The 60948-nt window shown below is 62.2% G+C and overlaps 3 long non-coding RNA genes across 4 annotated transcripts; all 3 read left to right on the top strand.

Moving 5' to 3' along the window:
• Positions 1–10529: 10529 nt before the first annotated feature.
• LOC136303095 (uncharacterized) lies at positions 10530–11384 on the top strand. The gene is made up of 3 exons (XR_010724163.1): positions 10530–11011; positions 11088–11129; positions 11220–11384. It is a non-coding gene; the product is annotated as an uncharacterized lncRNA (long non-coding RNA).
• A 113-nt stretch (positions 11385–11497) lies between these two features.
• On the top strand, positions 11498–13865 carry LOC136303094 (uncharacterized). The gene is made up of 4 exons (XR_010724162.1): positions 11498–11546; positions 11624–12695; positions 13308–13530; positions 13692–13865. It is a non-coding gene; the product is annotated as an uncharacterized lncRNA (long non-coding RNA).
• A 3014-nt stretch (positions 13866–16879) lies between these two features.
• Positions 16880–21748, top strand: LOC136303079 (uncharacterized). Of its 2 annotated transcripts, XR_010724159.1 has the most exons (6): positions 16880–17042; positions 17466–17572; positions 18102–18244; positions 18853–18962; positions 19548–19708; positions 21346–21748. It is a non-coding gene; the product is annotated as an uncharacterized lncRNA (long non-coding RNA). The 2 variants fall into 2 exon arrangements; XR_010724158.1 differs by having other exon boundaries at positions 18853–19708.
• Positions 21749–60948: the final 39200 nt, after the last annotated feature.

The following is a 60948-nucleotide window of genomic DNA, read 5'->3' as shown; positions in this document are numbered from 1 at the left end:
ACATTTCTCCCCTAAAAAAACAGAAATGAAAGAGTTAGACAACAGCTTGTTATTTTGGAGGCAGTGAGAAGTACCAACACTCACAGCAGATCTCAGCAGATCCCACTCTCACTGAAAAACTGCCCAAAAAACCTCACCTCACCCAAAAGTGGGACTGGAGAAAAAAGCAGTCATTTCTTCTACCTGGCTGAGATAATCTCATGCAGTTTGTCCATCCTAAATAACATCTCCAAGTTATACCAAACCCTTACCTTTATTTCCTTTACATCATTATTAGAAGAAAAATTTGAACCATTTTTGAGGCTGGTACTTAAGTCAGCTGACATTTTTCTTTCAAGACCCTAGCAAATAAAAGCTCTACTTTGCCTCTCCCAAGCGCTTCAGTGTTTTGACCATGACTCCATTTTCCCCCCTGTGGATTCCAAAAGAAGTTTCAATTCAAACAACTCAAGGTGAATTTCTGATGGACAATGTGAGAATTACCCAGAGATTAGCTCAGTTGGTTAGAGCAGGGTGTTAACAGCACTGAAAAACCCTAATAGAAGAGAGACTTATTTGACCACAAAACACTCAACTGCTTTAGATGAGCAACAGCACAGCTGAAGCTGTCAGTGAATGCATCAGCGGCTGTTACCTGGCACAAGCAAAGGCCACAGAGATCTCCCCGTCTCTGACTTACCCAAGAAGCTCCACAGTCAGAACGGCACAACGACCACAAGGCTTCAAGTCCCCTGGAGCTGCCACCGTCATTCCTAGTGGGAACCTCGAGCCCAGAGTGAGAGCACTGGGTCCAAAAACACTCCAGCAGGTCACAAACCACTGCAGGGACATTCAATCCCACGGGGAATACGATGAAATACACGGCAAAGACAAGAACCTTGCACACATTGATAGCAGCGCATCAGCCACAGGGCTCTCCAAACATTCTGAAGGAAAGGAACTGAAGTCTCCCAGCTGCAGCAAGTGCTGCTTGTTTCCTTTAGGACAGAGGATGCTCCTAAACGAGGACTAGAACAAAAACCCCACACATTCAAGGACCTTCCAGAGCCCTGTTCATTTGCCCAAGCAGTCCTGAGCTAGAAGGAAATGTGCATCTTCCTACTCAAAGCAGCCAAGAACCTCCCAAGGAGAAGCCCAGCAATGCCCCCCAGCACTGCCACCCAAGGTGGCCTACAGGGACTGAGATCCAGCACCAGGAACCCCAAGCCTTGCCCCCAGCAGCTGGGAATCCCCTGTCACAGCCCAGCCCTGGAGAGCCCCCCCAGAACTGGCAATTCCCGTGGGTGCGCCCGCCCGCAGGCCAAGAGGCTCCGGCTGTGCCGGGACAGGGCCCAGGTCGGGCAAATGCTGCAATAAACAGGCGCACACAACTCCCACGGCAGGAACAGCTGGGCTCAGCCTCCTCCTGTGTCGCCCCAAAGCCTGGCCAGGGCTTCAGGAGCAATGCAGGAGCTGCCTTTGGCCCCGCTCCTCCCAACAAGGCCACAGGACTCATCTCAGGGCCCTGTCCGGCCTCTGAACACAGAAAGGTCAAGCCATGTTTCACTGATGAGCACGGACCTAGCCCAGAACACTAATGATCCCAGCTATCGCGCTACTGAGGAGATACAAACACATCATCTGGTTTGAAGGCTCACCCCAGAGGTCAGCTTTGGCTCAGGGCTCCTGTTCAGGCCTCAGTGCTTCAATAAATCCCAAGCTGTTTGAGCCCCTGCAGAAAGCCTATTGCCGTCTCCTGTGGAACCACACTTCAGGCAGCACTTCCTCTGCCCACTACTGAGGCTATTTAGCCTGCCAGCAAAGAGCAGGGGCTGATCTGGGAATGACAGAAGGCAGGGAGGGAAAAGGGCCCTTTTTCTTCCATCCAGAAAGCCAAAGGCTGTCAAAAAACCCTCTAGTGAACACCTGAGCACTTACCTGAGCAGCACCAGGAGATGAGAGGCCTGGCACTCCTGACTCCCAGAGCTCCCAGGGCTGCCTTGCCACTCACCTTCGGCCCTTGTCTTGGACAGCAAGGCAATCCCAGGGACAGAAATCCAGGCTCCTGCTGCTCCTGGACGGAGGCACCCAACAGTTCCGTGCTGGCTGAACACGGCAGCAAAACCAGGATGCTCTTCCTCGGGCAAAACTCCAGCCACTAAAAAGCTGGAACGCAGGACAACCCTGCCTCTCCACTGGGGCACTTGGATGCAGCCCTACTGACACATGGACATCTGAGACAGGAATCCATAACCCTTTGTGAAATCAAATCACGGTCTCAGGTGTTTTCCTGTTCATATCACCCTATTTTGAGGTTTCAAGAAGTCACATCGAGTCATCCTGGTCACATATTCCACATAAAGCTCCTCCAGACAAAACAAGTTAAACACTCTACCCCTATGATAAGAGCCCCCAAAACATACAGCTAACCCAAAAGCAAACAAACCAACCCAAACCAACCCCAGCTGTCCTGAGCGCCATTTAACGTTCAGCCCCTTCCCAGACTGGGGACACCTAAGGGAGGTCACACACCTTTCCCAACCCTTCTGCCCCTGCCTCCCTCCCCCTCAGGCACCACTGCTCTGCCTGGGGCTGAGGCAACCTAAATACCATGAAACAAAAAACTTAAACCAGGAGAAATAACTCACACTACTCAAAAGCTACCTCTACTTCCTATAGGGAGCCCTTAGAAACTCGATGGCAACTCAGACAGAAACTTCAATATCCAAATCACTGCATAAATCAGCCAAGAACACAAAACTCAAGAGGTTATTTCTTCCTGCCATATTCCTTCCCAGTTAAAAGCTAATTAAAACTTTCATTACCAAACACCAGCCAAGCCACGCACCACAAGAGAGTAAAAGAGGAAAACCAACAGCAGGAAAACTTCAGTACCTTCCCCAAACAACACACCCCAGGAGTACACGTCCCCCCCTCACCCGCAAACACACGAAGGCGCAGCGTAACTTGGACTTATAGAAAAACTTACCAAGGAAATTCTCCAGCGCAGAACAAAATCCCCCACGTTCCCTCTACCTAAACCATAAGAAACCACAAGGAAGAAAGAAAACTAACACAGAGTACGCAAAAAAAAAAAAACCTGTCTCCGTGCTTCTCCGTAATTCTGGGTGTTTGGATTTATCCTGGGTTTGTCAGCTAAGTCATAAACTAGCCAACCAGGCTCCGGAACTCTCAATGAAAGTTTGAAACACTTCCACAGAAGGACAAGGTAGTAATGATTCCAAAGAAAAAAATCGTAAACGGAGGGTAACGATTGCTGGGGAATTTCCTTAGGAATTATGGATCTCAGGCATATGGACTTTTGGAGGTGGAATCCCAGTTTCAGCCTTGGGCACCTGCAGGAGCAGAGGGATCCTTACCCATCGCAAGGAGAGCCCGGAGCCCCAGCGTGTCAGGTACGGACTGTGAACCGTCAGGGGGATGAGCAGGAAGTCCCCTCTCCCCCTGCCCTGACTCGGAGTGGCAGCAGCTGTCAGAGGATGGTGAGGGGACAGAGCATCCCCAGGTGTGAGATGTAAACGATGAGGGAGAACAGAGCCGCCACAGGTGTGAGCTGTCAGGGTGAGGAGGGAGCAGACCAGCTGCAGGTGTGAGTTGTTACAATGGTGAGGGGGCGGCTCCCGCCGGGGCGGTATAACAGAGGAGCCTCAACTCAGTTTTCCATTGAGCTGCGGAGGGTGAGGAACTCGTGTTGAGTTTCTAAGCGTGGTTTTTACAGCATTGGGGAAAACTTCTTGCAGTGCCTGTAGGAGCACGTGAACATGGAATGTTTCTTTATGCCAGACAGCAGTAGGTAAGCCAGTATTGGGTTTTAGAGGGGATTTTTCTCTTTCTCAGCTTTGTTTTGCTAGTCTCTTCCTGGTGTTCCCAGAAGAAAAAGGGGTTATGGAAGCAAAAGGAGTTCAAATTGAGTGACAAAACTCCTCTTCTGTTGCTGTCTGTGTTCAAACTGAGAGGGATTTCTTTTCACCTCGGCTTTTAGTAAGTTGGGGTACTTATATATGGTTTTTATTTACTCTTACTTTCTTTGGTGATATGTGGTCTTTTGTTTGATTTTTTTGGTGTCATTTATTACATGTAATTTGGTTTTTGAGTGAAGATAACTTTATGGGTGGGTTTGTATTTGAGGCAGAATTAAATAGCTTTCTTTGATAGGCTTCTGATATGTGTTATTGGGGTTTTGTTCATTGTATATAAGGATTCAGATTCGGTAGGACTACCTTGGCTGGTTGAACTTTAGGTGTTTTGTTAGATGCAGCTTTTAATTTTCTTTTGATTTTTTTCTATGTGATGGTTTTAAAGTGGCTATTAATAACTTATTGTATAGCTTTATTTTACTTGGAGATGGTATACGATGAGGCATATGGTCTATTTCATGTTAGGTATCTTCGTTTATATGTGGATTAGGTTGTTTTTGTACTGAGTTTGATTGTTGAAGTTTTTTTTGGTGGGGTATTATGTTTTCCAAGGATCTGTTTCCTGAGGTTTATAGTGGTGTAATTGGTTGTAGTGTGAGGTATAGAACAGGTTTTTATTTATTTAGTGGTGGCTTTTACTGGGGTGTGTGGTGTTTTTTTGGTGGGTTTGAGGTAAGGTGCTGGAGTTCACTTTTTAGGGTTTCCTAATATTTATAATCAGATCATTGTTTATTGTGTTGAAGGGGTTTATTTATTTAGCTTTTTTGGCTATAGTGTGTGTTCTATAGTTATGGATAATTTGGGAGATATTGTTTATAGTTGAATGGATCTTTTACTTTTAGGATGGGGGGGTTCTGGGTATGTATTTTGGAGGTTTTTTGAGGGGATTGGACATAGGAGTTATTTTTATTGTATTTGTACTAAGAGAAATAATAGCTGGCTTTTTTTTGGTGGACTGTTTTTTGTGTTTTCTTTTCTAGAGTTCATATATTTGTGTGGTTAGGGTAGGGGTGTCTCTGGTGCAGCTCTAAGCATCCATTATTGTTTGTGTGTTTTAGGTGGTCCACTGGTATTACACTGAGACCTCCTCACTGACCGGCCAACAGATCTGCTGAGATTGTACGTCAGCGTTTGGTTTTCTTTATGGTTCCTGACTAAAAGGCAGCAGGGAATTCTGAGAGGCAGACCTGGCCTTCTTTGGCATATGATGGGCCTTCACCTCGTCCCTGAACATCCCAAAGATAAGTGAAGGGCTTGGGGCCACAGAGGGGATGAAAGGGGAGTGCTGGGGCAGGGGTCACTGGGAGGGGTTTTTCAGTCAGATTTGCAGATGGGGATGTCCAAGATGTGACCCCTGAGGCCACATAAAGGAAAGATCTCATAGTGCTGTGGTGCATGGGGCAGAGCAGTCCCAGGGCATGTTGTGTCACTTGTCTGTTGTGCACTCTGTGTCTTCTGGGTGTCTTGTGTGGTGTGTGCTTTGCCTTGGCCCTTTGAGGGGCCTGTAGGAAATGCCAGGCATCGTTCTTAACATCTCCTTGTTCCTGGGCCAGGTGCTGATGCCGTTGAACCTTGTCTTTGGACACACATCAGAATCCATCTCTCTTCACAAGCATCCGGTCCAATGCCTTTTCAGGTCTTGTTCTGAGCTGTATTGACAGCCATGCACCGCCCTGATCCATTCTGGCGGGTTAGGTCTTGTGAGAATGCAAAGACAGGTAGAGGATTCTGACCGTAGGATTCTCGGGCATCCGTCTCTGGGACAAGTCATCCCGTTGGAATCTTGTTTCTGCAGGGTTCTCTGAGCCTGGCCAGCTCACCTTCAGTCTCACCTTGGTCACGTCATCCCGAGTTCTCTGGACCCTCAGGGTCATTCTTCTTGCCGGAGTTTTGTGTCCCTGTTGTGTCCCCTTGTTTGTCGTGTCACAGGTGTTGGTGTGTGTTTGGCCTGGAGCTGCTCTGCCTTGCTGCCTAGTCTGGGTGTAGGGGTAATAGGATGAGTCCTGGGAACTTGAAATTTGTGATGTGGGGTGTAGTAGGGCTGGAGAGGATATCTCTAGATTGCCACAAGATGTCTGGGGCTGTCAAGGTATCCTGCTGCCCTTTGACTTTTGTCCTCTCTTTCAGATGCAGATGGATTAAATCCATGGCTGAGTGCCCCATCCCTGGTGAGGGGGCTCCCCCGATAAGGGCAGTCACTGTGTTTGCAGGGGAGGTGTAAATGTTGGCCGTATTACAGCTCTATTCTTTGTCTTTAGTTTTAGGAGGCAGAGCTGGATCTTACCAGTTGAGGTGAAGTGGGCAAGGTGAGTAGTGACTGGCGGACAAAAGTAGTTGCTATTGCTCAAGTCTGACTTTCTGGTGCAACTCTAAGCATTTACTGTTCATTTTTTTTTTTTTTTTAGGTGGTCCCCTTGCCTGATGTGCCGGCCCCAGAGGCCAGATGGGTGCAGCATGAAGGTATACTTGTGGCTGCTTCAGTCAGACCGGGGAGGTTGCTGTTTCACACCAACTCAGCTTTTTTTTTTTTTTTTTTTTGTTTCTTTGTAGGTGCTGCTGCTGTCCTAGGCACGTGCTAAGGATTAGAGGGAGCCGGGGAATTGGCCTTTAGGCAGGGTGACCCATAGGTGAGCGACGTGCTAAGTGTTTTCCTTTTGCTGGGTACACTCCAGGCAGCCTCTGGAGTGGAGTGAAGATCTGAGGGGGAGCTGGGGCAGCGGTGCAGAGGAGCCCTGGGGATTACTCTTCTGGAGGGGGATAGTCACATTTTCCGTTTTGTGATCCTAGGTAGTGTGAGGGGATGCGGAGGCAAAGTCTGGATATGGCAGCCCTGAAGTGGACGTAGAGAACATCTCGACATCCACGGTGCTGAGACATTCGTTTCTGTCGAGGATGGATTTTCAGCTCGTGTTCCAAAAGCTAAGTGTTGGGGCTGGAGATTCAGAGAAGGGGAAAAACCTTTTCATTCCCGGGAGGTGATTTAAAGTTATCTTAGAGGAGAGGGCCCTAGTGGGGTGGTCCCCTCAGAAGTAAAGGGAGAGGGTTTCTCCTCAGCATCACCAGAGCCTTTGCCAGGCAGGGCAGTTCTGACCCATCTCTGTGTTCTAGGGAGCTTCACATTGTTGGCCGTCTTTTAAAGTCCACAGGGTTAGGGTACAGTGGGGGATTCCTGGCCCAGGAGTGTCCTGATTAGGAGCAATGGCAGTTGCAAGGTGTAGGGTTCTGCAGGGGGAGTTTACAGTGACGCATAGAGGCTGAGGGAGGGCTTGAGAGGTAAAGGACACAGTGAAAATCAGAGGTACAGGCAAGGATGCAAGCCAGAGTACAGGTGTACTGGCCCTCACAGCACTGCTACCAACACACTTTCCCTGAGAGCAGGTGCAGGCAGCAGCCCTAGTGCAGGAACACACCAGAAGCTCTGACCTGTGCAGACACTGTCAGGCTAGGGCCAGGCAGAAAGCAATAGTGGGGAGCAGGATCCAGCAGGGCTGGGGATAACGGGGGTTTCCCGCCCCACCCACCCTGGGATTCCCTGTCTCTCCGCAGCCGGTGGAAGTGCTCCTGATTTCCCTCTCGAGGCGGCGGTTGGTAAGGCTTCGTGCCTTTTGCCACCGCAAAGAGTTCGGCTCTGTCAGCCTCTGCCCTGTCTCAGGGCCACGTTTAGGGTAGGCAGGGAACAACTGTGGATGTACCTGTCCTGCGTGCGGGACAGCTCTTGGGACCCTAACGGTGCAGAGCGTCCCCGGCTGCAAGGTCTAGGGCTCTGAAGAAGCAGGGTTCAGAAGGGGGGAGGTTACAGTGATGCACACAGAGGCTGAGGTAAAGGACTGAAGGACTAGAGAACACACAGTGAAAATCAGGGGTACAGGCTAGGATACAAGTCAGAGTACAGGTATCCCGGTCCTCACAGTGCTGCTTCCAACACTGTTTCCCTGAGAGCAGGTGCAGGCAGCAATCCTAATGCAAGACAAGGCCAGAAGTCCTGAGAGGTGCAGGCAGTAACCCTAAGCTAGGGCCAGGCAGGAAGTGACAGTGGTGGGGCAGAGTCCACAGGGTTGAGGTTCACCGGGGATGTCCACCCTGCGTTCCTGTCCTGCTCTAACCCGGGATGCTCACAGCCCTAATGGAGGCCACGGTGGGTGGGCTCAGTGCCAGTAATGCCTCTAAGGCTTTGGCGCTGCGAGCGTCGGCCTCCGAGCTCAGCTGAAGCACACACGGGGCCCGAGGACCCGGTCCTGCTTAAGAGACGGTGAGTAGCAGAGCTGCTGGTTTTTGGCTGATGTGCAGCTAAGATTATGCTTTGATGTTTGGTTTTCTTTATTGTAGCTGACTAGGAAACAACAGCCTGGTGACAGCAGGAATTTCCCTGAGGGAGAGGTGGCCTTCTTTGGGACCCAGCGTGGATTCACCTCCCCAGACATCTGAGAAATAAGTGGAAGGCTCAGAGCCATAGAGGGGATGAAAGCGGGGTGCCAGGCAGGGGTCACCGGGAGGGATTTTTTGTGTTAGGTTTGGAGATGGAGGGGTGCAAGATGTGACTCCTTAGGCTAGAAAAAGGGAAAGTCTCATTTTGGGTCACAGTGCTGAGGTGTGCAGGGCAGAGCAGTCCCAGGATGTGTTGTGTCTGTTGTGCACTCTGTGTCTTTTGGGTGTCTTGTCTTTCGTGTCTTTCCCCTTAGCCCTTTGAGGGGTGTATCAAAAATCCTGGCATCAGTCTTAGCGTCTTTGATCTCTGTGTTCCTGGGCCAGGTGCTTTTGACTTTGGTGCTCGGACACGCATCAGAATCCATCTGTCTTCAGCACCATCCGGGCCGATGCCTCTTCAGGTCTTGTTCTGAGCTGTACTGACAGCCGTGCACCGCCCTGATCCATTCCGGCGGGTTAGGTCTTGTGAGAATGCAAAGACGGGTAGGAAATTCTGACCGTAGGATTCTCGGGAATCCGTCTTTGCGTTTCTTGGGACAAGCCTTCCCATTGGCGTCTTGTTCCTGCAGGGTTCTCTGAGCCTGGCCAGCTCACCATCAGTCTCACCTCGGTCGTGTTATCCTGAGTTCTCTGGACCCTCAGGGTCATTTTTCTTGCCGGAGTTTTCTGTCCCTGTTGTGTCCCCTCGTTTGTCCTGTGCTGTGTCACGGGTGTTGGTGTGTGTTTGGCCTGGAGCTGCTCTGCCTTGCATCTCAATCGGTGTAGGGGTACGAGGGTAATAGTCCTGGGGGCTTGAAATTTGTGATGTGGGGTGTAGTAGGGCTGTAGAGGATATCTCTAGCTTGCCACAAGATGTCTGGGGCTGTCAAGGTATCCTGCAGCACTCTGACTATTGTCCTAACTTTCTTTCAGATGCAGATGGATGAAATCTGTGGCAGAGCCCCCCATTCCTGGTGCGGGGGCTCCCCCGAGAATGTCAGTCACTCTTTAGATTTGCAGGGGAGGTGTAAATGGTGGCCACGTTACATCTCTGTTCTTTGTCTTTATTTTTAGGAGGTAAAGCCAGATCTCAGCAGTCAAGCTGACGTGGGCGAGGTGAGCAGTGATGGGTGGACAGAAGCAGTTGCTATTGTTCAAGCCTCACTCGCTGGTGCAACTCTAAGCCTCCGTTACTGTGCGTTTTAGGGAGTCCACTCGCAGGAGGCCGAGCTCCCCTCTCACCAACCGGACGACAGACCCGGGTCACCTCACCCGTGAGCCCTCCGGGAGCATTCCAGGAGTCTGTGATGGAGCCTTGATCTTCTCCTTGTGAAGGCCCCATCCAGGTAGGCTTGGATAACGGCCGAGGAGTTGAGGTGAGTCAGGGAGGAGAAGGAGGGATGGTCCCCTCAAGTTCCAGCGCTGCCACGTCACCTTGTCTGCTCTTTACCCAGGCAGACCCTGCGACGCCGGCGTTGGCCTCTGAGCGCAGCTGAAGCACGGGGCCGAGGACCTGGGCCTGCTGAAGAGACGGTGAGTAGCAGAACTGCTGGGTTTGGGCTGATGTGCTGCTAAGATTACGCTTTGATGTTTGGTTTTCTTTATTGTAGCTGACTAGGAGACACCAGCCCGGCGACAGCTGGAATTTCCCTGAGAGGGAGGCGGCCTTCTTTAGGACCTGGCACAGATTTGTTTCCCTGGACTTCTGAGAGATAAGTGGAGGGCTTGGAGCCCCACAGAGGGGGATGAAAGCGGGGTGCTGGGGCAGGGGTCACTGGGAGGGATTTTTTGAGTCGGGTTTGGAGACGGGGATGTCCCAGATGTGACCCCTTAGGTTACATCCAGGGAGAGTCTCATTCTGGATCACAGTGCTGAGGCGTGCAGGGCAGAGCAGTCCCAGGGTGTGTTGTGTCCGTTGTGCACTCTGTGTCTTTTGTGCGTCTTGTCTTTTGTGTCTTTTGCTGTAGCCCTTCCTGGGGCCTCTCAAAACTCCTGGCACCAATCTTAGCATCTTTGATCTCTGTGTTCCTGGGCCAGGTGCTTTTGACTTTGGTGCTCGGACACTCATCAGAATCCATCTCTCTTCACAAGCATCCAGTCCGATGCCTTTTCAGGTCTTGTTCTGAGCTGTATTGATAGCCATGCACCGCCCTGATCCATTCCGGCGGGTTAGGTCTTGTGAGAATGCAAAGGCAGGTCGAGGATTCTGACCGTAGGATTCTCAGGCATCCATCTCTGCGTTTCTTGGGATAAGTCATCCCGATGGCATCTTGTTCCTGCAGGGTTCTCTGAGCCTGGCCAGCTCACCATCAGTCTCACCTCGGTCGTGTCATCCTGAGTTCTCTGGACCCTCAGGGTCATTTTTCTTGCCGGAGTTTTCTGTCCCTGTTGTGTCCCCTCGTTTGTCCTGTGCTGTGTCACGGGTGTTGGTGTGTGTTTGGCCTGGAGCTGCTCTGCTTTGCATCTCAATCTGGGTGTAGGGCTAATAGGGTAATAGTCCTGGGGGCTTGAAATTTGTGATGTGGGGTGTAGTAGGGCTGTAGAGGATATCTCTAGCTTGCCACAAGATGTCTGGGGCTGTCAAGGTATCCTGCAGCACTCTGACTATTGTCCTAACTTTCTTTCAGATGCAGAGGGATGAAATCCCTGTCAGAACGCCCCATTCCTGGTGAGGGGGCTCTCCTGAGAAGGTCAGTCACTGTTTAGATTTGCAGGGGAGGTGTAAATGGTGGCTATGTTACAATTCTGTTCTTTCTTTGTTTTTAGGAGGTAAAGCCGGATGTCAGCAGTCAAGCTGACGTGGGCGAGGTGAGCAGTGATGGGTGGACAGAAGCAGTTGCTATTGTTCAAGCCTCACTCGCTGGTGCAACTCTAAGCCTCCGTTACTGTGCGTTTTAGGGAGTCCACTCGCAGGAGGCCGAGCTCCCCTCTCACCAACCGGACGACAGACCCGGGTCACCTCACCCGTGAGCCCTCCGGGAGCATTCCAGGAGTCTGTGATGGAGCCTTGATCTTCTCCTTGTGAAGGCCCCATCCAGGTAGTCTTGGATAACGGCCGAGGAGTTGAGGTGAGTCAGGGAGGAGAAGGAGGGATGGTCCCCTCAAGTTCCAGCGCTGCCACGTCACCTTGTCTGCTCTTTACCCAGGCAGACCCTGCGACGCCGGCGTTGGCCTCTGAGCGCAGCTGAAGCACGGGGCCGAGGACCTGGGCCTGCTGAAGAGACGGTGAGTAGCAGAACTGCTGGGTTTGGGCTGATGTGCTGCTAAGATTACGCTTTGATGTTTGGTTTTCTTTGTTGTAGCTGACTAGGAGACACCAGCCCGGCGACAGCTGGAATTTCCCTGAGAGGGAGGCGGCCTTCTTTAGGACCTGGCACAGATTTGCCTCCCTAGACGTCTGAGAGATAAGTGGAGGGCTTGGAGCCCCACAGAGGGGGATGAAAGCGGGGTGCTGGGGCAGGGGTCACTGGGAGGGATTTTTTGAGTCAGGTTTGGAGACGGGGATGTCCCAGATGTGACCCCTTAGGTTACATCCAGGGAGAGTCTCATTCTGGATCACAGTGCTGAGGCGTGCAGGGCAGAGCAGTCCCAGGGTGTGTTGTGTCTGTTGTGCACTCTGTGTCTTTTGTGCGTCTTGTCTTTTGTGTCTTTTGCTGTAGCCCTTCCTGGGGCCTCTCAAAACTCCTGGCACCAATCTTAGCATCTTTGATCTCTGTGTTCCTGGGCCAGGTGCTTTTGACTTTGGTGCTCGGACACGCATCAGAATCCATCTGTCTTCACAAGCATCCAGTCCGATGCCTTTTCAGGTCTTGTTCTGAGCTGTATTGATAGCCATGCACCGCCCTGATCCATTCCGGCGGGTTAGGTCTTGTGAGAATGCAAAGGCAGGTAGAGGATTCTGACCGTAGGGTTCTCGGGCATCCATCTCTGCATTTCTTGGGATAAGTCATCCCGATGGCGTCTTGTTCCTGCAGGGTTCTCTGAGCCTGGCCAGCTCACCATCAGTCTCACCTCGGTCGTGTCATCCTGAGTTCTCTGGACCCTCAGGGTCATTTTTCTTGCCGGAGTTTTCTGTCCCTGTTGTGTCCCCTCGTTTGTCCTGTGCTGTGTCACGGGTGTTGGTGTGTGTTTGGCCTGGAGCTGCTCTGCCTTGCTGCTCGGTCTGGGTGTGGGGGTAATAGGACGAGTCCTGGGAACTTGTAATTTGTGATGTGCAGTGTAGTAGGGCTGTAGAGGATATCTCTAGATTGCCACAAGATGTCTGGGGCTGTCTGTTGTCCTATCTTTCTTTCAGATGCAGAGCGATGAAATCCCTGTCAGAACGCCCCATTCCTGGTGAGGGGGCTCTCCTGAGAAGATCGATCGCTATTCAAGGTGAGAGTCACATATTTCACATTTTTTGGCACTCCAGTGCAGGCCACCTGCATTTACAGCTTCAAACAAGTGAGTCCCTTGGTAAACCCCCTGGGCAGCAGCTGGAGCCTGCTCCGGGCTGGGCAGAGGGAGCAGACACTTGTGGTTGACACAGCTCCACACTGAGGGTACTTGGGAAAACACCTGCCTTGTCCTGGATTTTTTTTTTTTTGAGCTTTTGACAAGGTTTTAATCATTACCTTGGTAAAAATAAACGGTAAGGACTGCAAACATGAGGGGCTGGCAGGTTATACACACCAAAGACAAGGGTTTTTTTTAAATAACTACGTGGCTTATATCTTAATTTGGAGACTCTCTTTTTTGGCCAACTTTAGTGTAAAAAATCTGATTTCAATTTAGCTGCTTCAATAATGAATTTATTGTACAAATGTGCTCTAGCGTCAGGAGATTAAGGCAGTAACACCAACATGCCACCTCTGGAATGAATTCCTGTGTCTCCTCAGACCTGCTGGTTTGCAGTAGAGTTTGTACACCTTTTGCTGCAGCTGTGGTTCTTAATAACTGGAAGTCCATGGATTCTGGGCGATTCCCATAAGTTCTCCTATTTTGTAGGAGCTGCACGGTGAGGTCAGCATTCTGAGGGAGGCCCTGGCACAGCTGCCAAGGGCAAGGAACGTGGAGCATCCCGGGGCTTCTCCCACTCGAGTTTCTCCTGGAGCGTGCTGCGTGTCGTGCCGGATGTTTAACCCGGGTTTGGGGTGTTCTCCTGCAGTCCCAGCTCTGACTGCTGTCCCCGAGCCCCGGCCTTGCTCTGTCCCAGCACTGAACCTGGCAGGTGGGTGTGCTTTTCCAGCCCTTTAATCCCACGGGCAATCCCAGATTCCCGGAGCTCCCCGAGGCACAGCCTGGCCTCCCTCCCTGGGAGCTGCACTTCAGTCTGCCTGGACCAAGGACATCCTGTTTGAGACTTTATTCCTGTTGCTTTTCCTCTTCCAGGTTCTTGGCCAAAAGGAGGGAGCCAGTAGGAAGTGAAGCCACTGGAAGGCCTTATCCCAGTCCAAGGTTCCCACTTTTCTCTCTGACTCCTGGATAATTGCCTGACCATAACCAGAGACTGTCAGTTTGATTTCCTGCCTTTTCCAATAAATCCTTGCTTTCAGCTGGAGTGTGTTCCTGTTGTCATTCTCCTCCTTGTCCATGGGTTTGTAAATAAAATTCCTGACTTTTGCCAAGGTGAATTTTGTTATTCCAGGAATTTTGTGCCTCTTTTGTTCCATTGAAACTTGCCAACTCTTCTGCGAGTTTCAGATGCCAAATACAAGTAAGATTGGAGTTTCTTTGGTTTGTTACTCCCACAAAACACGGATCATTCTTGGATAGGAGTAACTGGACCTGTTGAATTCCCACTTCCCTTTAAAATTAGAGCAGAGGAAGCAGATTTTGTTATTCCATGAACTTCCACCAACTTGATGACTGTTCCGAAAGTTTTCAATGTTAGAAATTCTTGAGCTTGTTTTCCAGGCAGGCTGGAATTTGTTCCTTTTATTTGATGTTTTTTCTTTCTCTGATTTTAGTAAGGGAATATATTTTTTTTCAAGTTTTTCATCCTAATTGGAATGCTTGTGCGTCTTAAACCACATTTCCAAGGAACTTTACCAAATTAATGTTGGTAAATCAGGAGCTATTCAGCACCATGGTGCAATGTTTTTGCTTTCAACTCCCACACAGGTCTCTTTCCATCCATGCACAGTATTCCCAGCAGTAACTTGGTGTCAAGGTGCATTTCAGAGGTAGCAATAAAACAAAGTTTAAAATATAAACAAACACAAATTTTAAAAATGAGTACAGAAATAGAAAAACAGAAGCCACAAAAATAGAAATATAAAATACAAAAAAAATCAGTAATCTAAATAAATACAACACATGTTATTGCATGTGAGGTGTAGTATTATATAGAGTAGACATAGGAATATAAAAGATAAATGGTGATGATAAATTTTTAAAATAATAAATATAAAAAAAATTGGAACATAGCGTAAAGTAAAGGCTTTTTTGGTTAGAGGCAGAATTCTTGCAGCTGTGGTTGGGGGTCTTTTGGGGCATTTATTTGAGAGGATTTTTGGAAGGGCACTTTTGGCCACGTTCTCTTTCGCCTCGGTTCTCCGCCTGTCCCCCACGCGCCTGGCAGCCCCGGGCCGAACTGTGCGGCAATGCTGCCATCCTGTGGACAAAGAGCGGTACTGCAGCTGTCACCCGGCAGCCCCCGGCCGAACTGTGCGGCAATGCTGCCATCCTGTGGACAAAGAGCGGTACTGCAGCTGTCACCCGGCAGCCCCCGGCCGAACTGTGCGGCAATGCTGCCATCCTGTGGACAAAGAGCGGTACTGCAGCTGTCACCCGGCAGCCCCCGGCCGAACTGTGCGGCAATGCTGCCATCCTGTGGACAAGGAGCAGTACTGCAGCTGTCACCCGGCAGCCCCCGGCCGAACTGTGCGGCAATGCTGCCATCCTGTGGACAAAGAGCGGTACTGCAGCTGTCACCCGGCAGCCCCGGGCCGAACTGTGCGGCAATGCTGCCGTCCTGTGGACAAAGAGCGGTACTGCAGCTGTCACCCGGCAGCCCCGGGCCGAACTGTGCGGCAATGCTGCCGTCCTGTGGACAAAGAGCGGTACTGCAGCTGCTCCCCGTGGAAGTCCCGGGCCGCACTATGGGACAATGCTGCCGTCATGTGGACAACAAGCGGAACTGCAGCTAGCCCCGGTGCCCGTCCCCAGCGCGCGTGGCAGCCCCCGGCCGAGCTGTGCGGCAGTGCTGTCATCGTGTGGACAGAGAGCAGTACTGCAGCTGTCCCCGTCCCCCATGCGCGTGGCAGCCCCGAGCTGTGAGCTCGGGGGCAGTGCTGCCGCCCGGCCGTCCAAAGCTTGTGGGAAAATAGGCGGGAAAAATGCAAGAACCCCGGGTGCGTGGCAGGCGACTGCCTGCGCGCGACCCCAACCACGGCGCCACCTGGACACAATTTTCCGCAGCGTTTCCAGGTGTGCGGACACGGGCTGTGGGTTCGGCGGCGCCGTGGCCGTGTTCAGGCGTTTTATTCAGTCGGGCGCCCCTGTGAGGAGCCGGGGAAGGGGGGCTTAGGTGTGCCACAAAAAAGATGGCACCGCGGCACAGCGCGACGCGCTTGACCTTCCAAAGATGGAGACCAAAAAGGCGGGAAACGGCAAGGACCCCAGTGGCGTCCACCCGACAGCCTGCTCGCGGCCCCGACCATGGCGCCGCCTGGTCACGATTTTACACAGCTTTTCCAGGTGTGCGGACACGGGCTGTGGGCTCGGCGGCGCCGTGGCCGTGTTCAGGCAGTGGATTTAGTCAGGCGCCTGTGTCGGGCGCCGGAGGGGGGCCTTAGAAGTGCCACAAAAGAGATGGCGGGACGACAGGAAGTGGCTTCACCCACAACCAAGATGGCAGCGGGGACGGGCGGAAGTCACGTGTCGCCACTTCCAAGATGGTGGCTCGGCGCGACTCGCTTGACCTTCCAAAGACGGCGGCAAAAAGGGCGGGAAAATTGCAAGGACCCCGGGGGCGTTTACTCGGCTGCCTGCGCACGACCCCGACCACGGCGCCACCCGAATGCGATTTTCCGCGGCGTTTCCAGGTGCGCGAGCACGGGCTGTGGGCTCGGCGGCGCCGCGAGCGGGTTCAGGTTTTTTATTCACTCAGGCGCCTGTGTGAGCAGCTGGTGCCGGGGGCCTTAACGGTACCCACACGAAACATGGCGAATTAACCGGAAACTGCTTCACCCTCAACCAACATGGCGGCCAGAAAGGGCGGAAGTCACGTCCTGCCCCTTCTAAGATGGCGACTCGTCGTGACGCGTTGACCTTCCAAAGACGGCGGCAAAAAGAGCGGGAAAAACGCAAAGACCCCCTTGGGCGTCTACCCGAGTGCCTTCGCCCTGCCCTGACAACGGCGCCGCCCGGGACTTATTTTCCGCGGCGTGTCCGGGTGCGCGGCCACGGGCTGTGGGCTCGGCGGCGCCGCGGGCGGGGGCGCGGGAGCCGGGCCTGCTCCGACAGGCAGCGGCGGGGACGCCTCTCTCTGCCGAGGTCCCGCCGCGCCCGCCGCGCCCGCCGTGCCGGCCGCCCGTCTCGCTCCGCACGTTCCCGCCGCTCCCCGCCGTCGCCCCACACCACCCCCGCGGCCCTCCGGCCCGGGGAAATGGAGGAAAGCACAGAAGCATCGGGGCAGAACAGTCGGCGGAGCTGCCCCGAGCCGTGCCCGTCCCGCAGCCGGCAGCAGCCGGCAGCAGGAGGCGGCTGCTCTCTGCCGCAAAGCTGAGCGGGGCCGAGGTAAGCGGAGCGGTTGGGGGGGGGGACGCTCCGGTTGTCCGGGCAGGGCTTCCCGGGGACGGTGTCAGCTCCCCGCAGCTCTGGCTGAGGGCTGCACCGAGTCCGGGCTGTGCCGGCTGGGAGCGGGGGATGCTCCACATCCCCCCGGGAGCTGCCGCTGCCCGAAGAGGGCTCGCTGGAGCCTCGTGTCCTCTGTGTGCGCAAGTTTTTGATCGGCTTTGTAGCAAATGTGGTGTTTCGAGCTGGGAGCGCTGGGTTCCCTGAGTGGGGAAGTCCTTGAAGTCGCCAGGCTGAGCAGTTGCTGAGAATTCCAAGCCTGGGATTCTTGAAACAGTGTTTAAATAGCTTACCATTGAGTTGAGGCAGTGAGTCAAGTCAATTTGTTAGAGTGGCAGAAATGATGCCACCTTTTTCTCTTCACAGAGGAGCACACTTACATAAAGGTAAACAGATTCCTTCTGTCACATCAGTACTCGGACCTGAGGAAAGTAACAGTTTTTTTCCAGCTTTTCTACAGTTTTGATTCTTAGGTAAGTGTCCCATTTTAGGCATCCAGCAATTCTTCAGAAATGTATGGGAAAAGGCCATGAAAGAACATTGAAATCTCATTCTTCCATCGGTGGTTATTTAGAAGCATCTTTCTTTTGTTTCATATTGGAATTTAAGCTGCTATTTCTGTGGTGGTTTTGTTGTTTTTTTAATGCTAACACATGAGTTGTGCTGTGTATGCTCTGTGAGCACAATAAACAGAATGTTCTGCCCCAGCTAGCTTACATTCATCTCTGAGTTTCAGTTAGTAATGTTGAGTTCCACTGAAGCGTTTTAGGAACAGCAACTTCTACAATCCCATTTGCACTGCATGTTTGGGCTGCAGACTGGCTGTTCCTGATGGATGTTAGGGATTAAATTTGGAAGAAATGGAAATAGAGAAGTTCAGAACAAGCTGTGGTAAGCCCTGAGCTGGCACTGGCAGGGAACCAGGTTTTATGCTCTTAGGGGCAGTTATTTCTTGGAAATGTCTAAATGTCTGATGGTGGTCTTTTTCTTTGCGGCTTCCAGTACAAAGCACAGCGTGAGCAGATCCTCTGATGTCTTGGGGAAGGGCTGCGTAACAAACATTGCTATGAGCTTCATGACTGCCAGAGGATTTTCCAGGTCATTCTCTCCTTTTCAACAGTCTCTTGTGTGATGAGGGCTCCCAGGTAAGAATTTGGAAAGAAAGCACCAAAAAACCCCAAAGTACAGAAGTCTGCATGGCTTTGAGATCTCAAGGCCAAAGCAAAAAGGAGCAGCTGACTCTGCCTTTGCCTTCTTGAAAACCTGTTCCTTGTTGATTTTGTGTCCGTGTGGAGGGGGAGATAATTGCTTGTGTCCAAACCGGTCGCAGCCTTGTCCCCTGAAACTGGAAGAGGTTGCTGCCATCACGGAGCCTCACGTGGGCACCGTGCCTTTGTGCCTGCTGTCAGGGCCTTTTCTCTTTTGGGGGTCTCCATCCACAGGCAGCACGTTTGTTACCTGAACTGCGCTTCAGCGGGGGGGAAGCTCACGTGCCGGGAGCTCTCGGCTTTGGCAGCGTCCGCCCTGAGTGGTTCGGGTATCGAAACCTTGGACGAAAAGATAAAATCCTCTCGCTACCTGAGGACTCCTTGTAAGAGTAGCTTTGAACAGAGAATGTCTTTCCTTCCCTGGAGTTGCTGAGAGCAGGTGGTCATTTCACCTTGAAGTTGATCAGATGCCAGTCCAATTGCTAATTCCAAGTTACATAATTAGATCCTGACTGTAAAAGAACAAGTTATATTTTCTGTTTTAGAGTTGTATGCTGGAGATATTCCAAAGTGCTGCCCGTGCCAGCAGAGCTGCCTGTGAGCTGATCCAGGATCACAGCCTCCTCATGTGGGTCCTGCACAGCTTAGGGAAAAGGTGAGCAGAGAAATGCAGGAGAAATGGGAACAATTTTGCTGCCCACGGTAGAATAATTGTGTGACTGAGTATGAAAAGTGACAGGCAGGGAGCCGGGGGCACCGAGGGCTGGACTGGCAGAACTTGCTGAACTCTGAAATGTCCCTTGTGGTTTTGAAAACAGAATCGAGATGCTTTCAGGTTGTGGTAGGAGGGATGATGGTGGGGGGGCTCCATGATTTGGAAAACACTTCCTTGAAAAACTGAGAAAGCCAACTGGCACCTTGTATTGGTGTCTTTACCTTTTAAATTTCAAACACCCCCAATTCACGTCACAGGACCTGCTGGATGGGAAGCGGCACAGGAATGGCTTTGAGCTGTTTAGAACATTCCTCCTCCCCTTGCCTATCCCTCACGTATGTAAATACATCCACCAAAACTCTCTTTTGCACAGAGCGCCCTGACAGCTTCAGGCAAGTGCACCAGAAGTGCAGTGCAGTATGGTCCCCTGTAGGTGCTGGACCAGCTGCTGGTGAGGATCTGCCTTCCAAACGTGGTTTTCTGTTTTGTTTTGTTGTTGGTTGGTTGGTTTTGTTTGTTTTTCAGGTTTCTGAAAAAAGATGATTTCCTTACTGCATACTCTGTGGCTAGCAAATTTAGGAGATGAGAGAAAACGAGAAGCAATCCCAGGAGAAGAGGAAACTTCTTCCAATTCAGCTTGTAAATGAATTTCTCTATGTTTTGGCCACATTAATCAAACATATTCAGTAAGTCCTTTGTTTTAGTCAGTTTGCATTTCATCCTCTATCCAGTTTGAACTTTATTAAGGCCAGGAGGATTTCTTTATCTCTGGCAGATGAATGGCTTTTTTCATCCTCAGTTTGTGTGTTGAGTAGTGAATTTGGGTGTGATTTCTTTGACAGGAGGATTTAGGTATTTGAATACAGGGGGGATAAAGTAAAGCTTCAGGAGCTTCTCTCATCTCCAGGCTGGGGGATCCAGTTAGGAATAGGGTTCCAGCCTGGAGTCCCTGGGAGATCCCGGAGCCCCTTGGAACAGCGCAGGCTCCATGAAGCTGCTTAACGAGGCTGGTGCTTACCATGGTAACAACTGAATCAATACAGGAGAGCACCTTACTGGCACAATTTTGTACCAGGAAAATCCTTTGGAGTATCTTATGTTTGTTTTGGTGGGGTTTTCTTACGGAAAATATTAAAGACAAGAACAAAACTCAAGCCTCATCTCATCGGAAAAATCATCACACTTAGAAAAAGAACGAGGTGGAAGAAGATGACGCCGCTGCAGGCGTGGGAGTGTCCGAGCTGGAGAAATGCAGAGAACACCTGAATTCCATCCTTGCCCATGGGGACCCTGTTTTCCCAGCACCACCCTCCACACAGGGAGGGGAGACCCTCAGAGCCGGCGAACCTGGGGGCGAGGCAGTGGCCGTCACCTGTGCGTCCACTCACGTGGTCACCGAGGGGCTGCTGAGGTCCCTGGCCGGGCAGAGCCTCCTCAGGGAGCAGGACGTGTCCCCAGCGCCGAGGCGGCTGCGGAACCGCGTCCCGCCACGCCTGCCAGCCACGCACGAGATGCTCAGGGATGAGACACTGAGGAACAACCTCTTCAGGCTTTACACCCGGCTCAGCCAGGCCAGCAGCGCCTCAGCTGGGCTCTCCAGGGAGCTCGGAGTGCTCAGTTCCATCGTGCTGCATCTCCTGGAGGAGCAGGGCCTGGCCAGCACCTTCCACAAGCCTGTGGAATCCCTGTGCCTGTCAGCAGTGACAGGAGAGGACGCGGACAAGACAGGCGCCTTGTCTTGTTCTTATCACTCACGTTACGAGGCAGTGGTGGGAGGAACTAGGAAATTCCATGGCTTTTTAAATCCAGTTTTAAACTAGTTTTCCCACATCCACCCAGGCTCATGGCTTCCCAACCAGAAGCTGTGTCTTTGGTGGGATGGGAGCAGAGGTGGGCAGCACAGAGCATGGTGATTCTGTGAGGTTTTCTGACACTACAACACTCACACTCCCTCTAAGAAACTTCCCTTTCAAGGACTGAACTGGAACAGAAGGTATAAAAAAAGGTAATTCCAAGAGGGAAAACAGTCTACAAAAGCAGGTCCGTGTGGGCCTGGACGCTGATTCCTGTTGCTGGTCAATGATGGCAGCTGACAGGTCAGATTTCAAACTGTTTTGTCTAACAGGAAACTGGTTTGTTCCCACTTGTGAGTAGGATCATTGGCTTTGCATGGGCAAAGCCACTCCAAATTTTCCATCTAGGAAAACTAGTTAGAGAACCATTTTAAAACATAGTCCTGGAGGTAAACAGCTTGGCTGTTTTTCATTACTGTGTGGAAAGAGATGAATATCTGTTCTGATTTTTCTCTAATCTTTCTCCACAGCTGTTTTTGTATTCCTGACTTCCGTTTACATCGGGGACGCGTGGCTTGGAGCACAGGAGCCGGATCTGTCGCTTACCCATGTCAGATGGGTCTGCACTCGTGCAGGTTATGAATTACAGGATGACTCAGAAACAGAGAGAAGCAGGGTTATTATGTCTCTTTGCAAAAAAATTTGGATACATCAGGGCATTAATTCAGGGAACTAACACTCCATCTTTAACGTTCTGTGCTCTGCCATCGTCACGGTGAGCCATGAAAGCCTCCTGAGCTGTTCTCGTACAGACCTGACTTGTTTGGTATAAAAACCTCAGTATTTTATTACTGTTTGCAAACTCGGGAAAGATTTTATTCAGTATCTCTCTGTGGAACATTAAAGCTCCAGTTTCTCTTTTCTTGAACAGTCTGAGACACAATATTACTTACATCATTTTTATTACTGGCATTTTTAACTTTTTGGAGACTGTGCATGTGTGTGTCATTAATTCCATCCTCTCTCGAATACAGGATGGGAAAAAAAGGCTGCAGAGCTTCCCACAATGGGCTTCCCCCGGGCCCCCTCATCCAGCCCGGGGGGTGGGAGCGGGGGAAAGCAGAGGGGATCGTGTCACTTCTGCAGCGTGAGCTGACAGAAAGTGTAGCCAAACCACCGGCCCCTCCCATCCTGTTCCATCTACCGCCCCTCCCAAAATTTTAAATGAAGGGTAATGATTGCTGGGGAATTTCCTTAGGAATTATCAACCTCACAGATACGGAATTTTGGAGGTGGAATCCCAGTTTCAGCCTTGGGCATCTGCAGGAGCAGAGGGATCCTTACCCATAGCAAGGAAAGCCCGGTGCCCCAGAGTGTCAGGTGCAGACAATCCCCTGAATTGTCCAGGGGATGAGCAAGTCCCTTCTGCCCTCACACACGGGGTGGCAGCAGCCCCAGGTGGGAGCTGTCAGGGTGATGAGGGGACAGAGGCTCACACAGGTGTGAGCCGTGAGGGTGATGAGGGGGCGGCTCTTGCCCAGGGCTGCTTGGGAGGGGGTCTCCCTCAGTTCAGTTTGGCGTGGAGCTGCTGGAGGAGAGGGGCTTAGGGTTGGCTCCTGGGGGTATCTCATGGATTATCTCATTGGGTCTGGATGCACTTGGATGCGGAGCATTGCTTACAGGAGGTGCCGAGGGACAAACCTTTGTGCCAGGCAGCAGGAGTAGGTGAGCCAATGTAGGTTTGTTGGGGGGCGGGGGGTTTCTCCTTTCCCTCTTCAATTTCATCTTGCCAGCCCCCTCCCCTGTGCCCCCAGAAAAAAATATGGGGGTTATGAGGAAAAAAGAGATTTAAATTGAGGGAAGAAACTCCTCTTCTGTTATTGTATGTTTCTAAATTGGGGAGAATCCCCCTCCACCTGGGATTTTATTAAATAGTGGTATTTAAATGTGGTTTTTATTCAATATTACATTCTTTGGTGACATATAGTGTTTTGTTGGAGTGTTTTTTGGTATTATTTTTCTGTGTAATTTGGTTTTTGAGTGAAGATAACTTTATGGATGGGTTTGTTTGTATTTGAGGTAGAATTATTTTAAGTAGCTTTTTAATAGACTTCTGATATGTGTTACTGGTGTTTTGTTTATTGTATGTAGGGATTGAGATTGGGTAGGGCTAGCTTGGCTGGTGGAGATTTGGGTGTTTTGTTAGATACAGTTTTTAATTTTTGAATTTTTTTTCTGCTTAGTGGTTTTAAGGTGGTTCTTAATAATTTACTGCATAGTTTTATTTTGTTTGTCGATGGTATATGATAAGGGATATGGTCTATTTATTTAACGTTATTTTTCTTAGTTCAAGTGTTGATTGGGTTGGTTTTGAACTGAGTTTTATTGAAATTTTGTTCTGGTGGGGTATCACATTTTTAAAGGCTATGTTTTCTAAAGTTTACAACGGTGTAATGGGCTGTAATGCGAGGTACAGGGTAGGCTTTTAATTATTTAGTGGTGTTTTTTGCTATAGTGAGTATGTAGTGTTTGTTTTGGTGAGGTAGTGTGATGTAATTGATTTGTTAGGATATATTAATATTTATAATTGGATTATTGTTTCTTGTAGTATAGGGTTTTTTATTTAACTTGATTGATTTCAGTATATGTTTATAGTTATGGATAATATAGGAGCTTTTTTTTATGGTTAAACTGATCGTTTGGTCTTATGAGTATTTATAGGAGGTGTTTTTGTTTTGATGGTTTGAGGCATTAGGGGTTTATTGGGGTAGGAATAATTTTTTGGTGTTGTTAATTTAAGTTGATTTGTCATATTATTTTTGCAGTTTGATTTGTTTGTTGTTATAGTGCTTTATATAAATTTTATTTTTTGGAACCAGGGTATTGATACGGTGGGGTTTTTTTGTAGTTATTTAGGGTAGTGATATTCTTTTATTTTTTTAATAGTTTTTTTCATGTTGATTAGTTTGGTTTCTTAGTTAAATTTATAGAGTTTTGGCTATTATTTATGAGATAGTGTAGGTTATTGCTTTTAGTCAGGTTTAGGGACAGTTATACAGTGTGGAGTTTACAAAGTCGGTTTATCTTTTTTACTAGTTTTTGTGATTTGTTGTGTGGGATTTTAAATAGTTGTTTTTATTTTTTGATCCATTTTCATGATGTGATAAGAACTAGTAGTGAAAAGAGTGTAGTGTGGCGTGTTTGCTGGTAGGTTGTAGTATAGTGGAGTTTTTTAGTCTGTGCTTGTGGTGAGTATGTTGTAGCACTGTTCTTTGTCTTTCAGAAAATAAAACTGGGTATCAGCAGGCAAGGTGGAGAGGGAAAGGGGAGCAGTGATGGGCGCAAAAAGCAGTTGCGATTGCTGAAGCCTCGTTTGCCGGTGCAACATCAAGCATTGCTTACGGTGTGTTTTGGGTGGTCAGCTGGCATTATGCCGAGCTCCCCTCACCAAAGCAAAGGACAAACCTGGTTGGCCTCTCCTGTGAGCCCCCGATGAGCATCACAGAACTCTGTCATAAAAGCTCAGTCTTGTCTATTAGAAAGAATAATCCAGGTAGGCAGGGTTAACAACAGAGGAAATGGGTTGGGTTGGGGAGGTAGAGAGGAGAAGAGAGTGGCCACTTCCTCACATGAGTCAATGCAAGGGCAGCCAGGCTTCCAGCTTGTGGCAGCTTGCATCTGGAAGAAATCCTGATCCATTTGGAACTGTAGGTGGCAGAAGCCACATGTCAGGCAGAGAAACTTGGGCACAAAGGATGGCCTGTTTCCAGGGGTAAGTAAAGTCACCTGCCCAGGTGCTTGATGTCAGTTTGTAGGAGGCCTTTGGCCCGCAAAGGGATGCCAGGCTTCCAGCTTGTGGCAGCTTGCATCCGGAAGAAATCCTGATTCGTTTGGGATCTTAGGGGGCAGAAGCACGATGCCAGGCACAGGGAGTTGGGCACAAAGGATGGTCCTTTTCAAAGGGAAACTGAACTCACCTGCCCAGGTGCCTGATGTCAGTTTGTAGGAGGCCTTTGGCCCTCAAAGGGAAGCCAGGCTTCCAGCTTGTGGCAGCTGGCATCCTGAAGAAATCCTGATTCGTTCGAGATCGTAGGTGTCCCTGGGGGAGCCCTGGCTGTCCCTAGGGTGCCCTGGCTGTCCCCTAGGTGTCCCTGGGGGTGCCCTGGCTGTCCCTGGAGTGCCCTTGCTGTCCCCGAGGTGTCCCTGGGGGTGCCCTGGCTGTCCCCTAGGTGTCCCTGGGGGTGCCCTGGCTGTCCCTGGAGTGCCCTTGCTGTCCCCTAGGTGTCCCTGGGGGTGCCCTGGCTGTCCCCTAGGTGTCCCTGGGGGTGCCCAGGATGTCCCTGGGGGTGCCCTGGCTGTCCCCTTGGTGTCCCTTTTGTGCCCTGGCTGTCCCCTAGGTGTCCTTGGGGGTGCCCTGGCTGTCCCTGGAGTGCCCTTGCTGTCCCCTAGGTGTCCCTGGGGGAGCCCTGGGTGTCCCTAGGTGTCCCTGTGGGTGCCCAGGGTGTCCCTGGGGTGCCCTTGCTGTCCCCTACGTGTCCCTGGGGGTGCCCAGGGTGTCCCTGGGGGTGCCCTGGCTGTCCCCTTGGTGTCCCTGGGGGTGCCCTGTCTGTCCTTGAGATGCTCTGGCTGTCCCCTTGGTGTCCCTGGGGGTGCCCTGCCTGAACCCTGGGTGTCCTTGGGGGTGCCCTGGCTGTGCCCTCAGTGTCCCTGGGGGGGCCCTGGGTGTCCCTGGGGGTGTCCGGACTGTCCCCTAGGTGTCCCTGGGAGTGCCCAGGGTGTCCCTGGGGTTCCCTGGCTGTCCCCTAGGTGTCCCTGAGGGGGCCCTGGCTGTCCCATAGGTGTCCGTGGGGGTGCACAGGGTGTCACTGGGGTTTCCTGGCTGTCCTGTACGTGTCCCTGGGGTTCCCTGGAGGTCCCCTAGGTGTCCCTGGGGGTGCCCTGCGTGTCCCTGGGGTGCCCTGGCTGTCCCCAAGGTGTCCCTGGGGGTGCCCTGGGGGTCCCTGGGGTGTCCTGGGGGTGCCCTGGTGTCCCTGGGTGTTGCCTGGCTGTCCCTGGAGTGCCCTGGCTGTCCCCTAGGTGTCCCTGGGGGTGCCCTGGGTGTCCCTGGGGTGCTCTGGCTGTCCCCTAGGTGTCCCTGGGTGTGCCCTGGGTGTCCCTGGGGGTGCACAGGGTGTCCCTGGGGTTCCCTGCCTGTCCCCTGGGTGTCCCTGGGGGTTCCCTGGCTGTCCCATAGGTGTCCCTGGGAGGGCCGTGGCTGTCCCCTATGTGTCCCTGGGGGTGCCCTGGGTGTCCCTGGGGGTGCCCAGGGTGTCCCTGGGGTTCCCTGGCTGTCCCCTAGGTGTCCCTGGGGGTGCCCTGCGTGTCCCTGGGGTTCCCTGGCTGTCCCCTAGGTGTCCCTGGGGGTGCCCAGGGTGTCCCTGGGGTTCCCTGGCTGTCCCCTAGGTGCCCCTGGGGGGGCCCTGGCTGTCCCATAGGTGTCCCTGGAGGTCCCCTAGGTGTCCCTGGGGGTGCCGTGCGTGTCCCTGGGTTGCCCTGGCTGTTCTCTCGTTGTCCCTGGGGGTGCCCAGGGTGTCCCTGGGGTGCCCTGGCTGTCCCCTAGGTGTCCCTGGGGCTGCCCTGGCTGTCCCTAGGGTGCCCTGGCTGTCCCCTAGGTGTCCCTGGGGGTGCCCTGCCTTTCCCCTAGGTGTCCCTGGGGGTGCCCTGGCTGTCCTCTAGGTGTCCCTGGGGGTGCCCTGGCTGTCCCTAGGGTGCCCTCGGGGTCCCCTAGGTGTCCCTGGGAGTGCCCTGGCTGTCCCCTAGGTGTCCATGGGGGTGCCCTGACTGTCCCTGGGGTGCCCAGGGGGTGCCCTGGCTGTCCCCAAGGTGTCCCTGGGGTTGCCTTTGCTGTCCCCTTGGTGTCCCTGGGGGTGCCCTGGGTGTCCCTTGGGTGCCCTGGCTGTCCCCTAGGTGTCCCTGGGGGTGCCCTGGCTGTCCCCTTCGTGTCTTGGGGGTGCCCTGGCTGTCCCCTTCGTGTCCCTGGGGGTGCCCAGGGTCTCCCTGGGGTGCTCTGGCTGTGCCCTCGGTGTCTCTGGGGGTGCCCTGGCAGTCCTTGGGGTGCTCTGCCTGTCCCCTAGTGTCCCTGGGGTGCCCTGGCTGTCCGCTAGGTGTCCCCGGGGGGGCCCTGGCTGTCCCCTAGGTGTCCCTGCCTCGCTCGTATCCTCGACTCCGCCTCCGGCGCCATGGTGACACCCCTCCCAGTCTGGACCAGTGTGGCCTCACCCCCTCCCCTGGGGCCATCCGACCCATCCCAGTATAGACCAGTAAGGCACCGAGTGGCCACCATGGACCCCCACACGCCTGCCAGTTCATCCCAGTTCATCCCAGTCCACTCTTCGTCCATCCCAGGTTTCTCTGGTCACCCTCCCAGTGCTCTCAGTCCATCCCAGTCCCGCAGGTGTTGGTGCTTGGGGCTTGATGAGCTGGTGCCTGTCCGCAACGTGGAGCGGTTCAACGGGACCTCAGGGTGAGGGGGGCGCGGATCTGGGGGGATCCTGGGGGTCCTGAGTTGTCGTGGAGGGGGTTTTTGGGTGGTGGGAGGTCTGGGGGGAGTCCTGGGGGCTGCTTTGGGTGCTTTGGGGGGTATTCGGGAGGTTTGGGCGGCCCATTTGAGGCATCAAAGAACCGGAGGAGGGTTTTGATAGCTCCTGGAGGTGGAGGGGGCCGTGGGGGTGAGCTGGCTGTCCCAGGGGGTTCCTGGCTGTCCCTCGATGTCCCTGGGGTGCCCTGGCTGTCACTTAGGTGTCCCTCGGGGTGCCCTGGCTGTCCCTAGGGTGCCCTGGCTGTCCCTTAGGTGTCCCTGGGGGTGCCCTGCCTGTCCCCTAAGTGTCCTAGGGGGTGCCCTGGCTGTGCCCTCGGTGTCTCCGGGGGTGCCCTGGCTGTCCCTAGGGTGCCCTGGCTGTCCCTTAGGTGTACCTGAGTGTGCCCTGGGTGTCTCTGGGGAGCCCTGGCTGTCCCCTAGGTGTCCCTGGGGGGGCCGTGGCTGTCCCCTAGGTGTCCCTGGGGGTGCCCTGGCTGTCCCCAAGGTGTCCCTGGAGGTGTCCTGCCTTCCCCTAGGTGTCCCTGGGGGTGCCCTGCGTGTCCCTGGGGTGCCCTGGCTGTCCCCTCGGTGTCCCTGGGGGTGCCCTGGGTGTCCCTGGGGTGCCCTGGCTGTCCCAAGGTGTCCCTGGGGGTGCCCTGGAGGTCCCCTACGTGCCCAGGGGTGCCCTGGGAGTGCCCTGGTGTCCCTGGGGTGCCCTGGCTGTCCCCTAAGTGTCCCTGGGGGGACCCTGGCTGTCCTCTAGGTGTCCCTGGGGGGGCCCTGGTTGTCCCTGGGGTGCCCTGGCGTTCCCCTAGGTGTCCCTGGGGGTGCCCTGGAGGTCCCCTACGTGGCCCTGGGCGTGCCCTGGGGGACCCTGGGGTGTCCTGGGGGTGCCCTGGTGTCCCTGGGTGTTGCCTGGCTGTCCCTGGAGTGCCCTGGCTGTCCCCTACGTGTCCCTGGGGGTGCGCCGGCTGTCCCCTAGGTGTCCCTGGGTGTGCCCTGGGTGTCCCTGGGGGTGCACAGGGTGTCCCTGGGGTTCCCTGCCTGTCCCCTGGGTGTCCCTGGGGGTGCCCTGCGTGTCCCTGGCGTGCCCTGGCTGTCCCCTCGTTGTCCCTGGGGGTGCCCTGGGTGTCCCTGGGGGTACACATGGTGTCCCTGGGGATGCCCCGGCTGTCCATAGGGTGCCCTGGCTGTCCCCTAGGTGTCCCTGGGGTGCCCTGGCTGTCATCTAGGTGTCCCTGGGGGTGCCCTGCCTGTCCCCTAAGTGTACTAGGGGGTGCCCTGGCTGTGCCCTCGGTGTCTCCGGGGGTGCCCTGGCTGTCCCTTAGGTGTACCTGAGTGTGCCCTGGGTGTCTCTGGGGAGCCCTGGCTGTCCCCTACGTGTCCCTGGGGGGGCCCTGGCTGTCCCCTAGGTGTCCCTGGGGGTGCCCTGGCTGTCCCTGGGGGAGCCATGGCTGTCCCTGGGGGTGCCCTGGGTGTCCCTGGGGTTCTGTGGCTGTCCCCTAGGTGTCCCTGGGGGGGCCCTGGCTGTCCCCTAGGTGTCCCTGGGGGTGCCCTGGAGGTCCCCTAGGTGTCCCTGGGGGTGCCCTGGGTGTCCCTGGGGTGCCCTGGCTGTCCCCAAGGTGTCCCTGGGGGGGCCCTGGCTGTCTCCTACGTGTCCCTGGGGTGCCCTGGGGTGCCCTGGCTTTCCCCTAGGTGTCCCTGGGGGCGCCCTGGCTGTCCCCTAGGTGTCCCTGGGGGCGCCCTGGCTGTCCCCTAGGTGTCCCTGGGGGCGCCCTGGCTGTCCCTAGGGTGCCCTGGCTGTCCCCTAGGTGTCCCTGGGGGTGCCCTGGCTGTCCCTGGGGTGCCCTGGCTGTCCCCTAGGTGTCCCTGGGGGGGCCCTCGCTGTCCCTGGGGTGCCCTGGCTGTCCCCTTGGTGGCCCTGGGGGTGCCCTGGGTGTCCCTGGGGGTGCCCTGCCTGTCCCCTAGGTGTCCCTAAGGGTGCCCTGGCTGTCCCTGGGGTGCCCTGGCTGTCCCCAGGGTGTCCCTGGGGGTCCCCTGGCTGTCCTCTCGGTGTCCCTGGGGGTGCCCTGTCTGTCCCTAGGGTGCCCTTGCTGTCGCGTAGGTGTCCCTGGGTGTGCCCTGGGTGTCCCTGGGGGTGCCCTGGCTGTCCCCTAGGTGTCCCTGGGGGTGCCCTGGGTGTCCCTGGGGTGCCCTGGCTGTCCCCTAGGTGTCCCTGGGGGTGCCCTGGATGTCCCTAGGGGTGCACAGGGTGTCACTGGGGTTCCCTGGCTGTCCCGTACTTGTCCCTGGGGTTCCCTGGAGGTCCCCTAGGTGTCCCTGGGGGTGCCCTGGGTGTCCCTGGGGGTGCCCTGGCTGTCCCCTAGGTGTCCCTGGGGGTGCCCTGGGTGTCCCTGGAGTGCCCTGGCTGTCCCCTAAATGTCCCTGGGCGTGCCCTGGCTGTCCCCTAGGTGTCCCTGGGGGTGCCCTGCCTTCCCCTAGGTGTCCCTGGGGGTACCATGTCTTTCCCCTCGGTGTCCCTAGGGGTGCCCTAGGTGTTCCTGGGGGTGCCCTGGGTGTCCTTGGGGTGCCCTGGCTGTCCGCAAGATGTCCCTGTGGGTGCCCAGAGTGTCCCTGGGAGTGCCCTGGCTCTCCCCTAGGTGTCCCTGGGGGTGCCCTGCCTGTCCCATAGGTGTCGTTGGGGGTGCCCTGGGTGTCCCTGGGGTGCCCTGGCTGTCCCCTTGGTGTCCCTGGGGGGGCCCTGGCTGTCCCCTAGGTGTCCCTGGTGGTGCCCTGGCTGTCCCTGGAGTGCCCTGGCTGTCCCCTAGGTGTCCCTGGGGGTGCCCTGGGTGTCCCTGGGGTGCCATGGCTCTCCCCTAGGTGTCCCTGGGGGTGCCCTGGGTGTCCCAGACGTGCCCTGGCTGTCCCCTAAATGTCCCTGGGGGTGCCCTGCCTGTCCCCTAGGTGTCCCTGGGGGTGCCCTGGGTGTCCCTGGGAGTGCCCTGGCTGTCCCCTAGGGGTCTCTGGGGGTGCCCTGGCTGTCCTGTCAGTGTCCCTGGGGGTGCCCTGCCTGTCCCCTAGGTGTCCCTGGGGGTGCCCTGGGTGTCCCTGGAGTGCCCTGGCTGTCCCCTAAATGTCCCTGGGGTTGCCCTGGGTGTCCCTGGAGTGCCGTGGCTGTCCCCTAAATGTCCCTGGGGGTGCCCTGGCTGTCCCCTAGGTGTCCCTGGGGGTGCCCTGCCTGTCCCTGGAGCGGCCCTGGCTGTCCCCTAGGTGTCCCTGGGGGTGCCCTGCCTGTCCCTGGAGGGGCCCTGGCTGTCCCCTAGGTGTCCCTGGGGGTGCCCTGCCTGTCCCCTAGGTGTCCCTGGGGGTGCCCTGGGTGTCCCTGGGGGGGCCCTGGCTGTCCCCTAGGTGTCCCTGGGGTTCCCTGGCTGTCCCCTAGGTGTCCCTGGGGGTGCCCTGGGTGTCCCTGGGGGGGCCCTGGCTGTCTCCTAGGTGTCCCTGGGTGTGCCCTGGGTGTCCCTGGGCGTGCACAGGGTGTCCCTGGGGTTCCCTGGCTGTCCCCTAGGTGTCCCTGGGGATGCCCTGGGCGTCCCTGGGGGGGGCCTGGCTGTCCCCTAGGTGTCCCTGGGGGTGCCCTGGGTGTCCCTGGGCGTGCACAGGGTGTCCCTGGGGTTCCCTGGCTGTCCCCTAGGTGTCCCTGGGGGTGCCCTGGGTGTCGCTGGGGTGCCCTGGCTGTCCCCTAGGTGTCCCTGAGGGTGCCCTGGCTGTCCCCTTGGTGTCCCTGGGGGTGCCCTGGCTGTCCCTAGGGTGCCCTGGCTGTCCCCTAGGTGTCCCTGGGGGTGCCCTGGGTGTGCCTGGGGTGCCCTGGCTGTCCTCTAGGTGTCCCTGGGGGTGCCCTGGGTGTCCCTGGGGATGCCCTGGCTGTCCCCTAGGTGTCCCTGGGGGTGCCCTGGCTGTCCCCTAGGTGTCCCTGGGGGTGTCCTGCCTTCCCCTAGGTGTCCCTGGGGGTGCCCTGGCTTTCCCCTCGGTGTCCCTGGGGGTGCCCTGGCTTTCCCCTCGGTGTCCCTGGGGTGCCCTGGCTGTCCCCTAGGTGTCCCTGGGGGTGCCCTGGGTGTCCCTGGGGGTGCCCTGCCTGTCCCCTAGGTGTCCCTAAGGGTGCCCTGGCTGTCCCCAAGGTGTCCCTGGGGGTGCCCTGCCTGTCCTCTCGGTGTCCCTGGGGGTGCCCTGTCTGTCCCTAGGGTGCCCTTGCTGTCGCCTAGGTGTCCCTGGGTGTGCCCTGGGTGTCCCTGGGGGTGCCCTGGCTGTCCCCTAGGTGTCCCTGGGGGTGCCCTGGGTGTCCCTGGGGTGCCCTGGCTGTCCCCTAGGTGTCCCTGGGGGTGCCCTGGATGTCCCTAGGGGTGCACAGGGTGTCACTGGGGTTCCCTGGCTGTCCCGTACTTGTCCCTGGGGTTCCCTGGAGGTCCCCTAGGTGTCCCTGGGGGTGCCCTGGGTGTCCCTGGGGGCGCCCTGGCTGTCCCCTAGGTGTCCCTGGGGGTGCCCTGGGTGTCCCTGGAGTGCCCTGGCTGTCCCCTAAATGTCCCTGGGGGTGCCCTGGCTGTCCCCTAGGTGTCCCTGGGGGTGTCCTGCCTTCCCCTAGGTGTCCCTGGGGGTACCATGTCTTTCCCCTCGGTGTCCCTAGGGGTGCCCTAGGTGTTCCTGGGGGTGCCCTGGGTGTCCTTGGGGTGCTCTGGCTGTCCGCAAGATGTCCCTGTGGGTGCCCAGAGTGTCCCTGGGAGTGCCCTGGCTCTCCCCTAGGTGTCCCTGGGGTTGCCCTGCCTGTCCCCTAGGTGTCGTTGGGGGTGCCCTGGGTGTCCCTGGGGTGCCCTGGCTGTCCCCTTGGTGTCCCTGGGGGGGCCCTGGCTGTCCCCTAGGTGTCCCTGGTGGTGCCCTGGCGGTCCCTGGAGTGCCCTGGCTGTCCCGTCGGTGTCCCTGGGGGTGCCCAGGGTGTCCTTGGGAGTGCCCTGGCTGTCCCCTAGGTGTCCCTGGGGGTGCCCTGGGTGTCCCTGGGGTGCCCTGGCTGTCCCCTAGGTGTCCCTGGGGTGCCCTGGTTGTCCCCTTGGTGTCCCTGGGGGTGCCCTGCCTGTCCCTGGGGCTCCCTGGGGGTGCCCTGCCTGTCCCATAGGTGTCCCTGGGGGGGCCCTGGCTGTCCCCTAGGTGTCCCTGGGGTGCCCTGCCTGTCCCCTAGGTGTCCCTGGGGGTGCCCTGGCTGTCCCCTAGGTGTCCCTAGGGGTGACCTGGGTGTCCCTGGAGTGCCCTGGCTGTCCCCTAAATGTCCCTGGGGGTGCCCTGGCTTTCCCCTCGGTGTCCCTGGGGGTGCCCTGCCTGTCCCCTAGGGGTCTCTGGGGGTGCCCTGGCTGTCCCGTCAGTGTCCCTGGGGGTGCCCTGCCTGTCCCCTAGGTGTCCCTGAGGGTTCCCTGCCTCTCCCCTAGGTGTCCCTGGGGGTGCCCTGGGTGTCCTTGGGGTGCCATGGCTCTCCCCTAGGTGTCCCTGGGGGTGCCCTGGGTGTCCCTGGGGTGCCCTGGCTGTCCCCTTGGTGTCCCTGGGGGGGCCCTGGCTGTCCCCTAGGTGTCCCTGGTGGTGCCCTGGCTGTCCCTGGAGTGCCCTGGCTGTCCCCTAGGTGTCCCTGGGGGTGCCCTGGGTGTCCCTGGGGTGCCATGGCTCTCCCCTAGGTGTCCCTGGGGGTGCCCTGGGTGTCCCAGACGTGCCCTGGCTGTCCCCTAAATGTCCCTGGGGGTGCCCTGCCTGTCCCCTAGGTGTCCCTGGGGGTGCCCTGGGTGTCCCTGGGAGTGCCCTGGCTGTCCCCTAGGGGTCTCTGGGGGTGCCCTGGCTGTCCTGTCAGTGTCCCTGGGGGTGCCCTGCCTGTCCCCTAGGTGTCCCTGGGGGTGCCCTGGGTGTCCCTGGAGTGCCCTGGCTGTCCCCTAAATGTCCCTGGGGTTGCCCTGGGTGTCCCTGGAGTGCCGTGGCTGTCCCCTAAATGTCCCTGGGGGTGCCCTGGCTGTCCCCTAGGTGTCCCTGGGGGTGCCCTGCCTGTCCCTGGAGCGGCCCTGGCTGTCCCCTAGGTGTCCCTGGGGGTGCCCTGCCTGTCCCTGGAGGGGCCCTGGCTGTCCCCTAGGTGTCCCTGGGGGTGCCCTGCCTGTCCCCTAGGTGTCCCTGGGGGTGCCCTGGGTGTCCCTGGGGGGGCCCTGGCTGTCCCCTAGGTGTCCCTGGGGTTCCCTGGCTGTCCCCTAGGTGTCCCTGGGGGTGCCCTGGGTGTCCCTGGGGGGGCCCTGGCTGTCTCCTAGGTGTCCCTGGGTGTGCCCTGGGTGTCCCTGGGCGTGCACAGGGTGTCCCTGGGGTTCCCTGGCTGTCCCCTAGGTGTCCCTGGGGATGCCCTGGGCGTCCCTGGGGGGGGCCTGGCTGTCCCCTAGGTGTCCCTGGGGGTGCCCTGGGTGTCCCTGGGCGTGCACAGGGTGTCCCTGGGGTTCCCTGGCTGTCCCCTAGGTGTCCCTGGGGGTGCCCTGGGTGTCGCTGGGGTGCCCTGGCTGTCCCCTAGGTGTCCCTGAGGGTGCCCTGGCTGTCCCCTTGGTGTCCCTGGGGGTGCCCTGGCTGTCCCTAGGGTGCCCTGGCTGTCCCCTAGGTGTCCCTGGGGGTGCCCTGGGTGTGCCTGGGGTGCCCTGGCTGTCCTCTAGGTGTCCCTGGGGGTGCCCTGGGTGTCCCTGGGGATGCCCTGGCTGTCCCCTAGGTGTCCCTGGGGGTGCCCTGGCTGTCCCCTAGGTGTCCCTGGGGGTGTCCTGCCTTCCCCTAGGTGTCCCTGGGGGTGCCCTGGCTTTCCCCTCGGTGTCCCTGGGGGTGCCCTGGCTTTCCCCTCGGTGTCCCTGGGGTGCCCTGGCTGTCCCCTAGGTGTCCCTGGGGGTGCCCTGGGTGTCCCTGGGGGTGCCCTGCCTGTCCCCTAGGTGTCCCTAAGGGTGCCCTGGCTGTCCCCAAGGTGTCCCTGGGGGTGCCCTGCCTGTCCTCTCGGTGTCCCTGGGGGTGCCCTGTCTGTCCCTAGGGTGCCCTTGCTGTCGCCTAGGTGTCCCTGGGTGTGCCCTGGGTGTCCCTGGGGGTGCCCTGGCTGTCCCCTAGGTGTCCCTGGGGGTGCCCTGGGTGTCCCTGGGGTGCCCTGGCTGTCCCCTAGGTGTCCCTGGGGGTGCCCTGGATGTCCCTAGGGGTGCACAGGGTGTCACTGGGGTTCCCTGGCTGTCCCGTACTTGTCCCTGGGGTTCCCTGGAGGTCCCCTAGGTGTCCCTGGGGGTGCCCTGGGTGTCCCTGGGGGCGCCCTGGCTGTCCCCTAGGTGTCCCTGGGGGTGCCCTGGGTGTCCCTGGAGTGCCCTGGCTGTCCCCTAAATGTCCCTGGGGGTGCCCTGGCTGTCCCCTAGGTGTCCCTGGGGGTGTCCTGCCTTCCCCTAGGTGTCCCTGGGGGTACCATGTCTTTCCCCTCGGTGTCCCTAGGGGTGCCCTAGGTGTTCCTGGGGGTGCCCTGGGTGTCCTTGGGGTGCTCTGGCTGTCCGCAAGATGTCCCTGTGGGTGCCCAGAGTGTCCCTGGGAGTGCCCTGGCTCTCCCCTAGGTGTCCCTGGGGTTGCCCTGCCTGTCCCCTAGGTGTCGTTGGGGGTGCCCTGGGTGTCCCTGGGGTGCCCTGGCTGTCCCCTTGGTGTCCCTGGGGGGGCCCTGGCTGTCCCCTAGGTGTCCCTGGTGGTGCCCTGGCGGTCCCTGGAGTGCCCTGGCTGTCCCGTCGGTGTCCCTGGGGGTGCCCAGGGTGTCCTTGGGAGTGCCCTGGCTGTCCCCTAGGTGTCCCTGGGGGTGCCCTGGGTGTCCCTGGGGTGCCCTGGCTGTCCCCTAGGTGTCCCTGGGGTGCCCTGGTTGTCCCCTTGGTGTCCCTGGGGGTGCCCTGCCTGTCCCTGGGGCTCCCTGGGGGTGCCCTGCCTGTCCCATAGGTGTCCCTGGGGGGGCCCTGGCTGTCCCCTAGGTGTCCCTGGGGTGCCCTGCCTGTCCCCTAGGTGTCCCTGGGGGTGCCCTGGCTGTCCCCTAGGTGTCCCTAGGGGTGACCTGGGTGTCCCTGGAGTGCCCTGGCTGTCCCCTAAATGTCCCTGGGGGTGCCCTGGCTTTCCCCTCGGTGTCCCTGGGGGTGCCCTGCCTGTCCCCTAGGGGTCTCTGGGGGTGCCCTGGCTGTCCCGTCAGTGTCCCTGGGGGTGCCCTGCCTGTCCCCTAGGTGTCCCTGAGGGTTCCCTGCCTCTCCCCTAGGTGTCCCTGGGGGTGCCCTGGGTGTCCCTGGAGTGCACTGGCTGTCCCCTAAATGTCCCTGGGGGTGCCCTGAGTGTCCCTGGAGTGCCCTGGCTGTCCCCTAAATGTCCCTGGGGGTGCCCTTGCTGTCCCCTAGGTGTCCCTGGGGGTGTCCTGCCTTCCCCTCGGTGTCCCTGGGGGGGCCCTGGCTGTCCGTGGGGTGCCCTGGCTGTCCCCTTGGTGGGCCTGGGGGTGCCCTGGCTGTCCCTGGGGGTGCCCTGCCCGTCCTCTCGGTGTCCCTGGGGTGCCCTAGATGTCCCTGGAGGTGCACAGGGTGTCACTGGGGTTCCCTGGCTGTCCCGTACCTGTCCCTGGGGTTCCCTGGAGGTCCCCTAGGTGTCCCTGGGGGTGCCCTGGGTGTCCCTGGTAGTGCCCTGGCTGTCCCCTAGGTGTCCCTGGGGGTGCCCTGGGTGTCCCGTAGGTGTCCCTGGGGGTGCCCTGGGTGTCCCTGGGGGGGCCCTGTCTGTCCTCTAGGTGTCCCTGGGGGTGCCCTCCCTGTCCACTCGGTGTCCCTGGGGGTGCCCTGGCTGTGCCCTCGGTGTCTCTGGGATTGCCCTGACTGTCCCTCGGGTGCCCTGGCTGTCTCCTAGGTGTCCCTGGGTGTGCCCTGGGTGTCCCTGGGCGTGCACAAGGTGTCCCTGGGGTTCCCTGGCTGTCCCCTAGGTGTCCCTGGGGATGCCCTGGGTGTCCCTGGGGGGGGCCTGGCTGTCCCCTAGGTGTCCCTGGGGGTGCCCTGGGTGTCCCTGGGCGTGCACAGGGTGTCCCTGGGGTTCCCTGGCTGTCCCCTAGGTGTCCCTGGGGGTGCCCTCGGTGTCCCTGGGGTGCCCTGGCTGTCCCCTAGGTGTCCCTGGGGGTGCCCTGGCTGTTCCTGGGGTGCTCTGGATGTCCCCTTGGTGTCCCTGGGGGTGCCCTGGCTGTCCCTAGGGTGCCCTGGCTGTCCCCTAGGTGTCCCTGTGGGTGCCCTGGTGTCCCTCGGGGTGCCCTGGCTGTCCCCTAGGTGTCCCTGGGGGTGCCCTGGGTGTGCCTGGGGTGCCCTGGCTGTCCTCTAGGTGTCCCTGGGGGTGCCCTGGGTGTCCCTGGGGATGCCCTGGCTGTCCCCTAGGTGTCCCTGGGGGTGCCCTGGCTGTCCCCTAGGTGTCCCTGGGGGTGTCCTGCCTTCCCCTAGGTGTCCCTGGGGGTGCCCTGGCTTTCCCCTCGGTGTCCCTGGGGGTGCCCTGGCTGTCCCTGGGGTGCCCTGGCTGTCCCCTAGGTGTCCCTGGGGGGGCCCTCGCTGTCCCTGGGGTGCCCTGGCTGTCCCCTTGGTGGCCCTGGGGGTGCCCTGGGTGTCCCTGGGGGTGCCCTGCCTGTCCCCTAGGTGTCCCTAAGGGTGCCCTGGCTGTCCCTGGGGTGCCCTGGCTGTCCCCAGGGTGTCCCTGGGGGTCCCCTGGCTGTCCTCTCGGTGTCCCTGGGGGTGCCCTGTCTGTCCCTAGGGTGCCCTTGCTGTCGCGTAGGTGTCCCTGGGTGTGCCCTGGGTGTCCCTGGGGGTGCCCTGGCTGTCCCCTAGGTGTCCCTGGGGGTGCCCTGGGTGTCCCTGGGGTGCCCTGGCTGTCCCCTAGGTGTCCCTGGGGGTGCCCTGGATGTCCCTAGGGGTGCACAGGGTGTCACTGGGGTTCCCTGGCTGTCCCGTACTTGTCCCTGGGGTTCCCTGGAGGTCCCCTAGGTGTCCCTGGGGGTGCCCTGGGTGTCCCTGGGGGTGCCCTGGCTGTCCCCTAGGTGTCCCTGGGGGTGCCCTGGGTGTCCCTGGAGTGCCCTGGCTGTCCCCTAAATGTCCCTGGGCGTGCCCTGGCTGTCCCCTAGGTGTCCCTGGGGGTGCCCTGCCTTCCCCTAGGTGTCCCTGGGGGTACCATGTCTTTCCCCTCGGTGTCCCTAGGGGTGCCCTAGGTGTTCCTGGGGGTGCCCTGGGTGTCCTTGGGGTGCCCTGGCTGTCCGCAAGATGTCCCTGTGGGTGCCCAGAGTGTCCCTGGGGGTGCCCTGCCTGTCCCATAGGTGTCGTTGGGGGTGCCCTGGGTGTCCCTGGGGTGCCCTGGCTGTCCCCTTGGTGTCCCTGGGGGGGCCCTGGCTGTCCCCTAGGTGTCCCTGGTGGTGCCCTGGCTGTCCCTGGAGTGCCCTGGCTGTCCCCTAGGTGTCCCTGGGGGTGCCCTGGGTGTCCCTGGGGTGCCATGGCTCTCCCCTAGGTGTCCCTGGGGGTGCCCTGGGTGTCCCAGACGTGCCCTGGCTGTCCCCTAAATGTCCCTGGGGGTGCCCTGCCTGTCCCCTAGGTGTCCCTGGGGGTGCCCTGGGTGTCCCTGGGAGTGCCCTGGCTGTCCCCTAGGGGTCTCTGGGGGTGCCCTGGCTGTCCTGTCAGTGTCCCTGGGGGTGCCCTGCCTGTCCCCTAGGTGTCCCTGGGGGTGCCCTGGGTGTCCCTGGAGTGCCCTGGCTGTCCCCTAAATGTCCCTGGGGTTGCCCTGGGTGTCCCTGGAGTGCCGTGGCTGTCCCCTAAATGTCCCTGGGGGTGCCCTGGCTGTCCCCTAGGTGTCCCTGGGGGTGCCCTGCCTGTCCCTGGAGCGGCCCTGGCTGTCCCCTAGGTGTCCCTGGGGGTGCCCTGCCTGTCCCTGGAGGGGCCCTGGCTGTCCCCTAGGTGTCCCTGGGGGTGCCCTGCCTGTCCCCTAGGTGTCCCTGGGGGTGCCCTGGGTGTCCCTGGGGGGGCCCTGGCTGTCCCCTAGGTGTCCCTGGGGTTCCCTGGCTGTCCCCTAGGTGTCCCTGGGGGTGCCCTGGGTGTCCCTGGGGGGGCCCTGGCTGTCTCCTAGGTGTCCCTGGGTGTGCCCTGGGTGTCCCTGGGCGTGCACAGGGTGTCCCTGGGGTTCCCTGGCTGTCCCCTAGGTGTCCCTGGGGATGCCCTGGGCGTCCCTGGGGGGGGCCTGGCTGTCCCCTAGGTGTCCCTGGGGGTGCCCTGGGTGTCCCTGGGCGTGCACAGGGTGTCCCTGGGGTTCCCTGGCTGTCCCCTAGGTGTCCCTGGGGGTGCCCTGGGTGTCGCTGGGGTGCCCTGGCTGTCCCCTAGGTGTCCCTGAGGGTGCCCTGGCTGTCCCCTTGGTGTCCCTGGGGGTGCCCTGGCTGTCCCTAGGGTGCCCTGGCTGTCCCCTAGGTGTCCCTGGGGGTGCCCTGGGTGTGCCTGGGGTGCCCTGGCTGTCCTCTAGGTGTCCCTGGGGGTGCCCTGGGTGTCCCTGGGGATGCCCTGGCTGTCCCCTAGGTGTCCCTGGGGGTGCCCTGGCTGTCCCCTAGGTGTCCCTGGGGGTGTCCTGCCTTCCCCTAGGTGTCCCTGGGGGTGCCCTGGCTTTCCCCTCGGTGTCCCTGGGGGTGCCCTGGCTTTCCCCTCGGTGTCCCTGGGGTGCCCTGGCTGTCCCCTAGGTGTCCCTGGGGGGGCCCTCGCTGTCCCTGGGGTGCCCTGGCTGTCCCCTTGGTGGCCCTGGGGGTGCCCTGGGTGTCCCTGGGGGTGCCCTGCCTGTCCCCTAGGTGTCCCTGGGGGTGCCCTGGCTGTCCCTGGGGTGCCCTGGCTGTCCCCAAGGTGTCCCTGGGGGTGCCCTGCCTGTCCTCTCGGTGTCCCTGGGGGTGCCCTGTCTGTCCCTAGGGTGCCCTTGCTGTCGCCTAGGTGTCCCTGGGTGTGCCCTGGGTGTCCCTGGGGGTGCCCTGGCTGTCCCCTAGGTGTCCCTGGGGGTGCCCTGGGTGTCCCTGGGGTGCCCTGGCTGTCCCCTAGGTGTCCCTGGGGGTGCCCTGGATGTCCCTAGGGGTGCACAGGGTGTCACTGGGGTTCCCTGGCTGTCCCGTACTTGTCCCTGGGGTTCCCTGGAGGTCCCCTAGGTGTCCCTGGGGGTGCCCTGGGTGTCCCTGGGGGCGCCCTGGCTGTCCCCTAGGTGTCCCTGGGGGTGCCCTGGGTGTCCCTGGAGTGCCCTGGCTGTCCCCTAAATGTCCCTGGGGGTGCCCTGCCTGTCCCCTAGGTGTCCCTGGGGGTGCCCTGGCTGTCCCCTAGGGGTCTCTCGGGGTGCCCTGGCTGTCCCGTCAGTGTCCCTAGGGGTGCCCGGCCTGTCCCCCATGTGTCCCTGGGGGTGCCCTGCCTGTCCCCTAGGTGTCCCTGGGGGTGCCCTGGGTGTCCCTGGGGGGGCCCTGGCTGTCCCCTAGGTGTCCCTGGGGGTGCCCTGGCTGTCCTCTATGTGTCCCTGGGGGTGCCCTGGCTGTCCCTGGGGTTCCCTGGCTGTCCCCTAGGTGTCCCTGGGGGTGCCCAAGGTGTCCCTGGGGTTCCCTGGCTGTCCCCTAGGTGTCCCTGGGGGTGCCCTGGGTGTCCCTGGGGTTCCCTGGCTGTCCCGTAAGTGTCCCCTGGGGTGCCCTGGGTGTCCCTGGGGGTGCACAGCGTGTCACTGGGGTTCCCTGGCTGTCCCGAACGTGTCCCTGGCGTTCCCTGGAGGTCCCCTTGGTGTCCCTGGGGGTGCCCTGTGGGTCCCTGGGGTTCCCTGCGTGTCCCCTCGGTGTCTCTGGGGGTGCATTGGGGGTGCCCAGGGTGTCCCTGGGGTGCCCTTGCTGTCCCCTAGGTGTCCCTGGGGGTGCCATGGGTGTCCCCTTGGTGTCCCTGGGGTGCCCTGGCTGTCCCCTAGGTGTCCCTGGGGGTGACCAGGCTGTCCTTGGGGTGCTCTGTCTGTCCCCTAGGTGTCCCTGGGGGTGCCCTGCCTGTCCCCTAGGGGTCTCTGGGGGTGCCCTGGCTGTCCCGTCAGTGTCCCTGGGGGTGCCCTGCCTGTCCCCTAGGTGTCCCTGAGGGTTCCCTGCCTCTCCCCTAGGTGTCCCTGGGGGTGCCCTGGGTGTCCCTGGAGTGCACTGGCTGTCCCCTAAATGTCCCTGGGGGTGCCCTGAGTGTCCCTGGAGTGCCCTGGCTGTCCCCTAAATGTCCCTGGGGGTGCCCTTGCTGTCCCCTAGGTGTCCCTGGGGGTGTCCTGCCTTCCCCTCGGTGTCCCTGGGGGGGCCCTGGCTGTCCGTGGGGTGCCCTGGCTGTCCCCTTGGTGGGCCTGGGGGTGCCCTGGCTGTCCCTGGGGGTGCCCTGCCCGTCCTCTCGGTGTCCCTGGGGTGCCCTAGATGTCCCTGGAGGTGCACAGGGTGTCACTGGGGTTCCCTGGCTGTCCCGTACCTGTCCCTGGGGTTCCCTGGAGGTCCCCTAGGTGTCCCTGGGGGTGCCCTGGGTGTCCCTGGTAGTGCCCTGGCTGTCCCCTAGGTGTCCCTGGGGGTGCCCTGGGTGTCCCGTAGGTGTCCCTGGGGGTGCCCTGGGTGTCCCTGGGGGGGCCCTGTCTGTCCTCTAGGTGTCCCTGGGGGTGCCCTCCCTGTCCACTCGGTGTCCCTGGGGGTGCCCTGGCTGTGCCCTCGGTGTCTCTGGGATTGCCCTGACTGTCCCTCGGGTGCCCTGGCTGTCTCCTAGGTGTCCCTGGGTGTGCCCTGGGTGTCCCTGGGCGTGCACAAGGTGTCCCTGGGGTTCCCTGGCTGTCCCCTAGGTGTCCCTGGGGATGCCCTGGGTGTCCCTGGGGGGGGCCTGGCTGTCCCCTAGGTGTCCCTGGGGGTGCCCTGGGTGTCCCTGGGCGTGCACAGGGTGTCCCTGGGGTTCCCTGGCTGTCCCCTAGGTGTCCCTGGGGGTGCCCTCGGTGTCCCTGGGGTGCCCTGGCTGTCCCCTAGGTGTCCCTGGGGGTGCCCTGGCTGTTCCTGGGGTGCTCTGGATGTCCCCTTGGTGTCCCTGGGGGTGCCCTGGCTGTCCCTAGGGTGCCCTGGCTGTCCCCTAGGTGTCCCTGTGGGTGCCCTGGTGTCCCTCGGGGTGCCCTGGCTGTCCCCTAGGTGTCCCTGGGGGTGCCCTGGGTGTGCCTGGGGTGCCCTGGCTGTCCTCTAGGTGTCCCTGGGGGTGCCCTGGGTGTCCCTGGGGATGCCCTGGCTGTCCCCTAGGTGTCCCTGGGGGTGCCCTGGCTGTCCCCTAGGTGTCCCTGGGGGTGTCCTGCCTTCCCCTAGGTGTCCCTGGGGGTGCCCTGGCTTTCCCATCGGTGTCCCTGGGGGTGCCCTGGCTGTCCCTGGGGTGCCCTGGCTGTCCCCTAGGTGTCCCTGGGGGGGCCCTCGCTGTCCCTGGGGTGCCCTGGCTGTCCCCTTGGTGGCCCTGGGGGTGCCCTGGGTGTCCCTGGGGGTGCCCTGCCTGTCCCCTAGGTGTCCCTGGGGGTGCCCTGGCTGTCCCTGGGGTGCCCTGGCTGTCCCCAAGGTGTCCCTGGGGGTGCCCTGCCTGTCCTCTCGGTGTCCCTGGGGGTGCCCTGTCTGTCCCTAGGGTGCCCTTGCTGTCGCCTAGGTGTCCCTGGGTGTGCCCTGGGTGTCCCTGGGGGTGCCCTGGCTGTCCCCTAGGTGTCCCTGGGGGTGCCCTGGGTGTCCCTGGGGTGCCCTGGCTGTCCCCTAGGTGTCCCTGGGGGTGCCCTGGATGTCCCTAGGGGTGCCCTGGGTGTCACTGGGGTTCCCTGGCTGTCCCGTACTTGTCCCTGGGGTTCCCTGGAGGTCCCCTAGGTGTCCCTGGGGGTGCCCTGGGTGTCCCTGGGGGCGCCCTGGCTGTCCCCTAGGTGTCCCTGGGGGTGCCCTGGGTGTCCCTGGAGTGCCCTGGCTGTCCCCTAAATGTCCCTGGGGGTGCCCTGGCTGTCCCCTAGGTGTCCCTGGGGGTGTCCTGCCTTCCCCTAGGTGTCCCTGGGGGTACCATGTCTTTCCCCTCGGTGTCCCTAGGGGTGCCCTAGGTGTTCCTGGGGGTGCCCTGGGTGTCCTTGGGGTGCTCTGGCTGTCCGCAAGATGTCCCTGTGGGTGCCCAGAGTGTCCCTGGGAGTGCCCTGGCTCTCCCCTAGGTGTCCCTGGGGTTGCCCTGCCTGTCCCCTAGGTGTCGTTGGGGGTGCCCTGGGTGTCCCTGGGGTGCCCTGGCTGTCCCCTTGGTGTCCCTGGGGGGGCCCTGGCTGTCCCCTAGGTGTCCCTGGTGGTGCCCTGGCTGTCCCTGGAGTGCCCTGGCTGTCCCGTCGGTGTCCCTGGGGGTGCCCAGGGTGTCCTTGGGAGTGCCCTGGCTGTCCCCTAGGTGTCCCTGGGGGTGCCCAGGGTGTCCTTGGGAGTGCCCTGGCTGTCCCCTAGGTGTCCCTGGGGGTGCCCTGGGTGTCCCAGACGTGCCCTGGCTGTCCCCTAAATGTCCCTGGGGGTGCCCTGCCTGTCCCCTAGGTGTCCCTGGGGGTGCCCTGGGTGTCCTTGGGGTGCCCTGGCTGTCCCCTTGGTGTCCCTGGGGGTGCCCTGGGTGTCCCTGGGGTGCCCTGGCTATCCCCAAGGTGTCCCTGTGGGTGCCCAGAGTGTCCCTGGGAGTGCCCTGGCTGTCCCCTAGGGGTCTCTGGGGGTGCCCTGGCTGTCCCGTCAGTGTCCCTGGGGGTGCCCTGCCTGTCCCCTAGGTGTCCCTGGGGGTGCCCTGGGTGTCCCTGGAGTGCCCTGGCTGTCCCCTAAATGTCCCTGGGGGTGCCCTGGGTGTCCCTGGAGTGCCGTGGCTGTCCCCTAAATGTCCCTGGGGGTGCCCTGGGTGTCCCCTAGGTGTCCCTGGGGGGGCCCTGGGTGTCCCTGGGGGTGCCCTGGAGGTCCCCTAGGTGTCCCTGGGGGTGCCCTGGCTGTCCCTGGGGTGCCCCGGCTGTCCCCTAGGTGTCCCGGGGGTGCCCTGCCTGTTCTCTCGGTGTCCCTGGGGGTGCCCTGGCGGTCCCTAGGGTGCCCTGGCTGTCCCCTAGGTGTCCCTGGGGGTGCCCTGGGTGTCCCTGGGGGGGCCCTGACTGTCCCCTAGGTGTCCCTGGGGGTGCCCTGCCTGTCCCCTAGGTGTCCCTGGGGGTGCCCTGGCTGTCCCCTAGGGGTCTCTCGGGGTGCCCTGGCTGTCCCGTCAGTGTCCCTAGGGGTGCCCGGCCTGTCCCCCATGTGTCCCTGGGGGTGCCCTGCCTGTCCCCTAGGTGTCCCTGGGGGTGCCCTGGGTGTCCCTGGGGGGGCCCTGGCTGTCCCCTAGGTGTCCCTGGGGGTGCCCTGGCTGTCCTCTATGTGTCCCTGGGGGTGCCCTGGCTGTCCCTGGGGTTCCCTGGCTGTCCCCTAGGTGTCCCTGGGGGTGCCCAAGGTGTCCCTGGGGTTCCCTGGCTGTCCCCTAGGTGTCCCTGGGGGTGCCCTGGGTGTCCCTGGGGTTCCCTGGCTGTCCCGTAAGTGTCCCCTGGGGTGCCCTGGGTGTCCCTGGGGGTGCACAGCGTGTCACTGGGGTTCCCTGGCTGTCCCGAACGTGTCCCTGGCGTTCCCTGGAGGTCCCCTTGGTGTCCCTGGGGGTGCCCTGTGGGTCCCTGGGGTTCCCTGCGTGTCCCCTCGGTGTCTCTAGGGGTGCATTGGGGGTGCCCAGGGTGTCCCTGGGGTGCCCTTGCTGTCCCCTAGGTGTCCCTGGGGGTGCCATGGGTGTCCCCTTGGTGTCCCTGGGGTGCCCTGGCTGTCCCCTAGGTGTCCCTGGGGGTGACCAGGCTGTCCTTGGGGTGCTCTGTCTGTCCCCTAGGTGTCCCTGGGGGTGCCCTGCCTGTCCCCTAGGTGTCCTTGGGGGTGCCCTGGCTGTCCCTAGGGTGCCCTGGCTGTCCCCTCGGTGTCCCTGGGGGTGGCCTGCCTGTCCCCTAGGTGTCCTTGGGGGTGCCCTGGCTGTCCCTAGGGTGCCCTGGCTGTGCCCTCTGTGTCCCTGGGGGTGCCCTGGGTGTGCCTGGGGTGCCCTGGCTGTCATGTAGGTGTCCCTGGGGGTGCCCTGGGTGTCCCTGGGGATGCCCTGGCTGTCCCCTAGGTGTCCCTGGGGGTGCCCTGGGTGTCCCTGGGGGGGCCCTGGCTGTCCCTAGGGTGCCCTGGCTGTGCCCTCACTGTCCCTGGAGTGCCCTAGGTGTCCCTGGGGGTGCCCTGGGTGTCCCTGGGGTTCCCTGGCTGTCCCCTAGGTGTCCCTGGGGGGGCCCTGGCTGTCCCCTAGGTGTCCTTGTGGGTGCCCTGGCTGTCCCTAGGGTGCCCTGGCTGTGCCCTCTGTGTCCCTGGGGGTGCCCTGGGTGTGCCTGGGGTTCCCTGGCTGTCATGTAGGTGTCCCTGGGGGTGCCCTGGGTGTCCCTGGGGATGCCCTGGCTGTCCCCTAGGTGTCCCTGGGGGTGCCCTGGGTGTCCCTGGGGGGGCCCTGGCTGTCCCTAGGGTGCCCTGGCTGTGCCCTCACTGTCCCTGGAGTGCCCTAGGTGTCCCTGGGGGTGCCCTGGGTGTCCCTGGGGTTCCCTGGCTGTCCCCTAGGTGTCCCTGGGGGGGCCCTGGCTGTCCCCTAGGTGTCCCTGGGGGTGCCCCGGGTGTCCCTGGGGGGGCCCTGGCTGTCCCCTAGGTGTCCCTGGGGTTCCCTGGCTGTCCCCTAGGTGTCCCTGGGGGTGCCCTGGGTGTCCCTGGGGGTACCCTTGCTGTCCCCTAGGTGTCCCTGGGGGTGCCATGGCTGTCCCCTAGGTGTCCTTGGGGGTGCCCTGGCTGTCCCTGGAGTTCCCTGGCTGTCCCCTTGGTGTCCCTGGGGTGCCCTGGGTGTCCCTTAGGTGTCCCTGGGGGTGCCTTTGCTGTCCCCTAGGTGTCCCTGGGGGTGCCCTGGCTGTCCCTGGAGTACCCTGGCTGTCCCCTTGGTGTCCCTGGTGGTGCCCTGGCTGTGCCCTTGGTGTCCCTGGGGGGGCCCTGGCTGTCCCTAGGGTGCCCTGGCTGTCCCCTAGGTGTCCCTGGGGTGCCCTGGCTGTCCCCTTGGTGGCCCTGGGGGTGCCCTGGGCGTCCCTGGGGGTGCCCTGGAGATCCCCTAGGTGTCCCTGGGGGTGCCCTGGCTGTCCCCAAGGTGTCCCTGGAGGTGGCCTGCCTGTCCTCTCGGTGTCGCTGGGGGTGCCCTGGCTGTCCCCTCGGAGTCCCTGGGGGTGCCCTGACTGTCCCTGGGGTGCCCAGGGGGTGCCCTGGCTGTCCCCAAGGTGTCCCTGGGGTGCCCTGGCTGTGCCCTCGGTGTCCCTGGGGGTGCCCAGGGTGTCCCTGGGGGTGCCCTGGGTGTTCCTGGGGTGCCCTGGCTGCCCCCTTGGTGTCCCTGGGGGTGTCCTGGGTGTCCCTGGGTGTGCCCTGGCTGTCCCTAGGGTGCCCTGGCTGTCCCCTAGGTGTCCCTGGGGGTGCCCTGGGTGTCCCTGGGGTGCCCTGGCTGTCCCCAAGGTGTCCCTGTGGGTGCCCAGAGTGTCCCTGGGAGTGCCCTGGCTGTCCCCTAGGGGTCTCTGGGGGTGCCCTGGCTGTCCCGGCAGTGTCCCTGGGGGTGCCCTGCCTGTCCCCTAGGTGTCCCTGGGGGTGCCCTGGGTGTCCCTGGGGGTGCCCTGGCTGTCCCCTAGGTGTCCCTGGGGGTGCCCTGGCTGTCCCTGGAGTTCCCTGGCTGTCCCCTTGGTGTCCCTGGTGGTGCCCTGGCTGTCCCCTAGGTGTCCCTGGGAGTGCCCTGGGTGTCCCTGGGGGTGCATAGGGTGTCCCTGGTGTTCCCTGGCTGTCCCCTAGGTGTCCCTGGGGGGGCCCTGGCTGTCCCTGGGGTGCCCTGGCTGTCCCCTAGGTGTCCCTGGGGGTGCCCTGGGTGTCCGTGGGGGTACCCTGGCTTTCCCCTAGGTGTCCCTGGGGGTGCCCTGGGTGTCCCTGGAGTGCCCTGGCTGTCCCCTAAATGTCCCTGGGGGTGCCCTGGCTGTCCCCTAGGTGTCCCTGGGGGTGCCCTGGGTGTCCCTGGGGTGCCCTGGCTGTCCCCTAGGTGTCCCTGGGTGGGCCCTGGCTGTCCCCTAGGTGTCCCTGGGGGTGCCCTGGGTGTCCCTGGGGGTGCTCTGGAGGTCCCCTAGGTGTCCCTGGGGGTGCCCTGGCTGTCCCTGGGGTGCCCTGGCTGTCCCCAAGGTGTCCCTGGGGGTGCCCTGCCTGTCCTCTCGGTGTCCCTGGGGGTGCCCTGGCTGTCCCTGGAAGTGCACAGGGTGTCCCTGGGGTTCCCTGGCTGTCCCCTAGGTGTCCCTGGGGGGGCCCTGGGTGTCCCTGGGGTGCCCTGGGGGTGCCCTGGCTGACCCTGGAGTGACCTTGCTGTCCCCTAGGTGTCCCTGGGGGGTGCCCTGGCTGTCCCCTTGGTGTCCCTGGGGGTGCCCTGGCTGTCCCCTTCGTGTCTTGGGGGTACCCAGGCTGTCCCTAGGGTGCCCTGGCTGCGCCCTAGGTGTCCCTGGGGGTGCCCTGGCTGTCCCTGGAGTGCCCTGGCTGTCCCCTAGGTGTCCCTGGGTGTGCCCTGGGTGTTCCTGGTGGTGCCCTGGGTGTCCCTGGGGTGCCCTGGCTGTCCCTGGGGTGCCCCGGCTGTCCCCTAGGTGTCCCGGGGGTGCCCTGCCTGTTCTCTCGGTGTCCCTGGGGGTGCCCTGGCGGTCCCTAGGGTGCCCTGGCTGTCCCCTAGGTGTCCCTGGGGGTGCCCTGGGTGTCCCTGGGGGGGCCCTGACTGTCCCCTAGGTGTCCCTGGGGGTGCCCTGCCTGTCCCCTAGGTGTCCCTGGGGGTGCCCTGGCTGTCCCCTAGGGGTCTCTCGGGGTGCCCTGGCTGTCCCGTCAGTGTCCCTAGGGGTGCCCGGCCTGTCCCCCATGTGTCCCTGGGGGTGCCCTGCCTGTCCCCTAGGTGTCCCTGGGGGTGCCCTGGGTGTCCCTGGGGGGGCCCTGGCTGTCCCCTAGGTGTCCCTGGGGGTGCCCTGGCTGTCCTCTATGTGTCCCTGGGGGTGCCCTGGCTGTCCCTGGGGTTCCCTGGCTGTCCCCTAGGTGTCCCTGGGGGTGCCCAAGGTGTCCCTGGGGTTCCCTGGCTGTCCCCTAGGTGTCCCTGGGGGTGCCCTGGGTGTCCCTGGGGTTCCCTGGCTGTCCCGTAAGTGTCCCCTGGGGTGCCCTGGGTGTCCCTGGGGGTGCACAGCGTGTCACTGGGGTTCCCTGGCTGTCCCGAACGTGTCCCTGGCGTTCCCTGGAGGTCCCCTTGGTGTCCCTGGGGGTGCCCTGTGGGTCCCTGGGGTTCCCTGCGTGTCCCCTCGGTGTCTCTAGGGGTGCATTGGGGGTGCCCAGGGTGTCCCTGGGGTGCCCTTGCTGTCCCCTAGGTGTCCCTGGGGGTGCCATGGGTGTCCCCTTGGTGTCCCTGGGGTGCCCTGGCTGTCCCCTAGGTGTCCCTGGGGGTGACCAGGCTGTCCTTGGGGTGCTCTGTCTGTCCCCTAGGTGTCCCTGGGGGTGCCCTGCCTGTCCCCTAGGTGTCCTTGGGGGTGCCCTGGCTGTCCCTAGGGTGCCCTGGCTGTCCCCTCGGTGTCCCTGGGGGTGGCCTGCCTGTCCCCTAGGTGTCCTTGGGGGTGCCCTGGCTGTCCCTAGGGTGCCCTGGCTGTGCCCTCTGTGTCCCTGGGGGTGCCCTGGGTGTGCCTGGGGTGCCCTGGCTGTCATGTAGGTGTCCCTGGGGGTGCCCTGGGTGTCCCTGGGGATGCCCTGGCTGTCCCCTAGGTGTCCCTGGGGGTGCCCTGGGTGTCCCTGGGGGGGCCCTGGCTGTCCCTAGGGTGCCCTGGCTGTGCCCTCACTGTCCCTGGAGTGCCCTAGGTGTCCCTGGGGGTGCCCTGGGTGTCCCTGGGGTTCCCTGGCTGTCCCCTAGGTGTCCCTGGGGGGGCCCTGGCTGTCCCCTAGGTGTCCTTGTGGGTGCCCTGGCTGTCCCTAGGGTGCCCTGGCTGTGCCCTCTGTGTCCCTGGGGGTGCCCTGGGTGTGCCTGGGGTTCCCTGGCTGTCATGTAGGTGTCCCTGGGGGTGCCCTGGGTGTCCCTGGGGATGCCCTGGCTGTCCCCTAGGTGTCCCTGGGGGTGCCCTGGGTGTCCCTGGGGGGGCCCTGGCTGTCCCTAGGGTGCCCTGGCTGTGCCCTCACTGTCCCTGGAGTGCCCTAGGTGTCCCTGGGGGTGCCCTGGGTGTCCCTGGGGTTCCCTGGCTGTCCCCTAGGTGTCCCTGGGGGGGCCCTGGCTGTCCCCTAGGTGTCCCTGGGGGTGCCCCGGGTGTCCCTGGGGGGGCCCTGGCTGTCCCCTAGGTGTCCCTGGGGTTCCCTGGCTGTCCCCTAGGTGTCCCTGGGGGTGCCCTGGGTGTCCCTGGGGGTACCCTTGCTGTCCCCTAGGTGTCCCTGGGGGTGCCATGGCTGTCCCCTAGGTGTCCTTGGGGGTGCCCTGGCTGTCCCTGGAGTTCCCTGGCTGTCCCCTTGGTGTCCCTGGGGTGCCCTGGGTGTCCCTTAGGTGTCCCTGGGGGTGCCTTTGCTGTCCCCTAGGTGTCCCTGGGGGTGCCCTGGCTGTCCCTGGAGTACCCTGGCTGTCCCCTTGGTGTCCCTGGTGGTGCCCTGGCTGTGCCCTTGGTGTCCCTGGGGGGGCCCTGGCTGTCCCTAGGGTGCCCTGGCTGTCCCCTAGGTGTCCCTGGGGTGCCCTGGCTGTCCCCTTGGTGGCCCTGGGGGTGCCCTGGGCGTCCCTGGGGGTGCCCTGGAGATCCCCTAGGTGTCCCTGGGGGTGCCCTGGCTGTCCCCAAGGTGTCCCTGGAGGTGGCCTGCCTGTCCTCTCGGTGTCGCTGGGGGTGCCCTGGCTGTCCCCTCGGAGTCCCTGGGGGTGCCCTGACTGTCCCTGGGGTGCCCAGGGGGTGCCCTGGCTGTCCCCAAGGTGTCCCTGGGGTGCCCTGGCTGTGCCCTCGGTGTCCCTGGGGGTGCCCAGGGTGTCCCTGGGGGTGCCCTGGGTGTTCCTGGGGTGCCCTGGCTGCCCCCTTGGTGTCCCTGGGGGTGTCCTGGGTGTCCCTGGGTGTGCCCTGGCTGTCCCTAGGGTGCCCTGGCTGTCCCCTAGGTGTCCCTGGGGGTGCCCTGGGTGTCCCTGGGGTGCCCTGGCTGTCCCCAAGGTGTCCCTGTGGGTGCCCAGAGTGTCCCTGGGAGTGCCCTGGCTGTCCCCTAGGGGTCTCTGGGGGTGCCCTGGCTGTCCCGGCAGTGTCCCTGGGGGTGCCCTGCCTGTCCCCTAGGTGTCCCTGGGGGTGCCCTGGGTGTCCCTGGGGGTGCCCTGGCTGTCCCCTAGGTGTCCCTGGGGGTGCCCTGGCTGTCCCTGGAGTTCCCTGGCTGTCCCCTTGGTGTCCCTGGTGGTGCCCTGGCTGTCCCCTAGGTGTCCCTGGGAGTGCCCTGGGTGTCCCTGGGGGTGCATAGGGTGTCCCTGGTGTTCCCTGGCTGTCCCCTAGGTGTCCCTGGGGGGGCCCTGGCTGTCCCTGGGGTGCCCTGGCTGTCCCCTAGGTGTCCCTGGGGGTGCCCTGGGTGTCCGTGGGGGTACCCTGGCTTTCCCCTAGGTGTCCCTGGGGGTGCCCTGGGTGTCCCTGGAGTGCCCTGGCTGTCCCCTAAATGTCCCTGGGGGTGCCCTGGCTGTCCCCTAGGTGTCCCTGGGGGTGCCCTGGGTGTCCCTGGGGTGCCCTGGCTGTCCCCTAGGTGTCCCTGGGTGGGCCCTGGCTGTCCCCTAGGTGTCCCTGGGGGTGCCCTGGGTGTCCCTGGGGGTGCTCTGGAGGTCCCCTAGGTGTCCCTGGGGGTGCCCTGGCTGTCCCTGGGGTGCCCTGGCTGTCCCCAAGGTGTCCCTGGGGGTGCCCTGCCTGTCCTCTCGGTGTCCCTGGGGGTGCCCTGGCTGTCCCTGGAAGTGCACAGGGTGTCCCTGGGGTTCCCTGGCTGTCCCCTAGGTGTCCCTGGGGGGGCCCTGGGTGTCCCTGGGGTGCCCTGGGGGTGCCCTGGCTGACCCTGGAGTGACCTTGCTGTCCCCTAGGTGTCCCTGGGGGGTGCCCTGGCTGTCCCCTTGGTGTCCCTGGGGGTGCCCTGGCTGTCCCCTTCGTGTCTTGGGGGTACCCAGGCTGTCCCTAGGGTGCCCTGGCTGCGCCCTAGGTGTCCCTGGGGGTGCCCTGGCTGTCCCTGGAGTGCCCTGGCTGTCCCCTAGGTGTCCCTGGGTGTGCCCTGGGTGTTCCTGGTGGTGCCCTGGGTGTCCCTGGGGTGCCCTGGCTGTACCCTAGGTGTCTCTGGGGGTACCCTGGGTGTCCCAGGGGGTTCCCTGGCTGTCCCCTAGGGGTCTCTGGGGGTGCCCTGGCTGTCCCGTCAGTGTCCCTGGGGGTGCCCTGCCTGTCCCCTAGGTGTCCCTGGGGGTGCCCTGGGTGTCCCTGGGGTGCCCTGGCTGTCCCCTTGGTGTCCCTGGTGGTGCCCTGTGGGTCCCTGGGGTGCCCTGGGGGTGCTCTGGTGTCCCTGGGGGTGCCCTGGCTGTCCCTGGAGTGCCCTGGCTGTCCCCTAGGTGTCCCTGGGGGGGCCCTGGCTGTCCCCTCGGTGTCCCTGGGGGTGCCCTGCCTGTCCCCTAGGTGTCCTTGGGGGTGCCCTGGCTGTCCCTAGGGTGCCTTGGCTGTCCCCTCGGTGTCCCTGGGGGTGGCCTGCCTGTCCCCTAGGTGTCCTTGGGGGTGCCCTGGCTGTCCCTAGGGTGCCCTGGCTGTCCCCTCGGTGTCCCTGGGGGTGGCCTGCCTGTCCCCTAGGTGTCCTTGGGGGTGCCCTGGCTGTCCCTAGGGTGCCCTGGCTGTGCCCTCTGTGTCCCTGGGGGTGCCCTGGCTGTCCTTAGGGTGCCCTTGCTGTCCTTTAGATGTCCCTGGGGGTGCCCTGGGTGTGCCTGGGGTGCCCTGGCTGTCATGTAGGTGTCCCCGGGGGTGCCCTGGGTGTCCCTGGGGATGCCCTGGCTGTCCCCTAGGTGTCCCTGGGGGTGCCCTGGGTGTCCCTGGGGGGGCCCTGGCTGTCCCTAGGGTGCCCTGGCTGTGCCCTCACTGTCCCTGGAGTGCCCTAGGTGTCCCTGGGGGTGCCCTGGGTGTCCCTGGGGTTCCCTGGCTGTCCCGTAGGTGTCCCTGAGCGTGCCCTGGGTGTCCCTGGGGGTGCACAGGGTGTCCCTGGGGTTCCCAAGAGGTCCCCTAGGTGTCCATGGGGGTGCCCTCGCTGTCCCTGGGGTGCCCTGGCTGTCCCCTAGGTGTCCCTGGGGGTGCCCTGGGTGTCCCTGGGGGGGCCCTGGCTGTCCCCTAGGTGTCCCTGGGGTTCCCTGGCTGTCCCCTAGGTGTCCCTGGGGGTGCCCTGGGTGTCCCTGGGGGGGCCCTGGCTGTCCCCTAGGTGTCCCTGGGGGTGCATTGGGAGTGCCCAGGGTGTCCCTGGGGTGCCCTTGCTGTCCCCTAGGTGTCCCTGGGGGTGCCATGGCTGTCCCCTAGGTGTCCCTGGGGGTGCCCTGGCTGTCCCCTTGGTGTCCCTGGGGGTGCCCTGGGTGTCCCTGGGGCTCCCTGGGGGTGCCCTGCCTGTCCTCTAGGTGTCCCTGGGGGGGCCCTGGTGGTCCCCTAGGTGTCCCTGGGGTGCCCTGCCTGTCCCCTAGGTGTCGTTGGGGGTGCCCCGAGTGTCCCTGGGAGTGCCCTGGCTGTCCCCTAGGTGTCCCTGGGGGTGCCGTGCCTGTCCCCTAGGTGTCGTTGGGGGTGCTCTGGGTGTCCCTGGGGGTGCCCTGCCTGTCCCCTAGGTGTCCCTGGGCGTGCCCTGGGTGTCTCTGGGGGTGCCCTGGCTGTCCCCTAGGTGTCCCTGGGGGTGCCCTGGGTGTCCCTGGAGTGCCCTGGCTGTCCCCTAAATGTTCCTGGGGGTGCCCTGGGTGTCCCTGGATTGCCCTGGCTGTCCCCTAAATGTCCCTGGGGGTGCCCTGGCTGTCCCCTAGGTGTCTCTTGGGGTGTCCTGCCTTCCCCTAGGTGTCCCTGGGGGTGCCCTGCCTGTCCCCTAGGTGTCCCAGGGGGTGCCCTGGGTGTCCCTGGGGTGCCCTGGCGGTCCCCTAGGTGTCCCTGGGGGTGCCCTGGCTGTCCCCTTGGTGTCCCTGGGGTGCCCTGGCTGTCCCCTTGGTGTCCCTGGGGGTGCCCTGGGTGTCCCTGGGGATCCCTGGGGGTGCCCTGCCTGTCCCATAGGTGTCCCTGGGGGGGCCCTGGCTGTCCCCTCGGTGTCCCTGGGGGTGCCCTGCCTGTCCCATAGGTGTCCCTGGGGGGGCCCTGGCTGTCCCCTAGGTGTTCCTGGGGGTGCCCTGGGTGTCCTTGGGGTGCCCTGGCTGTCCGCAAGATGTCCCTGTGGGTGCCCAGAGTGTCCCTGGGAGTGCCCTGGCTCTCCCCTAGGTGTCCCTGGGGTTGCCCTGCCTGTCCCCTAGGTGTCGTTGGGGGTGCCCTGGGTGTCCCTGGGGTGCCCTGGCTGTCCCCTTGGTGTCCCTGGGGGGGCCCTGGCTGTCCCCTAGGTGTCCCTGGTGGTGCCCTGGCTGTCCCTGGAGTGCCCTGGCTGTCCCGTCGGTGTCCCTGGGGGTGCCCAGGGTGTCCCTGGGAGTGCCCTGGCTGTCCCCTAGGTGTCCCTGGGGGTGCCCTGGGTGTCCCTGGGGTGCCATGGCTCTCCCCTAGGTGTCCCTGGGGGTGCCCTGGGTGTCCCAGACGTGCCCTGGCTGTCCCCTAAATGTCCCTGGGGGTGCCCTGCCTGTCCCCTAGGTGTCCCTGGGGGTGCCCTGGGTGTCCCTGGGGTGCCCTGGCTGTCCCCTTGGTGTCCCTGGGGGTGCCCTGGGTGTCCCTGGGGTGCCCTGGCTATCCCCAAGGTGTCCCTGTGGGTGCCCAGAGTTTCCCTGGGAGTGCCCTGGCTGTCCCCTAGGGGTCTCTGGGGGTGACCTGGCTGTCCCGTCAGTGTCCCTGGGGGTGCCCTGCCTGTCCCCTAGGTGTCCCTGGGGGTGCCCTGGGTGTCCCTGGAGTGCCCTGGCTGTCCCCTAAATGTCCCTGGGGGTGCCCTGGGTGTCCCTGGAGTGCCGTGGCTGTCCCCTAAATGTCCCTGGGGGTGCCCTGGCTGTCCCCTAGGTGTCCCTGGGGGGGCCCTTGGTGTCCCTGGGGGTGCCCTGGAGGTCCCCTAGGTGTCCCTGGGGTGCCCTGGCTGTCCCTGGGGTGCCCCGGCTGTCCCCTAGGTGTCCCGGGGGTGCCCTGCCTCTCCTCTCGGTGTCCCTGGGGGTGCCCTGGCGGTCCCTAGGGTGCCCTGGCTGTCCCCTAGGTGTCCCTGGGGATGCCCTGGGTGTCCCTGGGGGTGCCCTGCCTGTCCCCTAGGTGTCCCTGGGGGTGCCCTGACTGTCCCCTAGGGGTCTCTCGGGGTGCCCTGGCTGTCCCGTCAGTGTCCCTAGGGGTGCCCGGCCTGTCCCCCATGTGTCCCTGGGGGTGCCCTGCCTGTCCCCTAGGTGTCCCTGGGGGTGCCCTGGGTGTCCCTGGGGGGGCCCTGGCTGTCCCCTAGGTGTCCCTGGGGGTGCCCTGGCTGTCCTCTATGTGTCCCTGGGGGTGCCCTGGCTGTCCCTGGGGTTCCCTGGCTGTCCCCTAGGTGTCCCTGGGGGTGCCCAGGGTGTCCCTGGGGTTCCCTGGCTGTCCCCTAGGTGTCCCTGGGGGTGCCCTGGGTGTCCCTGGGGTTCCCTGGCTGTCCCGTAAGTGTCCCCTGGGGTGCCCTGGGTGTCCCTGGGGGTGCACAGCGTGTCACTGGGGTTCCCTGGCTGTCCCGAACGTGTCCCTGGCGTTCCCTGGAGGTCCCCTTGGTGTCCCTGGGGGTGCCCTGTGGGTCCCTGGGGTGCCCTGCGTGTCCCCTCGGTGTCTCTGGGGGTGCCCTCGCTGTCCCTAGGGTGCCCTGGCTTTCCCCTTGGTGTCCCTGGATGTGGCCTGCCTGTCCTTGGGGTGCCCTGGCTGTCCCCTAGGTGTCCCTGGGGGTACCCTGGCTGTCCCCTTGGTGTCCCTGGGGTGCCCTGGCTGTCCCCTAGGTGTCCCTGGGGGTACCCTGGCTGTCCTTGGGGTGCTCTGGCTGTCCCGTTGGTGTCCCTGGGGGTGCCCTGGCTGTCCCCTAGGTGTCCCTGGGGGTGCCCCGGGTGTCCCTGGGGGGGCCCTGGCTGTCTCCTAGGTGTCCCTGGGGTTCCCTGGCTGTCCCCTAGGTGTCCCTGGGGGTGCATTGGGGGTGCCCAGGGTGTCCCTGGGGTGCCCTTGCTGTCCCCTAGGTGTCCCTGGGGGTGCCATGGGTGTCCCCTTGGTGTCCCTGGGGTGCCCTGGCTGTCCCCTAGGTGTCCCTGGGGGTGACCAGGCTGTCCTTGGGGTGCTCTGTCTGTCCCCTAGGTGTCCCAGGGGGTGCCCTGCCTGTCCCCTAGGTGTCCTTGGGGGTGCCCTGGCTGTCCCTAGGGTGCCCTGGCTGTCCCCTCGGTGTCCCTGGGGGTGGCCTGCCTGTCCCCTAGGTGTCCTTGGGGGTGCCCTGGCTGTCCCTAGGGTGCCCTGGCTGTGCCCTCTGTGTCCCTGGGGGTGCCCTGGCTGTCCCCTAGATGTCCCTGGGGGTGCCCTGGGTGTGCCTGGGGTGCCCTGGCTGTCATGTAGGTGTCCCTGGGGGTGCCCTGGGTGTCCGTGGGGATGCCCTGGCTGTCCCCTAGGTGTCCCTGGGGGTGCCCTGGGTGTCCCTGGGGGGGCCCTGGCTGTCCCTAGGGTGCCCTGGCTGTGCCCTCACTGTCCCTGGAGTGCCCTAGGTGTCCCTGGGGGTGCCCTGGGTGTCCCTGGGGTTCCCTGGCTGTCCCCTAGGTGTCCCTGGGGGGGCCCTGGCTGTCCCCTAGGTGTCCCTGGGGGTGCCCCGGGTGTCCCTGGGGGGGCCCTGGCTGTCCCCTAGGTGTCCCTGGGGTTCCCTGGCTGTCCCCTAGGTGTCCCTGGGGGTGCCCTGGGTGTCCCTGGGGGTACCCTTGCTGTCCCCTAGGTGTCCCTTGGGGTGCCATGGCTGTCCCCTAGGTGTCCCTGAGGGTGCCCTGGCTGTCCCCTAGGTGTCCTTGGGGGTGCCCTGGCTGTCCCTGGAGTTCCCTGGCTGTCCCCTTGGTGTCCCTGGGGTGCCCTGGGTGTCCCTTAGGTGTCCCTGGGGGTGCCTTTGCTGTCCCCTAGGTGTCCCTGGGGGTGCCCTGGCTGTCCCTGGAGTACCCTGGCTGTCCCCTTGGTGTCCCTGGTGGTGCCCTGGCTGTGCCCTTGGTGTCCCTGGGGGGGCCCTGGCTGTCCCTAGGGTGCCCTGGCTGTCCCCTAGGTGTCCCTGGGGTGCCCTGGCTGTCCCCTTGGTGGCCCTGGGGGTGCCCTGGGCGTCCCTGGGGGTGCCCTGGAGATCCCCTAGGTGTCCCTGGGGGTGCCCTGGCTGTCCCCAAGGTGTCCCTGGGGGTGGCCTGCCTGTCCTCTCGGTGTCGCTGGGGGTGCCCTGGCTGTCCCCTCGGAGTCTCTGGGGGTGCCCTGACTGTCCCTGGGGTGCCCAGGGGGTGCCCTGGCTGTCCCCAAGGTGTCCCTGGGATGCCCTGGCTGTGCCCTCGGTGTCCCTGGGGGTGCCCAGAGTGTCCCTGGGGGTGCCCTGGGTGTTCCTGGGGTGCCCTGGCTGCCCCCTTGGTGTCCCTGGGGGTGTCCTGGGTGTCCCTGGGGGTGCCCTGGCTGTCCCTAGGGTGCCCTGGCTGTCCCCTAGGTGTCCCTGGGGGTGCCCTGGGTGTCCCTGGGGTGCCCTGGCTGTCCCCAAGGTGTCCCTGTGGGTGCCCAGAGTGTCCCTGGGAGTGCCCTGGCTGTCCCCTAGGGGTCTCTGGGGGTGCCCTGGCTGTCCCGGCAGTGTCCCTGGGGGTGCCCTGCCTGTCCCCTAGGTGTCCCTGGGGGTGCCCTGGCTGTCCCCTAGGTGTCCCTGGGGGTGCCCTGGCTGTCCCTGGAGTTCCCTGGCTGTCCCCTTGGTGTCCCTGGTGGTGCCCTGGCTGTCCCCTAGGTGTCCCTGGGGGTGCCCTGGGTGTCCCTGGAGTGCCCTGGCTGTCCCCTAAATGTCCCTGGGGGTGCCCTGGCTGTCCCCTAGGTGTCCCTGGGGGTGCCCTGGGTGTCCCTGGGGTGCCCTGGCTGTCCCCTAGGTGTCCCTGGGTGGGCCCTGGCTGTCCCCTAGGTGTCCCTGGGGGTGCCCTGGGTGTCCCTGGGGGTGCTCTGGAGGTCCCCTAGGTGTCCCTGGGGGTGCCCTGGCTGTCCCTGGGGTGCCCTGGCTGTCCTCTCGGTGTCCCTGGGGGTGCCCTGGCTGTCCCTGGGGGTGCACAGGGTGTCCCTGGGGTTCCCTGGCTGTCCCCTAGGTGTCCCTGGGGGGTGCCCTGGCTGTCCCCTTGGTGTCCCTGGGGGTGCCCTGGCTGTCCCCTTCGTGTCTTGGGGGTACCCTGGCTGTCCCTAGGGTGCCCTGGCTGCGCCCTAGGTGTCCCTGGGGGTGCCCTGGCTGTCCCTGGAGTGCCCTGGCTGTCCCCTAGGTGTCCCTAGGTGTGTCCTGGGTGTCCCTGGGGTGCCCTGGCTGTACCCTAGGTGTCTCTGGGGGTGCCCTGGGTGTCCCAGGGGGTTCCCTGGCTGTCCCCTAGGGGTCTCTGGGGGTGCCCTGGCTGTCCCGTCAGTGTCCCTGGGGGTGCCCTGCCTGTCCCCTAGGTGTCCCTGGGGGTGCCCTGGGTGTCCCTGGGGTGCCCTGGCTGTCCCCTTGGTGTCCCTGGTGGTGCCCTGTGGGTCCCTGGGGTGCCCTGGGGGTGCTCTGGTGTCCCTGGGGGTGCCCTGGCTGTCCCTGGAGTGCCCTGGCTGTCCCCTAGGTGTCCCTGGGGGGGCCCTGGCTGTCCCCTAGGTGTCCCTGGGGGTGCCCTTCCTGTCCTCTAGGTGTCCCTGGGGGTTCCCTGGCTGTCCCCTAGGTGTCCCTGTGGGTGCCCAGGGTGTCCCTGGGGTTCCCTGGCTGTCCTTGGGGGTCCCTGGGGAGGCCCTGGGTGTCCCTAGGGTGCCCTGGCTGTGCTCTAGGTGTCCCTGGCTGTGCCCTGGCTGTCCTTAGAGTGCCCTGGCTGTCCCCTAGGTGTCCCTGGGGTTGCCCTGGTGTCCCTCGGGGTGCCCTGGGTGTCCCCTAGGTGTCACTGGGGGTGCCCTGGCTGTCCCTGGAGTGCCCTGGCTGTCCCCTATGTGTCCCTGGGGGTGCCCTGGCTTTCCCCTAGGTGTCCCTGGGGGTGCCCTGCCTGTCCCCTAGGTATCCCTGGGGGTGCCCTGGCTGTCCCTGGAGTGCCCTGGCTGTCCCCTAGGTGTCCCTGGGTGTGCCCTGGCTGTCCCCTAGGTGTCCCTGGGGGTGCCCTGGCTGTCCCCTAGGTGTTCCTGGGGGTGCCCTGGGTGTGCCTGGGGTGCCCTGGCTGTCCCCTAGGTGGCCCTGGGTGTGCCCTGGGTGTGCCTGGGGTGCCCTGGCTGTCCCCTAGGTGGCCCTGGGGGTGCCCTTGGTGTCCCGGGGGTGCCCTGGAGGTCCCCTAGGTGTCCCTGGGGGTGCCCTGGCTGTCCCTGGGGTGCCCTGGCTGTGCCCTCGGTGTCCCTGGTTGGTGCCCTGGCTGTCCCTACGGTGCCCTGGCTGTCCCCTAGGTGTCCCTGGGTGTGCCCTTGGTGTCCCTGGTAGTGCGCAGGGTGTCCCTGGGGTTTCCTGGCTGTCCCCTAGGTGTCCCGGGGGGGGCCCTGGCTGTCCCCTACGTGTCCCTGCGGGTGCCCTGGGTGTCCCTGGCGGTGCACAGGGTGTCCCTGGGGTTCCCTGGCTGTCCCCTAGGTGTCCCTGGGGGTGCCCTGGGTGTCCCTGGGGGTGCACAGGGTGTCCCTGGGGTTCCCTGGCTGTCCCCTAGGCGTCCCTGGGGGTGCCCTTGGTGTCCCTGGGGTTCTCTGGCTGTCCCCTAGGTGTCCCTGCCTCGCTCGTAACCTCGACTCCGCCTCCGGCGCCATGGTGACTCCCCTCCCAGTCTGGACCATTGTGGCCTCACCCCCTCCCCTGGGGCCATCCGACCCATCCCAGTATAGACCAGTAAGGCACCGAGTGGCCACCATGGACCCCCACACGCCTGCCAGTTCATCCCAGTTCATCCCAGTCCACTCTTCGTCCATCCCAGGTTTCTCTGGTCACCCTCCCAGTGCTCTCAGTCCATCCCAGTCCCGCAGGTGTTGGTGCTTGGGGCTTGATGAGCTGGTGCCTGTCCGCAACGTGGAGCGGCTCAAACGGGACCTCAGGGTGAGGGGGGCGCGGATTTGGGGGGATCCTGGGGGTCCTGAGTTGTCGTGGAGGGGGTTTTTGGGTTGTCGGGGGTCTGGGGGGAGTCCTGGGGGCTGCTTTGGGTGCTTTGGGGGGTATTCGGGAGGTTTGGGCGGCCCATTTGAGGCATCAAAGAACCTGAGGAGGGTTTTGATAGCTCCTGGAGGTGGAGGCGGCCGTGGGGGTGAGCTGGCTGTCCCAGGGGGTTCCTGGCTGTCCCTCGATGTCCCTGGGGTGCCCTGGCTGTCACTTAGGTGTCCCTCGGGGTGCCCTGGCTGTCCCTAGGGTGCCCTGGCTGTCCCCTAGGTGTCCCTGGGGTGCCCTGACTGTCCCTAGGTGTCCCTGGGGGTACCCTGGCTGTCCCTGGAGGTGCCCTGCCTGTCCCCTAGGTGTCCCTGGGGTGCCCTGGCTGTCTCGTCAGTGTCCCTGGGGGTGTCCTGCCTTGACCTAGGTGTCCCTGGGGGTACCCTGGCTGTCCCTGGGGGTGCCCTGGCTGTCCCTGGGCGTGCACAGGGTGTCCCTGGGGTTCCCTGGCTGTCCCCTAGGTGTCCCGGGGGGGGCCCTGGCTGTCCCCTAGGTGTCCCTGGGGGTTCTCAGGGTGTCCCTGGGGTTCCCTGGCTGACCCCTAGGTGTCCCTGGGGGTGCCCTGGGTGTCCCTGGGGGGGCCCTGGCTGTCCCCTAGTGTCCCTGGGGGTGCATTAGGTGTCCCTGGGGGGGCCCTGGATGTCCCTGGGGTTCCCTGGCTGTCCCCTAGGTGTCCCTGCCTCGCTCGTATCCTCGACTCCGCCTCCGGCGCCATGGTGACTCCCCTCCCAGTCTGGACCATTGTGGCCTCACCCCCTCCCCTGGGGCCATCCGACCCATCCCAGTATAGACCAGTAAGGCACCGAGTGGCCACCATGGACCCCCACACGCCTGCCAGTTCATCCCAGTCCACTCTTCGTCCATCCCAGGTTTCTCTGGTCACCCTCGCAGTGCTCTCAGTCCATCCCAGTCCCGCAGGTGTTGGTGCTTGGGGCTTGATGAGCTGGTGCCTGTCCGCAACGTGGAGCGGCTCAAACGGGACCTCAGGGTGAGGGGGGCGCGGATTTGGGGGGATCCTGGGGGTCCTGAGTTGTCGTGGAGGGGGTTTTTGGGTTGTGGGGGGTCTGGGGGGAGTCCTGGGGGCTGCTTTGGGTGCTTTGGGGGGTATTCGGGAGGTTTGGGCGGCCCATTTGAGGCATCAAAGAACCTGAGGAGGGTTTTGATAGCTCCTGGAGGTGGAGGGGGCCGTGGGGGTGAGCTGGCTGTCCCAGGGGGTTCCTGGCTGTCCCTCGATGTCTCTGGGGTGCCCTGGCTGTCACTTAGGTGTCCCTGGGGTGCCCTGACTGTCTCATCAGTGTCACTGGGGTGCCCTGGCAGTCTCGTCAGTGTCCCTGGGGGTGCCCTGGCATTCCCCTCGGTGTCCCTGGGGGTGCCCTGGGTGTCCCTAGGGTGCCCTGGCTGTCCCCTAGGTGTCCCTGGGGGTGCCCAGGGTGTCCCTGGGGATGCCCTGGCTGTCCCCTAGGTGTCCCTGGCGGTGCCCTGGCTGTCCCTGGGGGTGCCCTCGCTGTCCCTGGAGTGCCCTGGCTGTCCCCTAAGTGTCCCTGGGGGTGCCCTGGGTGTCCCTGGGGGTGCCCTCGCTGTCCCTGGAGTGCCCTGGCTGTCCCCTAAGTGTCCCTGGGGGTGCTCTCGGTGTCCCTGGGGGTGCCCTGTGTGTCCCTGGAGTGCCCTGGCTGTCCCCTAAATGTCCCTGGGGGTGCCCTGGCTGTCCCCTAGGTGTCCTTGGGGGTGCCCTGGCTGTCCCTAGGGTGCCCTGGCTGTCCCCTAGGTGTCCCTGGGGGTGCCCTGCGTGTCCCCTAGGTGTCCTTGGGGGTGCCCTGGCTGTCCCTAGGGTGCCCTGGCTGTCCCCTCGGTGTCCCTGGGGGTGGCCTGCCTGTCCTCTAGGTGTCCCTGGGGGTGCCCTGGCTGTCCGTAGGGTGCCCTGGCTGTCCCCTAGGTGTCCCTGGGGGTGCCCTGGGTGTCCCTGGGGATGCCCTGGCTGTCCCCTAGGTGTCGCTGGATAGCCCTAGGTGTCCC

Source organism: Chamaea fasciata, unplaced genomic scaffold, assembly GCF_029207755.1.
Source record: "Chamaea fasciata isolate MVZ Bird 193981 ecotype frontalis unplaced genomic scaffold, bChaFas1.0.hap1 SCAF_31, whole genome shotgun sequence".
Classification (NCBI taxonomy): Eukaryota; Metazoa; Chordata; class Aves; order Passeriformes; family Sylviidae; genus Chamaea; species Chamaea fasciata.
This window is presented reverse-complemented; position numbering and strand designations above follow the sequence as displayed.